We start from the raw sequence: 72089 nt of genomic DNA on the forward strand, positions 1-72089 counted from the left end.
CTTTACAGAAGTCAGACTTACTTAGTACTCAAATAGCTTCCCACTGCTTATTTTTGTTCTGTTTTTGTTTTTGCATTAAGACAGATTTGTATGGTATATCCCAGAGTAGCCATGAAATTATCATCCTCTTGTCTCCTTCCTTTGGGAATGGGAGGGAGGGAAGAATGAGAGGATACAAGGAATGGGATAACCATTGAGAGGTAACAAGAATAAATTAATAAAAAATTAAAAAAAAAGATGTAGGCATGCAATACAACCTTTGGCTTAAGAACTTCTCAGTGTTGATGATGGCCTGCTGGCATAGCTGCCATTGCTAGTATCTATGTAAGCTTCCGATTATAGCTATTGGTGTTGCTGTCTTTGAGATTTAGTTGGGAGAATTTGAGCAAAATCACACAAAATCAATTCAGGGCCATTTAAGATTAATATACATTTATGAAAATATATATTTAAATTTAAAATTGTAAGATCAATTCAAACTATAATATAGAATGGAAATTTATTCTGTCATGTATAGGACATATGTATTGGCATATGGGCATATTTTAAAATACTTGAAGAAGCATAGTATTTTTTAGTACTTGGAATTGATATAGTATCTTGCCAATGGTGGAAAAATACTTAATACAATGAATATACCTCCATTTTGAAAGGATTTTATTCATGAAATAGCATCATTCTTATTTACTAATTTACTCTTATGCTCATTGCAAAGCAATAATGCCTGAGAAATTTAGATAATCACAAGTTATAGAAGCTAGGTCATTATTTCTGAGACTCATACACAGAATGTCATACATATTAAAAGCTATATTTATGAACACAATATAAATTTTTAAGTCATTTTTTAAAAATAGGAGGATGTAGGTGCAGGAGACTTGTAACAAGAAAATACAAATTCTCAGCAGTAGGTGATTTCATGCCAGTGGAGATTGACAGCCTTTTTTTTTTAGTGAAATGAAGTACAGCATCAGGTCATATTTATCTTAATATTTGTGTCTCAGTGAAGTTCCATACTGCGTTCACATGCTTTACAAAATAGTGGTTATCCTGTAGGGACCTTTGTTGCTATTTTATTCCCCAGGACAGTAGCTTGACTGTAATAGTACTATTCTTTTAATGATATGATTAGTTTAAAATTTATTTAAGAACATTTGAAAGTTAATATGGGCCCTAAACAAGTCTGACTAGGACTAGTGTCCTTATAAGAAAACAAAAGGGGGACACATGTACATCAATAATGGACATATACCTAGGAAAGACCAGGTGACTATACAGTAAAAGCATAGACACCTGTAAACCAGAGAAGCCTCAGAAGAAACAGAGGACACACTTGGAGATGAACTTCTGCACCCCACAGCTGCAAGAATCTGAGCTACTATTATTTAAGCTAGTCTGTCACACAGGGTTCAAAAAATGTTATGGCATACCTAAGCAACTGAGACAGTGGTAATAATGCAATTTTCAATTTTTGTACACTAGGTATTAAATATAGAATTTTACTTATGCTAGGTAACTGCTCTTCCATCAAAGTATATATAGCCATATCTCATTTTACTTTTTTAATTTGAAATGAGGTCTCACTGCATTATGTTTGCTGAGCTTGAACCCTTTATGGAGTCCAGGTAGCTCTTGAAATCAGTCTCCATAGTTGCTGGGATTATAGACATTTTAAAGCATGTCTAGATTCTTCTTGTTTGTATTAGTTGAATAAGGAGAAAAATCAATAGAACAAATGAAGAAAAACTGCCAGTTGCGGTTATATATACTGTCATTCCAGCACATGGGAAGAGTCTGATACAGGACCAGTTTATGGTTGCTCTGGGCTACATAGTCCTCTCAGAATAGCATGTACCATATAAGGAGCCTGTGTCTTTAAAAACCAACCAACCAACAAACTGAAAATGTAACCAAACCAACAACCAATCAAAAACCCAAACAAAGCCCAAAACAGAAAAGACAGACTAAAAAGTGAAACCAAAACTCTCAAACTTTGCAAAGAATTCATCTTATGTAAAGAAATATAGTTTATATTAGGCGAACAATAATTACATATACTTACATGCAAAATCTTATAAAGTGAAATGCATTATTCACACAAAAAACAATTTTAATTAATGTGACTGTAAGAACAAGCAATATAGCCATTTGAGGAAAGGCTCCCAGAAAAACAATAGATTATTTTCAAACTGGAAGAAGAGAAGGAGAAGGAGGAAGAAGAGGGTTTTTGGTTATAGCAAACACACTGCTCATTAACATAGCACTGCTCAGCTAAGAAAACTATAGGATGCTGATGTATTATATGTACTTCCTATATACTAGGTATGAATAGGGATGAGCAAGTGAAGGCCAGATGACCTTGTTGACTGAAATCTCATACTCCATGCTTTTTAGATAAGTTTTGTCATCTCATTCTTGTGTCATTCTAAGATTTTTCCTCAATGTATTCAGGCTAATGGTCAAAAATGACTACTTAGTATTTCATTACATCTGTTATTCCTTTGAGTAGAGGGCATTTCAACACATCTCTTTTAATAAGATTTTTGTGAGAAAAGGCATCACGCCTTGGAGGAATGGGTCTATTATAAACCTTCCAAAGTCCTGAAAATAAAATAAAAGCCCAAGGCGTTTCCTCAGTTTTTAAATTTATCAACACATTATTTTGGAGATATGAGGTACAAATTAGTTACTTTTACAATTTAAGAGGAATGATTAACTATTAATAAAATGGATTCTTTTTATTGTTAATTTTCCAAAAGTTATATTTTTTCAGGTAGATAGAAAATACTTACTTGCAATTTAGATTTAAGAAATACAGACACATACATGATAGAAACATCTTATTTAGTATGCTGAATGTGATATGTATCACTCTAGTGGTCAAAAGACACATATTAAATTTACTTTTACTGGTGACGAATCTCTTTTTCTGACAACTCATTATTGTTTACTAGATCTAAGTCCATATACCTAGGCTATTAAGAAAGAAGCCCAGGGAATCAAGGGTGAGTTATTGGAATGAGAAATACTTGTTCATAAGCCAGCAGAACAAGATGATTGCTGGTGTTCAGAAATGAGCTTTTTAACTGAGCACTAATTTAAGTTCCTTTTGGCTTTGTCAGGCTTTAACAGTGGCTTATTTTAAAAAGTGCTGTTGCCTAGAGCCTTGTAGGCTGTGCTCTTAAGTTGTACAACCTGGAAGTTGTACCCTTGCACCTGTGGGTCATGATGCTTCTGTTAATCTTGAAGCTGTGTTAGTTACACAGTGCATGTTTAGCCTTGAGAGGGAACTGGAGAGATGAGGAAATTTTGGTGTATATCAGTCTCCTACTGCCATCCTCTGAATGTCTCCCATGTCTGTGTGCAAGGTTAACAGAAACAATCTGACCCAAAGGGAAGGTAACAGAAGGTACACATACAGTGTCAAGGCTGGGATGTCAGGCTTACGTTCTGATTTGTCACCTTCTAACAATCCGCGGGCCCAATTGCAGACTTCACGGTCTTGGCAAAAATCTCTGAAAAGTTACGTAGGCAGCCACTACCACTGCAATCTACAGCTCAGCATGATACGTACAGCAAAGCAAAGTGAAGGAATACATATTACATTGTTCACCTGCATGACATCCAAGATTGGTGATTTCCAAGTTAACTGAAAGCAAGGGAAGCTAAATGGTTTACGTAGATTTCAAAAGGATGTTAAAGTTGATTCATTGAAACCTCAGGAAGTCCTGAAAATGCTCACAATTGTCCAGTTGAATCATTCTGAACTATTTTTTTTCTTTTTTTTACAATCTAGGTCCTAGGTCAAGCCTTCAAAGTTAAATGACGATTGATATCACTTCAAAGCGATTGTTTATTCTGGATTGACTATGGCCCAGAGACATGGATTCGGGTTGCTGCAAATGCCATGCTGAAATGCTGTAGCAATTTTACGAAGACATTTTAAATAACAGAACAAAAGAAAGAAAATGAAATAAAATAAAAGAAATGCACTTTAAAAAATACTAGTAGTGTTATCAGGTAGGAGATTGGGGCAGAGTGGGAATGTCTTTGTTGCAGTCCTCAGATGCTGTCTGCTGAGACTTTAGCCTCTGAGTTGGTGTAAACTAGTGGTTCCTTGGTACATTCTGGAAGGATTTCGCTTGATAGTTAAGAGGATATGAGGGTAGGGTTAATAAGGGAAGGATGAGTGAGGGATAATTAACACTAAGGGTAAATGGGACGTCTACATCATACTCCTTTCCCCCAAGGGGCAGGCATCTTCTTGGAAGATGGAGCAGAAAGATTGTAAGAGCCAGAGGGTGTTAGACACTGACAGGGAAACAGTATCCTTTGGATATGACAATAAATACAGCAGGCACTCTACCAATGGCTTATATCCTAGTGCACAAATCTGATTTTAATCTGTCAAATGCAAAGAAATATTTATTTGCAAGAATAACAAATTCTAAACACATTTTAAAGAAATACTTTTTTAATGACATGGTGTTTTTGTTTAAAATCCAAAGTACTGCTTTTCTTCATAGTTCTTAAATATTCACACTTGGTAATTTAAACAGTGAAACAAAATGTAAACAGCATAGTAAATAAATAATATATGGTAATATGTTATTTCTAGAAATAATAGGGAATCTAGAATTCCAAATAGTCAATACTAATGACCTTATTTATATTTGTTTCTCTATAAATGACTGCATAGGGTCCCTATCACCTATATTCTGGGACTGCATAGTTCCCAGTGTGACAGTCATATTAAGTATAAGTAACTGGTATGTAAACACAGGTACTGTTATTTCTTTCTTTCCTAATTTATCACCATAGGGAAGTCTTATGGTAGACCCACCATAGATATCTATTGAAGTCCAAATGAACCTCTTAAATCTCAAGCAAATGGCATCTGCTCCGTAGCATTGTTATTTTCCTATCAGCTCTGCACCTTTCTTGCACATCATCTTGGCAGCTGATTAACTAGTGGTATGATCTCTACCTCATAATAATTCTGGAACTCTCAGAATTTGTTATGTGTATTATGCAGCTTTTTTTCTGGTAAAGGAAAATGATTCTATAACTGGTACTGATCAGTTCTATGTCATAGCTAAAGGCTCCTGCAAAAAAGTGGAAGTAAGACACATAGGAGGTCAGCGCTGAGTTCTCTGAGGGAGGGTTAATTCATCAAGTCTTTATTCATCTCATTTGTTACAGACATGGGGATAAGTCATAGAAGCTTTGTCTGACAAATTCCCAGAGACCTCCGGCCATCCAGCATGACCGCTAGACATCCAGAACAGCTGTTGAGGATTTGCTTGACAAAGGTCCAAATATCTCCAGGTGATCACCACTGACCTTAAATATTATATATGGTCCAGGTGCACTTTTGTCTGCCTTTTTTTTTATCTTAAAACTGCCTTTTTCTCTATTTCTCAGCCCTAAGGAAATTCAGGCAGGGATAACTTTTTCCCACAGAGAATGATGAAAGAGGGCATCTGGCCAAAGGCTTGACACAATGATGGTGGTTTTTGCTCTGACTTGTGAGCACCCAAGCAGAAACTGCACGAAAGTTAAAACCTTCACATAAAGTACCTGGCTAGATGCTGTTACCTGTAGAAACGTTTCTTTAGAATCTGCTTTGAAAGCAATAGAAGGTGGGCTTGGAACATCACGGTCTACAGATATTTTACAATAGAGGACCTCTTGGTAGTTAGCCTAGGCTTGGATAGCACACCGGTTAGTTTGGGACTGGAAGTAAGTCAAGTTTTTTTTTCTTTAGAGAACATTTAGCTCAAGCTATGTTGCTATGACAACCTTGTAAACACAATGGCTTTAGCCCTGGGAAATTTATGATTAAACTTCCCTGAGTATTGTTTAAGAAATAATAATCAGGTTATGTTGACTATTGCTTGGAAATTGATTGATTTTTTGCTGCATGCTTTATTGTAGGTTATACAGAACTTTTTGTATTTTCTTGTTCGACTGCTCTCTTGCTTTGTTGATTTTTGAATGCCTGGATGGTGGTGAAAATAACAGAAGAAATGCAAAACTATGCAAGAGAAGCATTGGCCAGCATAAGAAAATCTGAATTCTGTTTGACCTTTGAGCACATTAATTAGGTACAAATATAATGATCTGTGTGGTAGATATAGGAGGAATCTAGGCTTTTCAGTGTGGAGAACAGATGAATTCCTGAGTGGATGTCTGTTGTCGACATGAGCACAGCCATACCAAGTGCCCAGTGCCTTAGAATCATGGGAATGGGAAATCCTTCCTGAGTCAGGCTCAGGAAAATGGCAAATCCTTCCCCTGGCCTGTGTGTGGATGTGGATAGAAAGTGTTGCCCGCAGCCTCCTCCTCCCAGATGTTTACAGCCTGAAAGTGCTCCTCTACAGAAATCACCTACTGAGATTAGCTAAATCTGTTTCCTCGTTCAGCTGTATGGAATAAAACTGCCCTCTACCTTAACTATATACAATAAACTCATTGTAGTAATTTGACCAAAAATGGCTGTCATGGATGCATATGTTTGAATGCTCGGTTCTCAGTTGGTGAAATTGTTTTGGAAAGGTTAGGAGGTGTGGCCTTGTTGATTGAGATATGTCACTGGAGGTAGGCTTTGAAGTTTCAAAAACCCATGCTGGCCTCAGTCTCTCTCTCTCTGCCTCCTAGCTGAGGATAAGGATATAAGTTTTCAATTACGGTTTCAGCACTATGCCTGCCTGTATGCTACCATGCTCCCCAGCATGACAGTCTTGGACTCTCACCCTCTGGAACTGTAAGTCCAATAAACTCTTCTATAAGTTAGCTTGGGTCATGGTATCTCTTCATAGCAATGCAGTGTAAATAAGACTCCTACCTCCTTGATTCAAATACATAGAATAAAGGTGCTGAGTTTCTAGGCTGTTTGTTGCTGGTGCTTCTCCACTAGCGGCCCTAGTTTATACAAACTCAGCCTTTCTGTGTGAGTGTCTGTGTGTCTTTCCTTTCTTTAGAACCTCTTCACTCCAGTCATATTCCCAGGACACATTCCTGTGGCCTGGAGCACTACAGTTAGACCAATGACTTACTTGGATGTTTGTACCATTGTAAAGATGGACAGAGGTTATTGATTATCTCCTGCCACTGTCATCACGAGGGTCATGAACTATCCTCTTTTCTCCACTGTTTTCCACTTCATTTATTAGTTAATTTAATTGTTTTTCCTTTTTTTTTTTTTTTTTGAGGATAGGGCTTTACTATATAGCCTTGGGTTCGTGATTCTCAAGATCAGCTTCTTAAAAGCCAAGACGCAAGTAATGTACCTGTTGACCAATACTAACATCCTTAAAACAGAGGACAGATTAATAAAAGAGAAATATAACAGAGCTTTGCATTAAATTAGAACTATTGGGAAGGACAACTCAGAGATGAAGGAAAATGTTTGATTTGTGGTAGAAACTGGGAAAACTCACTTATATACAGAAGCTTAAAGTGAAAGCTTTATTTTCTGAGCTCAGGGAGGTGGCCAGTTCAGGATCTGAACTGTGTCCTTGAAGGGAGATCGGACAATGCTTTTAAATGATGGGAACACAAAGTGAAAGGAAGGTGCCTGTAGCATTGTCCAATCATATTTTCACTCATGGAGTTGGGAAATGGAATTCCCATTAATCAGGAATAGGAGTAGGCCCCTGGACTGGGAACATGAACATGTTTGATAAATTGTACTTAAGTACCTGGCCTGTTTGAGAAGTTGCCCTTGAGTACCTGGCCTGCTCAGGATGTGGGCAGAAGCAATAGAAAGGAGGGAATGCACAGGAGGGGAAGTCCTTCAGCACTTGAAATAGCAAACTGGAGTAGAGGAGTACTTGAGAAGGGAAATGGGCCGGTTCAAGGCTATATTAACAATGCAGCAATTCTTAACTTTATAGACCAATGCAGATTTTTTCCTGTAACTAGGGAGAATCTAGGGTAGGGGGTGCTTTCAGAAGGATGGGGGAAGCATTGAGATGCTCTAGACCCTTTATCTCTATGGTTAAATAGAATCTTAAAATAAAATGAAAGTACTTAGAATAAACTTGTTCTTTTCAAACAGAAAACAGTCCAATGTTATGTGTAGGACTGAGAAAGACTCAAAAGCTATCTAGAAATGTGCTCGAACGGAAAGATAGAATCTAATTACCAGCTTGAATAAGAAAGGCCGTCAGCCATTCTACTCTGATTCTCCTTGCCCCCCTGCGCTGTGTTGTACTCATTATTCCTGAGTACATGCCAAGACCCCTTCGGGAATGGAGATCTATTTGTTCACCATTAGATAGTAACTTGATAGTAGATAGATAGTTGGCAGGAAACTTTAAAGCCAAAGGGCCTCTTTGGTTTTTGGCACATCATTTTTTAAGCCTGAATGCTGCCTGTGGTGATGTGAATGGAAAAGGCCCCCACAGGTCCATAGGAAGTGACACTAATAATAGGTGTGGCGTTGGGGTAGATGTGGCTTTGTTGGAGAAGGCCCATGACCAAGGGGTAGGCTTTGATGTCTCAGAAGCTCAAACCAATTCTCTTCCTGCTGTCTGCCAACCCTGATATAGAACTCTTAGTTCCTTTTTCTTTTTTTTTTTGTAAGCTTAGATTTAGATTTATTTTTAATGAAATATAAACATAACAAATTCATGTTAATAAATCTAATCATCTAAAAGTGAAGAGCAGTTAAAATTTAAGTCTTAAATTTTACCTCAGAATGATAATTATTATTTTTTAAATTTTTTATTAACTTATTCATATTACATCTCAATTGTTAGCCCATCCCTTGTATCCTCTCCTTCCTCCCTCCCTCCCGCTTCCCCCCCATACTCCCTTCCTCTATGTCTGTGACTGAGGGGGACCTCCTCCCCCTGTATATGCTCATAGGTTATTGAGTATAATATCTAAAATATATAAAGAACTCAAGAAATTAAACACCACCAAACCAAATAACCCAATAGATAAATGAGGCTCAGAACTAAACAGAGAATTCTCAACAGAGGAATATCAAATGGCTGAGAAACACTTAAAGAAATGCTCGACCTCCTTAGTCATCAGGGAAATGCAAATCAAAACAACTCTGAGATTCCATCTTACACCCATCAGAATGGCTAAGATTAGTAATTCAACTGACACCACATGCTGGTGAGGATGTGGAGAGAGAGGAACACTACTTCATTGCTGGCGGGAATGCAAACTAGTACAACCACTTTGGAAATCTATCTGATGCTTTCTCAGAAAAATGGGAATAGGGCTTCCTCAAGACCCAGCTATTCCACTCCTTGGAATATACCCAGAAGATGCACTACCACACAACAGGGATATATGCTCAACCATATTCATAGCTGCCTTATTCATAATAGCCAGAACATGGAACCAGCCTACATGTCCCTCAGTAGAAGAATGGATAAAGAAACTGTGGTACATTTACACTATGGAATACTACTCAGCTATTAAAAACAAGGAATTTCCAAAATTTGTGGACAAATGGATTGAACTAGAAATTATCATAATGAGTGAGTTCACACAGAAGCAAAAAGAGTCAAAAGGTATATACTCACTTATATCGAGACACTAGTCCAAGGGGTATGTCCCCAGGAAAAACTTTACCTACCAGGAAAGTGGGTCAGAGGGGAGGACATCCTATTGAGACTTTAGGTGTGAGAAACCTGAGAGAAAGAGGAAATAGAAGGATCCAGAGGGTCCTGGAAAACTACAGGCAGGTCTGGGCCCTGGGGTCCTTCTCAAACGATGGTACCAGCCAAGGAAAATAAAGGCAGTAAACTTCAAACCCCTACCCAGTGTAGCCGATGGACAGGACATTCTCCACCATTAAGTGGAGAAGGAGATCTGACTTTCACACAAACTCTGGTGCCCTATATTAGACCATGTCCCTTGGATGGGGAGGCCTGGTGGCACTCAGAGGAAGGATAATAGTTCCTTTTTCATAACCATGTCTGCCTACATACTGTCATGTTTCCTGCTATAATAATAATGGACTAAACTTCTCTGAATTTTAAGCCATCCATGATTAAACATTTTCCTTTGTAAGAGTTGCTGTGGTCATGGTGTCTCTTCACAGCAATGGAAATCCTAACTAAGACAGTGACCATAGAAAATGTTACGATGTTTAGAGAAAATTTATTGGCCACTACTGTTGTGTAGGTGGTGATGTGGATCATAGTAGTGGCATGCAAGCAGGGCCAAGGGATGTTGTTCATTCTATGTTAGAAAGATATGTCATATCTGTCTATGTATGTATGTATGTATGTATGTATGTATGTATGTATGTATGTATGTATCTGATGAGGTGATGAGGATCAGAAACCCTCGTTTATCTGTATAAACACATGAAACAAGGAAAAGGAAATCCATCTTTCTGTATGTTTAGCATAGTCTTATATGTGGAACACCTAATTTAATTAGAACAACAATATGATTCAGTAGCTCTTTTACCTTATTGCATATTACTATTATTATCATTGTTCTAGTGCTGAGAATAAACCTAGAGGCTCCTGTATGAATAGTAAGGTTTCTATCACTGAGACATATCCCATATCCTATTTTATAAGCCTTATTTTTAGAAATCCATAGAAATATGAATATGTAAATATAACCTTGGTACGTAGTTTCATTGTTAAGAAATTGAAAAGTCTGTATTTAAACTCAGATGTCTTGAGTACCTATTTCTTTTCTAATACTTCTTTTGTAGAGTGTTTGTTTATGAACTAATTGTTACCGCACAATTGCATGGGTTTGTAGAAAATGACTAGAAATGGCAAGTGATTATGTCCTTGGGTTTTTCTCTTGCAGAACTGTACAGGGCATAATAAGTAGGATTCTGAAGGGAACACCTCAATACTCTGCTCAGGGAATTAGGTATTCCTGGAGGGAAATTTAAAAAATTAACTACTACTTTGAGTCTGAAAAGACAGAGTGTTTATATCCATGATACACGATGCAAACACTGTTCTTTATTTTCACTCTTAAGGGATTTACTTAGCTTAGGAAGGGTCATCAAGGGAAGCATAATTTTCTATACTTCTAATATGTTTGCCCAGAATACTAGGTTATAGAGGCTCATTTATGTTAAATGATGTATTGGATGCACAAATGAGATTATTTTTGTGTATGCAAATAAATAGAACTTTTTAGAGAAATCTCAATTTGAAATCATGTCATATCCCCAACATAGATATTTTAGGAGGTCTGAGCCAGATTTGTATTTAGAACTAACACCTCCTCATCATCAGAAACTTAAACCCCTTAGGACGTTGGAGTGAAAGGACCTGTAGGGTTCAATAACAGTGACGTGTTTGGGGAACAGAGATGAGCATGTCATCGGTTATCTCTGACTTCATAACATTCCTTCAAACTAAAAGCTACGTAAATCATTGCTTCAAGAGACAGAGCTTGCTTATTTCTCTTTCCATCCCTAATCTTTAATGAAGACTAAAGAGAAGGGAGGAAATGTTTAAAGACTCTAGGAGTTGTATCAGGGCCTTCTCAGAGCAGAATAAATATAAATTTCTCGGAAATGGGAATTTCTCAGTATTCTTTGAGTACTTTGTGGAGTGGCTTCAGACAAATATGAGCTTGTAACAACCGCCTCTAGCTGTCCTTCTGGCATTAGTGACAGAGTTCTTTGCCCATGTGACCTTTACTGCTGTTTCTACAGATCCGTGATGACACAAATGGCTATAGAGGAGGAGTATTCTGTGACTGAGTTCATTCTCATCGGATTGGTAGACCAACCTTACCTTTAGTTGTCCTTGTTTGTCCTGTTTCTGGTGAACTATGGGACCAATGCGGTGGGAAACTTGAGTTTAATGAGTCTCATTTTCTTGAGTTCAAACCTTCAGACTCATATGTACTTTTTTCTCCTAAGTTTGACTTTCAGCGATTGGTGCTATTCATTTTTCTTGACTACTAAAACAATAATAAGTTTTGTCTTAGAGAAGAACATGATTTCTTTTACAGGATGCACAACTCAGCTGTTTTTCATACGCTCTTCTTGCCAATTCTAAGTTTTTTTCTGTTGAAAGGTAGCTTAGTTTTACAAAGAAGCTTGGTTGTTTAGGGGTTAGGATATTTCTAGGTCTAGATAGATGCTTTAAGTTGTTAATGACAAGATGTGATGGAGATTGATTTATGTTGAGAATTTTAGATGCACAAAGATAGGAAAGACGTTTTCTTCAAGGCTGTCAAATATAAATATCCAAACCACTAAGAATGTAACATTTATATAATTTCTGATTATATCATGGTTCTTCTTGCTATAGGTAGTTTATTGTATGAATGTGTAATAATATAAATGTACATGTAAAAAATAAAAAATGTTTAATTAATTTAAAAAAGAAGCCACACTGCTGTGTTGGAAAATAATTTTACATATTTACTACATAGACAGTTCAGGAGGAATGCTATAATGCTTCCTTTTTTTTCTAATTTGAAAGCCTATTGAAAAATTTAATAAACCAATAACAACTATCAAAAACAACCCTTGTAACCAAATGACTAAAAACTAATAAAGTAAAAAATTAATATGTGCAATCCTGTTGCTTTGTATATAAGAACAGCAAATATTTGAAATTAATATTAATGAAAAATAGACATACAGTAACAACCTAGCAGTTGTGGATAGAAGTCTATTGAAGTATAGGTAAAAAATATTATCATGTGAATGTAAAATGGCCTCTAAAAGCTCATGTGCTTGACTGCCTGGCCCTAAGCTGTTTTTATTATATTTAGTGACTGTGGTCTCACTAGAAGAGACAAGAAAATGTAGGTTACCATGGGAACCTTGACAGTTGTATCTACTTGGAATTCTGGCCCAAGCTCTTTGTATATTTATTTGGTCAACACAATGTGGGATGTGATTTCAGCATTTTCCTGCTGCTATAGTCAAATGTTTCTTCTAGTGTTGTGCTTTCCCTGCAAAGACAGACAGAAATATCATAACATTCTAAGATGAAATGAATCTTCCTGCTCCCGAGTTTCTTCAGCTATATGTTTTGCCATACATGTTTCTCAGTTATATGGTGAGATATAGTAACATACAGTATCTATAAGTATAAAATACATGAACAGTTGCCACAGTCTTTTGTACTCTAAACACAAACTCGACCACTGCAGTGAGAATTTTGGTTTCTTAAAAAAATAAAAAAACAGAAATATTATGGGACTATGTTTTTGTTTTTATCTCAGGTGTGGGGTATGGGGCTGTTTCAGATTGTCCACAGCAACTGAATGTATTTTCTCTTCTGCTTAAGCAGGGGCATAGTCTTGCCAGTTGCAGACAGTTTCTGAAAGTATGTGCTGTTGGGAATTCTGTGGACTTTTCAGAGGTATATAAATGCTAAGGCCCATGGAGGCAGGTTGTTAGTTGTTGATGGGATGCTCTTGACTGCTGCTGGTTGCTGTGGTTATGTGCAAAGAGACAGGAAGAAGAAATTAGCTCTCCTGATGGTGAAGAACAAACTTGCTTCAAGGAACTCAAGGCCCCTGATCAGCAGGAAGTAGTCTGATGACAGCATCACCCCTTTGCTGCCCCTGACTTTATCCCTTTAACCAGGTATTGTTTTTTCTCTCTCCTCTGTCCTTTCTTTCCTGTCTAGTGTTAGGAGATTGAAAGAGTGGATGGAAGAAGAAGGGTAAAAAAAACACACACATAAAGCAATCTAAATGTTGATCTAAAACTCACATCATTTTTCCCCAAATCCCATTTAATGTGTCTATGTATTTATTAAGAGTACACAAGATATACTTTTAAGTGTATGCAAATATAACTATATATAACTATATAACTATATAACTATATAACTATATAACTATATATATATATATATGTGTAAAGGGCCATTAAAGTATACACCTATTCTGTCAAAAAGTGAAAAGACATATATAAATTGATACTTCTTGAGTGCCTATTTCCACTCTTTCAATTATCTGTACCTTATCATCTATTATCTACCTATCTATCTATCTATCTATCTATCTATCTATCTATCTATCTATCTATCTAGTAGAGTTTTAAGTCTCTGGTCTGATGTTTATTACTGCCATCAACAATGATCATAGGAAAACTACAAATGGCAAGAGAGTGGTTCTTTGAATATTCCTTTGTAGAATTGTGAGGAGGATAATGAGAACGACAAAGGGGACCACTAACAAGCTGCTCTCGGAACTAGATACTCCCTGGTGGGAAATTACAAACTGAGTACGACTTTGAATCTCCAAAGATCCAACCTTAGCTTTATAGCATTTGATGTAAACATAAACTCAGTAATTTTTACCATCAAGGGGCATGCCCCACAGGAAGAATATAAAGGAGAGAACACTTTTCTGTACTTATAACATTTTTCTCCAAAAACCTTGACCTTCATAGTCTCATTTGAGTGAGGTAGTGTTTTGGAGCCTCATGTAAAATTGCTCTTTTATTTTGAGTATGTGGAAAGAACCTTCTACAGAAATCGCATTTCCTGCAATTAACCTCTCCTAGCAAGTTGCTCATTATCTGTACTGGTGGCAACTACCCACTTCATTACCAGTAGAGTAGCTTTTGCTCTCTTAGACCAGTGAGAAGAAAGGTACTAAGAGTTCCCAAAGCTAGAAAGTTTCTGCATGACCAAAGGTGAGTACTGAATTTTTGTCTTGACAATTTCACTTGAGATCAGAGTCTTATAAATCATTGTTTTAGAAAAAACTCCTTATGAATTATTCTTTTCTACCCGAATTATTAGTGAAGACCAGGGGGAAGGGAGTAAATTATATTCTGAGTCACTGAAGGTTGTTTTACATCTTCCTTTTGCAACACATATCATGGGTGGAGGAGAAGGAAATAGGGATTATATCAGCATCAACTTGAGCAGTTTGTACTCTTTAGTGGTCCAGCTGTATGTTCTCTTCATGAAAGCTTGGAAACAAATAAATCAAGCTTTCTGCTTGGAGTGAAAGATGGACCGCTGTCTAGAGTCGATTTCTGTACTTCTTACAGATGCCACACACGAAGCAAGTGACTACGGAAAATAACTCTTTAGTGTCTGAGTTCATTCTTATGGGACTGACTGACCAACCAGAGCTCCAGCTGCCCCTGTTTGTCCTGTTTTTGGTGAACTACACAGCCACTGTGATGGGAAACTTGAGCTTAATGAGTCTCATTTTCCTGAATTCAAACCTTCACACTCCCATGTACTTTTTTATTTTCAACCTGTCCTTCATTGATTTCTGTTATTCATTTGTCTTTACCCCCAAAATGCTGATGAGTTTCATTTTAGAGAAGAACACCATCTCCTTCAGAGGATGCATGACTCAGCTATTTTTCTTCTGCTTTTTTGTGAACTCTGAGAGTTATGTGCTGACAGCCATGGCCTATGATCGCTATGTGGCCATCTGTAAGCCACTAATGTACAGGCTTGTTATGTCACCTGGGATATGTTTTATGCTCATGTTTGTTTCTTACTTGATGGGTTTTGTTAGTGCCATGGCTCACACCGGATGTATGACCAGGCTCAGCTTTTGTGATTCTAACGTCATCAACCACTACATGTGTGACATCTTCCCTCTCCTCCAGCTCTCCTGCAGTAGCACCTACGTCAATGAACTTGTTAGCTTTGTTGTGGTGGGTACGGTTATCACTTTATGTAGTCTAATTATCTTAGTCTCATATGCTATGATCCTTTCCAATATCATTCATATGTCATCAGGTAAGGGTTGGTCCAAAGCTTTGGGAACCTGTGGTTCTCACATCATAACTGTTAGTCTCTTCTTTGGATCTGGGCTGCTTGCTTATGTTAAGCCATCATCTGCTGAGACTGTGGGCCAAGGAAAAATTTTTTCAGTGTTTTATACTTTTTTGGTGCCCATGCTGAATCCTCTTATATACAGCCTCAGAAACAAGGATGTCAAGCTTGCTGTGAAGAGAACCCTGAAGAGAATCACTAACTGATCTACCCACTCGTGTTTTTCCTAGCTTGATTTGTTTTTATTTGCCTACTGTTTCCCTATCATTTTTTTTTTTTGGTCTTTCCGATTACCTATCTTTTATTTATTTTTTTCTTCTTCTCATGTTTCTACAGTAACATCAAGTTTTCCACCGTATCGTTTGCCTTCCGGTATGCAATGTTACATGCACGTGACCACTCCTTGTATCCAATATCGTGCCCACTGCCTATATCAGCTTGTGATCCTGCTCTGTTAGCTTATTTTCCTTATGGATAACATTACCTATTATTTTTTATTGTATGTCTTTTCTGTCTAAGAATATCTACCAACTTGTATTTTTTAATCTCAAACTGATTTCATTGTTAATTTTTATTGTAATTTGTATATGCATTTACTCACTTGATAGTTATATTTTCTATGTATTCAATAACATAGATAAGGGGTGATATAGTTGTCAAGGTTTCAATAATTTTTCATGTTACTTCACTATGAATTTCTTTTTAAATATCTGTGTTACCTTTATTGATTTTTTAAATCTTATATTATTGGTATATATGTAAGAATCATATAGAGAAAATTACTTGCACTAAAAATTGGAACCTTAGTGAATAAATAAAATACATTTAATATACATTGTTATTGCTAACAGTAATGCCAGTATCTATTGAGTTATTGTGGCTAGATACTATATTAAATACTTTTAAAACTAACTCTTTTAAATACATGATGCTACTATCACCACTTTTATTTTGAAAGAAGAAAACTGAGTCAGAGAGAGGTTCATGTATTTGTTCAGGTTATATACAATTGCTTAGTGGTAGATCTGTTATTTGATTAGAATATAAGGAAGACATTTTGCTGCAAAGTCCATCCACCTTACTACTGTACATATTACTTGAAGGAGGTGGGACTTACATTAGAAAATCTTTAAGAAGTTTCCAGAATTTTGTGTTCAAGGCTTCTACTTTTGATATTTTTATGGAATTATGCAATTTATTTAAATTAGTGTTTTTATGGTTAACTGCACATATATTACATATACTTCTCTCCCTAAGTTTCTTAGACACCACAATTAAGACAACAGATTGACATTTTGATATTTCTCGGGAATAGAATTGAAATTGCTATTTTTGTTTTTGATATATAGATTATATCTGTAATTAAAAATATTTTGTTCATTCTTGGTCACATAAAACTGCCATTATAATGTCTAATACATTTCCACTGTTACGTGGATATTCTTATTTAAAAAATGCTTTCTGAATAATCAAACCACAACTAGGCTTAAGGCTTATAATGTAGTCCATGCATGCTGTTGTTTATGAGCTTGATTCACAAGATCAAGAATACTCTTCCTTTTTAAATCTATCTATCTATCTATCTATCATCTATCATCTATCTCCCTTTTCTTTTCCTACATATATATTACCATTTCTTTCTCTCTCATTTCTATCTGTCTTCCAGAGCAAATAGTTATATAATTCTAACATTTTAATAATAAAGTTCATTATTTAAAAAAATCTATGTGAGCTTTGAAGTCCACACCGATAATAATGCAGAAGTTAATGCTGTATTCATTATATATATATATATATATATATATATATATATATATATATATATATATATGATGAAGATATGGAGGAAAAAGTGAGTTGCAAAGTAACAGTGAGATTTCTAGATAATTATTTCAAAATGATCCAAATATTGAGAAGTCTATGGAAATATGAATCCAGCCGATATGCTATAGCAAAGAACTTATCTATCAGTCTTAGATGCCCAAATTAAAAAAGTACACATATTGTGACTGAAGCCTCATATTAAAGTTGTGCACACAAGGTAAGCTACATAATAACACCTTTTCTTGTTCATTGTAATAGTGGTTGTTTTTCTGGGATGATGTGGTCTAGGAGTTTGGTTATGTTATCATGATGTGTCTTGTTACTATTACCATAATGAAATACACATTTTAAGAAACCTGCTAGATGCTATAATCTTTATTTGGAAAGAAAAATAATTTGAATACTATAAACAAATAACAATTTACATTGTGTAACACTGTTGTTGGTAATGCACATTTTTATTTATCAATATAATCTATGGCCTACAAAGGAGAGAAAATATATGATGTGTATCTTACTGATACTTACTTATTTACTTAGGAAAATCACCAGGAGATGTACTCCAGTTTAGTACAAATGACATGACTTTAATCATTTTTATGGCTGAAAACCTTCACTGTGTATATAAACTTCTTCTTTACCCATTCTTTGGTTGTTTGACATCCAGGTCTCTTCCATTATATGGCTAATTTAAATAGTGTCTCTGTAAAGTATAGACTTGAAGTTTAGGATGAATACTGACAAGTGATAGAGCTGCGCACTATGGTAGATCTATGTCTAGCATCTTGAGAAATCTGTATGCTGATTTTTACGGTATCTGGATGAGTTTACTTTCTCAACAGCAGTATAAAAAAGTTCCTTTTAATCTAAGCTCCTCAGCATTGCTGTTATTTGTTTTGTTGGTGGCTGCCATTCTGAAGGGGTTGAAATGGAGTCTCACTGTACTTTGTACTCTTCTTTGATGATGAATAATTTTGAACATTTCTAAAGGTTTGTCTGTTACTTTTGCTTTGTTATTTGACAGATGCGTGTACATTTTATTAGCCTTGTCATTGATTGTTTTGTTTGGTTTCAGGTGCTGTGCTTTTTATTTTTATTTTTGTATATTCTAGATATTGATCCTAAAATATAGATACTAAAATTTTTATTCTATTATTTGGGCTAACTTTTCACTCTAATAATAACTACTTTCATGTGCTGAAACTTTTTAAATTCCATGAAAATCTATTTCTTATTGTTTCTTGAGCTGCTGGAATCTGTTTAAGAAGTCTTTGTTCATGCTTGGGCCTTTTCCAAATTTTTAAAATTTTAATTCATTCACTTACATCCTGATTGTAGCCCTCTCCCTTATCTTGTCCCAGTCCCACTCTCCCTCCCTCAGGCCCTCCCCATCCCCTAGTCCTCAGAAAGGGAGATTCTTCCTCCCCTATCATCTGACTCAGCTCCTCAAGCCTCATCTAGAATGCCAGCATCCTCTTCCTCTGTGGCCTGGCAAGGCCACCCTGTCAGAGAGAAGTGATCAATAAATGGGTACCAGAGTCCATGTCAGAGGTCACCTCTACTGCCCACATTATGGGACTCACAAGGAGACTGTGCTGCCTATTGACTACCTCTGATCAGGGGATTGAGGTCCATATGACCATGTCTTCATATGTTGAAAAAGCATTTGACAAAATTCAATACCCTTTCATGTTAAAAGTCTTGGACAGGCTGAGAATACGAGGCACAGGTAAACATAGTAAAGGCAATGTACAGCAAGCCTATAGCCAACATCAAACTAAAGGGAGAGAAATTTAAATCAGTTCCACTGAAATCAGGGACAAGACAAAAGTGATAGAGCTGTGCACTATACAGACCCCTCTCTCTGTATCTCTTCAGTGCAATACTTGAAACCTAGCTAGAGCAAGGAGATCAATGGGATGCAAATTGGAAAAGAAGAAGTCAAGTATCACTATTCACAGAGGATATGATAGTATACATCAACTACCCCCAAAATTCTACCAAGGACCTCCTACAGCTGATAAACACCTTCAGAAAAGTTTATGGATACAAAATCAACTAAAAAAAATTAGTACTCCTCCTTTATACAAAAGACAAATGGGTTGAAATAGAAATTATGGAAACTACACCCTTCACAATAGTCACAAAATCCGTAAAATTTCTTGGTCTAACTCTAACCAAGCAAGTGAAAGACTTTTATGAAATAACTTCAAGTCTTTGAAGAAAGAACTTGAAGAGGATATCAGAAGATGGAAAGATATCCCATGCTCATGGATTGACAGGGTTAACATAGTAAAAATTGCCATCTTACTGAAAGTAATCTACAGATTCGATGCAATTCCCATCAAAACGCCAGCACAAATCTTTATGGACCCTGAAGGAACAATTCTGAACTTGAAGTCTCAGCTAGGACAATAAAACAGCTGATAGAGATTAATAGTATAAATATTGGAAATGAAAAAAAGTATCATCATTTGCAGATCATAAGATAATATACATAAATGACGGTAAAATACCAAAAATAGAACTTCTACAGATGATAAACACTTTCAGCAAAGTAGCTGAACACAGATTAAAAAAAAAAGAGCAGTAGTCCTCCAATATGGAGATCAGGGAAACAACATCCTTAACAATAGCCTCAAATTATATAAATTATATTGGAGTAATTCTACTCAAGCATGTGAAAGACTTGTATGATAAAAACTTGAAGAACAAAATTGATGAAAATATCAGAAGATAAAAAGATCTCTCATGCCCATGGATCAGCTGGGTTAACATAATAAAATATGGCTAACTCACCAAAAGCAATGTGCAGATTCAATGCAACTCCCACTAAAATTACATTTATAGACTTCAAAAAGAGAATTCTCAACTTTATACGAAAAAATCCAAAGACAAATGATATTTAAAATAATCCTCAACAAAATAACCGCTATGTCTCACCATTCTCAATTTTAAGCTGTACTACAGAGCTATAGTAAAAAAACAAGCAGACAAACAAGTAAAAAAAAATCACTCATGGTCTTGGCATAAAACAGAAATGTGTGTGAATAGAATTGAACTGAAGCCTCAGACATTAACCCATACATATATGGTCACTTTAATTTTGATAAAGAAGCCAGAAGTACACACTGGAAGAAAGAGAGCATCTTCAAAAAAACTGTGCTGTTCAAACTGCATGTCTGATTGTAGAAAAATGTAAATAGGTTTATTTCGGTGTCCTCTATTATCTCTCATTCACCTATGCCAATACAATGGAAGCTTTTTATTACTACAGGTTTGTGGCACAACATGGTAATATGTCTGGTGTTACTATTTTTGAGCAGGATTGTTTAATGATCCAAGTGTCTATATTGCTTCCATATATGGTTTAAGATTGGTTTCCTCTGGGGCTGGAGAGATGACTCAGAGGTTAAGAGCACTGAGTACTCTTCCAAAGGTCATGAGTTCAATTCCCAGCAGCCACATGGTAGCTCACAACCATCTCTTTTGGCCTGTAGGCAGAATGCTCGATACATAATAAATAAATAAATCTTAAACAGTTGTTTCCTCTTTCTGTGAATAATGATGTTTGTACTCCTCAATCTGTAATCCACTCTCATGCTTTCATTTATCAAAAGTCCAATTTAATGCTGTTTTGATTTTGCAAAACAAAAGCTTTTTTTTTACTCTATGAAGTAAAAATACAATTCATTCTGCATCAAATATGAATGACTCTAGCCCATGAGAGTGAAGTCACATTGTCTAGATTTATATATTTCAAGTGACTACATAAACATTTATGGTCAAAGAACAAAAGAGAACCAAATATGAAGACTTTTCAAAATATGCTATGGGGAGCATCAGGTTATACTAAATCATAGCAAAATTCTATAAATTTAGATATCATATGACAACATTCATTTTTGAGCTTGTAGAAATCAGTTGTATGTTAAAGTAAAATATTCTAAATGTTTTACCTCAAGTAAAAGAGGTTTATATATATATATATATATATATATATATATATATATATATATATACATACATACATACATATAGATAGATATTAGAATATATATATTAGAATATATATATATTAGAATAATTTATTTCTAGGCTGCCAGTATTCCAATGTTCTATAACCATAAAATGCCAATCAGTGAATAAGCTTTCTGTAATCTCTAATGTTGGTGGTATTTTTTTTTCTGATAACTTAGGTTCACACTTCTAATCTCATTCTTGTTCTTTTTCTATGAAAGAATTCTTGGGATAATAACCCTAACCTTACGGGTTTCCTTACCCAATCATTGACTGATATTTTTTCTCGTTCTTTTGTTTCAGTTAGTCATACTTTTTTCTCTCTAGTGTGCACACTGTCACTTGGTCTAAAAATTATTTTCTAAATAAAACTTTTACTTATATAATCTACGGGTTGTATAAAGAGCTACGAGGCACCGTAAATGTCATTCATAAAGTCTTATAGATGTAAGGGAGCTGTCTATCGCTTACAGGAAGACTCAAAGTTGATGTGAAAATTCTACAAATTTGTAATCCTATAATATGCACTATATCAAAACTTTAGGTTGGGTTAAGTGCTACCTTAGGGCTTTCCTCTTCAAGGTGACACCCTTCAGTTTATTTCACATTTTTAACTGTCTTATATATGCAATTTTGAAGATCCATAAGTCCCAGTATTTTTTTTTATCTTACACTCTTTTTTTTGTAACAGTATTATGCCTTTAGATTTTATATTTAGGTAAATGGCATAATATAAATTGATTTCATGTGTGGTGTGCATGATTATTCTTATTATCATTCTTAAGCACCATTCTTCACATCTTCAATGTTCTTTTTTTCCAAATCATGTCCGTGAGAAAATGCACTTCAGCACCTCATTTTCTGAGCCCAGTTGTTATGCAATGCATATTTGATAATTTCTAGAGGAATATCATATGCTTCAGTTTATGAGATTATGGTAATGAAGAGGAGAGCATGGCACAGAATGGTAGGGGCCAAAGATTCTGTTTTGTCTCCACTACACAAGACATCAGTACAGCAAGAATTTAGTTGCTCCAAATGAGTTAAGGCAAGAATAAACCTTTTTATTTGAGTAAGAATGTGAGTGGTATAAGTGGACTAACTTATCCTAGTATATTTTCATGCACACAGAAAACATCTAATACATTGTGTAAATTGTATTTGGAGTTATTGTTTTTATGAATTGTACACATAGATTTGTTTTCTTACCTAGAACTTTATCATGCTTCAGATTTATCAGTTTTAAATGAATATTTATAGTTGTTCAAAGGAATCTGAAAGTGTAAGTAAAGAAGGATCAGCGTGATCTACAGCTTCATAGATGAGAAGTGAAAAGTTCTAATGTAAATTTGTATTATCTTGAGAGGCTGTTTATATTATTTTATTCCCTCTATAAGACTATTTTTGTATAATTTTAATGCATGTTTGATGGTTTCTTATTGAAATAATAGGAAAGCTACATAGGGTAGGTGACCATATCCCTGACCATCTCTTCTTGTAGAGTTGTGCAGAATGTCATGAAGAAAATGACCCCCAGAGTTCTGCCCTGGGTACTAGATATTCCTGCTGGGAAGTTATAAATTGAGTAGAATGTTGACCCTCTAAAGGACTGATGTTAAGTTCTATGGAACAAAGTCAACAATTTCTATCCTCAAGGGACTCATCCAAAAGGGAGACTCTCATAAGAAAGAGAACAATTTTCTGCATTTCTAATGAATTTTCTTCGAAATCTTGACTTTGGAATATTGGAGATTCAAATAAGAAAGCTATATTCATTTTTTGTATGAGAAGAATCTTTATAAAATTCTCAAATAGAAAGTAGATCATTATCTCCAGCAAAACCTGCTATAGCAAGAGAGGGACCCTGTCTGCGCTGTTAGAAATTACCCGCTCCATTATTAGCAACTTCGGCACTCTCAGCAGAGTGTGGAGGACGACGCCACGGACTCCAATGTTGGAGAAGGCGCCAAGTGAATCAAGGTGATCATCAAATAGTCTTTATCTTGATATTTTGCCTTTAAAACCACACACACACACACACACACACACACACACACACACACACACACAGTGTAAAAAATGTGTTCATTCTTCTTTTGAATCTTATTTCTTAGGAAACACCAAGTAACTAAAAGGATTAAACATTCAAAGCATATTTCTGGGGAGATAAATATAGCATGGGTAGGAGAACGAGGAATTAGTGTTTCCTCCGGACTCCTTGCTCCCTCACTCAAGCTTTGAAACTAATAAATACAATTCTGCTCTTGCAATGAAAGATGATTTATGGGGTTAATATGTGTTTCTATTCTTGCAGGTGCCACACAGTGATGCAACTGACTATGGAAAACAACTCTTTAATATCGGAGTTTGTTCTTATGGGACGACTGACAGAACAGCCTGAGCTCCAGCTGCCCTTATTTGTTCTGTTCTTGGTGAACTACACAGCCACTGTGATGGGCAACTTGAGCTTAATGAATCTCATTTGCCTAAACTCGAACCTTCACACTTCCACGTACTTTTTTATTATCAATCATTGATTTCTGTTATTCAATGGTTTTTACCCCACAAATGCTGATGAGTTTTGTTTTAGAAAAAGAACATCATCTCTTTCAGAGGATGCATGGCTCAGCTGTTTTTCTTCTGTGTTTTTGTGAACTCTGAGAGTTATGTGCTGACAGCCATGGCCTATGATCGCTATGTGGCCATCTGTCAGCCACTAATGTACAAGGTTGTTATGTCCCCTAAGATCTGTTGTCTGCTGATATTTTGTTCTTACTTGATGGGTTTTGTTAGTGCCATGGCTCACACTGGGTGTATGGTCAGGCTCAGTTTTTGTGATTCTAACATCATCAGCCACTACATGTGTGACATCTTCCCTGTTCTCTAGCTCTCCTGCAGTAGCACCTACGTCAATGAGCTTATGAGCTCTGTTGTGGTAGGCACAGCTATCATTTTTTGTTGCCTAATTATCTTAGTCTCATATGCTATGATCCTTTCAAACATTGTTCATGTGTCATCAGGTAAGGGTTGTTCCAAAGCCTTGGGCACTTGTGGGTCTCACATCATAACTGTTAGTGTCTTCTATGTAACTGGGCTGCTTGCTTATGTCAAGCCATCATCTGCTGAAACTGTGGGCCAGGGGAAATTTTTTTCAGTTTTTTACACTTTATTGGTGCCTATGTTGAATCCTCTTATTTACAGCCTCAGAAACAAGGATGTCAAGCTTGCTGTGAAGAAAACCTGGAAAAGAATCAGAAGCTGATTCCTGCCACAGTGTGTCCTTTAGCCTCTTCACTTTCAGTTTGATGTGGTTTTTTGTTTGTTTATTCTTATTTACTACTCTTCTTCAATAGGACCAATAGAATTTATACTATAACACCACCTTTTTCTTTATATCATGTAATATAACTCTGTGAGTACTGTCAGGATTTGAGACAGATTCAATATGTTTCTAAGTTGATCCTATTGTACATTGCCTATATCTGATTAAGGCCTTGGTCAATGTTTTACTTCACCTGAAGGTAAAATTTCTTAGTAGCTTTTCTTTCATATCTTTCTTTCAAATACATTTGTGCATTTATTTGAATATGTGTGTGTGTGTGTGTGTGTGTGTGTGTGTGTGTGTGTATGTTCAACCTTCCTCAGTGTATATTTACTATGTGTATACAGGAGCCTCTCATTGATAGAAGAGGGTTTCAGGTTCTTTAAAAATAGAGCTATAGGCAGTTGGGACCCGCCACATAAATGCTTGGAAATGAAACCACATGTTTTGTAAGAGCGTTAAATGTTCTTAACAGCTGAGCCCTCTCCATGGACCCTACTCTATTATTTTCAAGCCAACAAAATTCCTGGAGTTCTATATGTTATATATAATTCATTGCTTGTTTTTCTAATATATACAGGTGGTAAACCTTAAACCCCTACCCAGATCTAGCCAATGGACAGAACACTCTCCACAGTAGAGAGGAGAGTGGGATATTACTTTCTCACATACTCTGGTGCCTCACCTTTGACCATGTCCCCTGGAGGGACGGACCTGGTGGTACTCAGAGGAAGGACAGCAGGTTACCAAGAAGAGACTTGATACCCTATGAACATATACAGGGGGAGGTAATCCCCCTCAGGAACAGTCATAGGGGAGGGGAATAAGGGGAAAATGGGAGGGAGGGAAGAATGGGAGGATACAAGGGATGGGATAACCATTGAGATGTAACAAGAATAAATTAATAAAGGAGAAAAAAAAGAAAAAAAAGAAAAAAATAATATGAAGTTTGATGTAAAAAATAACTTCCTTATCTGAAGGGTTTTTTATTTGCATATTCATTCAAAGAAATGTGAAGAAAATTGTGGGAATAGTATAATTGTCCTTTTTGTAATATTTTACTTGAAATAGATTATCAAAATCTATAGCTAACTGGAACAAGGTTTTACCTTTACGGTTATCAGAGAATATGTTAGGCTAATTTCTCGGCACATGTTTCTCCACCCCTCCATGAGTTTGAGACTATTTCAGCAAACAATCATTTTATTATTATTATGACTAAAAATGAAATTGTCACTTTCTCATCTATGATACATACAATAAAGTTACACACGTTTTTGGCACAGAAAACAGTGTTTTAATAATATCTACACTACCCACCCTTCATTCCACAGAATGGATAATGTTTACTTCTGCAAAACAAACAGCTCATTGGACAGAGACCCATTGATACAATTCATGCATTTGTGACTGGTTTCCCACCACCAAGAGGAGCCTTTACCTCTATTCCTTTACCAATTTCTACCTCTGTATCTATCGGTCATCTAGATGAGAAATGTTCATAAAAGTACTGCAAGACCATACAACTAATGATTCACCATTTATTTTTACACATGTTTCATTTCTTATATAGTAATACATAGAGAAGACAATGAAAAGTGAAGAAATAGATAATATCTGGCAAGTTATTCCCCATGACTCCCCAAGAGAGGAATCTATGGGGATATGGACCCAGTCAAGATGTGTATAACAGAAACTTTGTTTACAGAGCTTTGAAGCCTAAGTTAACACACACACACACACACACACACACACACACACACACACACACACACACACTTCCCTACAGAAGCCTCAGAATAATGTGATGTAAATCTGCTGAACCACAAAGCAACATTTTGTCTGCTATTTTTGATTAATGATTCCATTTCTGCAGTGACAGGAATGAGGAGTATTGTTGAGCCTTTCTGACGTGTCATGTCACTATCCTTATAGTTTAAGGATACACACTAAGAAGTGTATCAAATTTCTTATTTTTAGACAGAAATCTAAGTCATTCATGAAATACAGTCAATAATTTGCTGTACATTACATTTTCTTATTGTTTACATGGACAATGTAGAACATAGGCTCTGTAGTGTTCACTGAAAGACCTTCAGATGTGTGGATAGTGAGTATCTACAGCTCCCTCAATGAAACATCTGCCCATTTTTAGTCAGCTTCATAGTAGAAGCTGTTTTCCTCCAGCCACTGATAGTGTGTTCTTAGGCAGTTCCTCATGAAGGTGATGTGCTTTGTGGGTTTCCTGGGTATTATAAGCACCTGTCTTCCCTCTAGGCGGAAATATTTCGGTTTTAAGAAAATAACCATATAATAGATGATATATCACGGTTAGGGTTCAGTGTATCATGAAAGTATATTTTTTATAATATTTGAAAATATCTAAGACCTTCGGCTAAGAGATGAAGAATTAGAAAAAAAATAATGACCTTGAAAGTTAAATCAATCTGGCAAAAATTAGTGGTAATCAGAGAGCTAAGCATTTCTATTTATTATAAAAGTGGTATGATTATTGAATGTTCTTAATTTTGTAGGAGTGGTTTGAATGCCTTGAAAGTTTTACATTTTTAAAGTCATTAGTGTGTGATTAAACAGATTTGTGAAAGTGGTTTTGTACTTATTCAGAAGCATTCATATTAAAAGATGAACAATATGTATAAAAGACATAAAACAAGGTATGTAATATTGACATGTATAAAGTGTTACCAAGCTAGAAAGTGAGTGTGAGCTATGGGCACAACATATAGAGTGTGTTCTGAGTTCTGTATTTTAGTCAGCAGCATAGTCTTGTGTAGAACAAATCAGCAAATGGCCTGGATGAGTTCTAGGAAGTGTTTATACTTACTAGACATGTGGATGCATAAATGTGATCTAAACAATGTGGAAAGCCAGATGCGCTGGCGTATGCCTGTAATCCCAGCACTGACAGGGGGCAGAGGCAGGTGGATATTTGTGACTTCAAGGCCAGCCTGGTCTGTCTAGTGAGCTCAAGAACAGCCAAACTACACAGTAAGACCCTGAATCATAAAAACTAAGCAAATCAGCAATGTGGAGGTGGAAAGATAGTATTGGTATAGAATGGCAGGGGACATACAGCTATATTCTGCAACATAGAATAGCACCACTGAAAACAGTAGGATAAGAATGTGTTATCTTTGGATGAAATTTCATGGGGCCATATCACTAGACAAAACCAACCAATAAACAACAAAGAATCCCAGGGAATTATTGACTGGTAAGTGAGCAAGAATTGTTCTTCCCCTGACATGATCTGTCTAATTCATTATACAATGTCAAGGAGTCATCAATAAAACCATACAGATGCAAGTAACATTAAAAGGACTACATACGTACGTACGTACGTACGTACATACATACATACATACATATATATATGTGTGTGTGTATGTGTGTATATACACACACATATATGAATTTAAGAGTGAGTGAGGAAGGTGCATGAAACATTGTGGGCAGGAAGTGGGAATGATGTAATTATACAACACACACACACACACACACACACACACACACACACACACACACACACATTCAATAAAAAGAAAATTCTTTCTCAGCCCAATCAGTATCTTCCTGTCTGTTCAGTGTACCCAACCTGACAAAGCATCCCATTTTAATCTTTTGTTTTTTACATCACAGTAGTACTCATAGAATATTCAGTAATGTTTTGAGTATTTCTGTTAGTTACAACTTCTGTGTGTGTGTGGTGATGGGAAGGATAATATTGGTATAGAATGGGAAAAGGCTAAGTATGCTGTTTATTATGTCTTACAGACGAGCATTACAACAAATATTACTTGTCCAATCTAAATACCAATAATTCTGAGGATAAAAAATATTATACAAATAAATATATTAAATAAGAAAAGATGAGAAAATACTCAACAATTTATTTTCAAATATTTATCATAGTTCTGACACATTGTGTGAACCATCTCATTTAATTAATATATAACATTGTGACGTCCATTTATAGTTTATTCTAGTATTATTGTTTTTATTTATTGTGGTGCAAGGATTGTTGCTATGCTTTTATAAATATAAGGCAAGAATTCTACCACTGAGACCTAACCTAATCCTTCTCTTATGAATCTCAGTTTATAGATATACATACAAATACAGATATAAATATAAATAAAGCCTAGAGATATCACATAAGTTACAGTAGGATGTGAAAAATTTGAAAAGCATGGCCTTAAATAATATATATTATATATCATATGTGATATATATGTGTAATACCTGTATATCTAACTATTTATAATTTTTGACTTACTTTTTATAAAAAATTTTAGAATGTTAACCTATAATCTACTATGCATTAATATAATTCATGGTGCTTCTTGGAAATTGTTCATAAAAGCATGTAGTATTTCCCTCAACGTTCCTCTTGAAGAGTTTGCAGACCTGTATGAAGATTCTAAAGCATTCCACCCAGGACTCTGTCAATCAGTATCCCTGATGGGGAATTATAAAGTGAGCATAACTTTGAGTCTCAAATGATCCAACACCATATTTATGGTGAATGATGTAAACACAGGCTCAGTAATTTATTCACTCAGGGGACTCATGAAACCTGGGAGGAAATCTTAAAGAGAGGATACTTTTCCAGGATTCTAAGCAATTTCACAGAACTCTGGATACTGAAATAGTTTCTCACTTGAGCCAGAAAGCATCTTACGGTCTCATATAAGGATGATGTTTTCCTTCTTCAGGTGAGGATGAGGATTTTTCTAAAGAAAATTTCATTACAAAATTTTTGTCACATTCCACGGTGTATCCTTTTTATGACATTAGAGACAGATCGTCACTGACGGCTGTTACCATCCTTATCATAAAAGGTTTTGGATGCTGAGGACACTGAAGAAGGGTCTATTCACACAGCTGCAATAAAGAACCTCTGGAACAAGGCTGTTCTCTTAATCATCTTGTCTTGATAGTTTTCCTTCAGCCACAAATCTATAAATTCTGGGTTTTGACAATGTTTTAATTACTTTTTCAGCTCTTATCCTTACTAAAGAGTAGGGGGAAAGGATGATCAAGAGACACAAAGAGTTTATTAGCATTACTCTGGGAAGAGGCACACCTCATAGTTGGAGAAAGAAGAAAATGAGGACTCCTGAAAAATCTACCTGTGTTGTCATGCTTGTATGCCTTGTAGCATTTTCACCAAACCCTAAGCTTGCAAATCCATGTCTGTTAAAACACACTTCCCTGTTAATGTCACATGTGTCTCTCTTCCTACAGATGACACCAAGAAGCAAATGGCTATGGAGAATGACTCTTTGGTGACTGAGTTTGTTTTTATGGGATTAACAGACCAACCTGAGCTCCAGCTGCCTTTGTTTTTTGTGTTCTTGCTGAACTATACAGCCACTATGGTGGGAAATTTGAGCTTAATGATTATCATTTGTCTGAATTCACACCTTCACACCCCAATGTACTTTTTCCTGTTCAATTTGTCCTTCGTAGATTTCTGTTATTCATTTGTCTGCAGTCCCAAAATGCTGACAGGCTTTGTTTCAGAAAAGAACATCATCTCTTATACAGGATGCATGACGCAGCTATTTTTCTTCTGCTTTTTTGTTAATTCTGAGTGTTACGTGCTGACAGCAATGGCCTATGATCGCTATGTGGCCATATGTAAGCCCTTGATTTATGCCATCCTTATGTCTCCCAGGATGTGTTCCCTGCTAATGTTTGGGTCTTACTTGATGGGGTTTGCAAGTGCCATGGCTCACACTGGCTGCATGATCAGGCTCCGCTTTTGTGATTCCAACACCATCAACCACTATATGTGTGAAATCTTTCCCCTTCTCCAGCTCTCCTGCAGCAGCACCTATGCCAACGAACTTGTGAGTTCTTTCATTGCCTGCATAGTTGTCATTGTATCTGGCATTGTTATCTTAACTTCATATGCTTCCATCCTTTTAAATATTGCTCGCATGTCATCAGCTACAGGTTGGTCCAAAGCCATGGGCACTTGTGGTTCTCATATTGTAACTGTTAGTCTGTTCTATGGGTCTGGGCTGCTTACTTATGTCAAACCAGCATCTGCCAAGTCGGTAGACCAGGGGAAATTTTTCTCAGTGCTTTACACTCTTATAGTGCCCATGCTGAACCCTCTCATTTACAGTCTTAGGAACAAGGATGTCAAGCTTGCTGTGAAGAGAACCATGAAGAGAATCACAAGCTGAGTGAACAGGTGTGTTTGCAATAGTCTCTCACTGCATCGAAGGGTCTTCTCATTTCCTTTCCCTCTGCATTAATTTCCCTCTCTTTTCCCCTTTCGTCCTCTTTCCTTTTCATTACTTATATCATTCTGTTCAGATTTGCTACTACATTACACACACACACACACACACACACACACACACACACACACACACACACACACACACACATATATATATATATATATATATATATATATATATATATATATATATATACAACACTGCCTCCTCAACTGCTACCACCGGCACCAGTACCAGCACCATTACCACCTCCGCAATCAGCTCTCAAGGAAGTTCTCTGGCCCTATCATTGGATTTCAGACTCATCCACGCTCTCCTGATTTTCATCACCTGTGTCCCAGATGGAGACTTTGGTCTGACATACTCCTTTAAATAAAGATAATACTATTTTGTATTTTCCTTTTATATCTTCTTAATGAAAATAGACCCATGGGATGGTGCTGAGTCCTAAGAATAAAACCTAGAAAGCTGAGCCTTCACCATTATACCACCAATCCTTAAGGTCAGCTGTGTATGGTTCCTAAGAAGAAGTAACAGATAATTTTTTTTTGAAAAATATTATTTATTTATGCAACGAGTACTGAAAGAAGTAGAGTGGTAAAGAGACAGAGAAGTTTTTTAAAAAAAGTATTTATCCATTTAACATACCTACTGTCCTCCAAGGCCCACTCACCCTCCCCCTTTCCCCTCCTCTATTCCTTGGAAAAGGGAAGCACCATCCTGACCACCCACCCCAGCTCATCAAGTCGCATCAGGATTCAGTTCATCCTCCTCCCCTGTGGCCTGGCAGGGCAGCCCAATCAGGGGGAAGTGACTGAAAACCAGGCAACAGATCCATATCAGAGATAGCCCCCACTCCTCTTACTAGTGGAGGCAAAGGAAGCCTGAGCTGCCCGTTAGCTACATCTCTGTAGAGGACCTAGGTCCAGGCCATGCATGGTACTTGATTAGTGCTTCAGACACCACAAGCCCCTCTTGGCCTTAGTTAGTTGGCTCTCTTAGTCTTCTTTTGGAACTCTTGTCACCTCTAGATCCTTTTACCCTCTCCCTGACTTTTCCACTAGACTCTTTATGCTTTGCCCAGGATTTGGGGAACTTTTGAAGAGTTGTTTCAGTATGGGTCCAAATGAGCGAGTGTTAGAACGATGGTAAAGCCAAGTTTCCCATAGTAGAGAAAGAGAAGCAAATGTTCATGCAAAAGAATGACTTTTAAGTGGTGTGAGTAGAGAAAGCTACAAAGTGACATTTTATATTGTTTCTTTATATCAGTGATCATTCTTTCAAGGATGGTAAAGCTGATGGTTTGGATCAAGCCTTTTTGTGAAGCATGCCAACATTTCTCTAATAATAACATGTATACTTTAAGAAGCTTATTAGATATTATGTCTTTACAGAGAAGCAAAATTATTTGCTCACAATTTAAAAATAACAGAAGTTATGCTCTAAAAATTCTTACGTTTATCTAGTCTAGAAGGCACGTTGTTATTGTTTTTTTTGAATCTCAACTTTGCATGAATTAAGGGCACATACCCCTCAGTGGAGATACAGTAGTCAGAGAATCATTATTCAAACTGTAATTCTTATATATACCTGAAGCTCATGGTGTTTTAAAAGTTCTGAAATGAGTCGGCCTTATGACACATGCTTTTAGTCTCAGCACTCAGGGAAGCAAAGGCAGGCAGATCAGTGTGAGCTCAAGGCCAGCCTGGTCTACAAAGCCAGTCCTGTACAGCCAAGGCTACACAGAGAAACCCTGTCTCAACAACAACAACAACAACAACAACAACAACAACAACAACCCATAAACAAAAAACAAAGCAACAAAACAAACAAACAAATAATTCTGAAATGGTAGATTATTAATATAGGTATATAAAAAAAACAGGCTGAAAACATTAATTCCATGTCAGAGTCAGCACTCGTTCCCCTTTGGTACCCATTGGTTACATTTGTTGCCTACTTTTCTATCACCTTTCCCTAGTGGGCCTATAGGGGAAGAGGATGTACTCGGTCCTGATGAGAGGTGAAATGCTATGGTGGGTGAGTGGGTGCGTGGGAACCTCTTCTCTGAGGAGTAGGGGAGGAGGGTAGGAGAAACAAGGAGTGAGGATGGGACCAGGAGGAAAGGAGGGAGATGGTTATGATCAGGATGTAAAGTGAATAATGAATAAAAAAGAACATTAATTCAACCTGGCTAAAATTATTGGCATTAGATAGTGAAACAAATACTCATTATAATGTTTTTAGATTTAAACACATTATAATTTTCAAACAAAATTATCAATGCCTGAAATGTAATTCATTATGCAAGTTATTAAAATTATTTGGATTAAATTTTAATAAGACATTTTAATAAACAGAATAAATACCAAATATATGTAGAAGGCCTGTAAATATTAATATTCAACTGAATTTACCTTTAAAAATTATCTTGCATCTAACTTACTTGTACTGTTATTTTCAAATTGCAATAATTTCAATAATTTATAACTATAGTTAAATTATAATGATTTATCCATAACTGTTATCAAATGTAGACTTGCTAAAATGTTAAATAAATACATTCTCTCAAGTTAATAAGTATTTGTTAAAAATACTGACATAGTCTGAACATACTTTTTACCTAATTTGTGCATCATTATATCTTCATTTACATAATAGGAAACCTGTTTCATATCCTCATAATAACAAATGTCAAGTGCATACAAAACACATTTTAAAAAGAAAACTGAATTTCATTGATTTGTATATTTTAGATGCCATTAACATAAAAGGCAAGGAAAGTATGACAACTCATAGTTCTCTCCTCTCTGAATAAACACCCTTTTCGTGCAGCTCTTCATCTACAAGTGGAGCCTTGTGAAATTTTCCCCATCCACACTGGCACATAAAAGAGCTCATGATGTAGGTCTTATTTAGGAAGGCATATTGTTGGGATTTCACTGGTGCAGCTTTCCTGTCATGCCTAGAAGGTACCATTTACCAGTGGAATTTCTTACATTCTGGCTCTCACCATCATTCCGATTTCTCTGTCATCATTATCCCTGAGGCTTAGGTGTAGGGGTTACATTGTAGATGCATCAGTAGGGGTTGGTATAAACTTCTCTGTATTTTGACCAGGTATGGATCTCTGTAATAATCATCATCTGCTGTCAAAGAAACTTCTTTGAACTTTATCAAAGGCATTTTCTGCATCAAACGAGAAAACCATCCTTTTGTAAAGAGTGAGGGATAAAGAATAAATACTTGCAAAAGTTAGAAATTATATTGGCTTAGGAAAATGGCAGTAGTAGTTTCTCTCTCAGGGTCAATGATTTCTTCAGCTATGGATAGTTGACTAGGTTTACAGTACTAAAGGTGAATGGCCTCCCATTGAATGAGCTTTCCATATAATTAGCTGTTACTTGCTACCAATTTAAATTTGCTTCTATTTCACCAATGAGAGTATCTTTCCAAGTCATTTATTGTTTTGGTGGACAGGCTTTATGACTTGTAGAGCTGCTGCTATTTCTCCTATGGATTGCCTAGCACCTTCTGACACAATGAGAGCTAGTCCCTCTGAGACACACTAAAAACAACCTAAAAGAAAAATTTATAGCTTTATGTGCCCTTATTAAAAGAACAGAAGAACCACAAATAAATGTTGCAGCTCAAGAATTTGAAGAAACTAGAACAAATCAAACACAAGTCCAGTAGAAGGGAAGAAATAACCAAATCCAGACCAGAAGTTTGTGTTGAAGGACAAATAAAGCAATACAAAGAATCAAAAAGTGTTGACAGCTGATTCTTTGCAAAGCTAGACAAGATTGACAAAAGAAAAAAGAATAGAAGACTCAAATTAACATAATAAAAAATGAGTTGGCCTGTATTGTCCTTGGCTGGTGCCTTAGTTTGAGCGGGACCCCTGGGCCCAAATCTGCCTATCATAATATTCTACTTGTAGGTTTCTAGGACCCTCTGGATCCTTCTACTTTGCCATTCTCCCATGCTTGTCTCATCTAGAGTCCCAATAGGATGTCCTCCCCACTGTCCCAGTTTCCTGGTACTTGAAGGCTTTCATGGGACATGCCCCTTGGGCTAATATGCAGATATAAGTGAGTATATACCATTTGAGCCCTGGTGGCACTCAGAGGAAGGACAGCAGGTTACCAAGAAGAGACTTGATACCCTATGAACATATACAGGGGGAGGAAATCTCCCTCAGGAACAGTCATAGGGGAGGGGAATAAGGGGAAAATGGGAGGGAGGGAACAATGTGAGGAGACAAGGGATGGGATAACCATTGAGATGTAACAAGAACAAATTAATAAAATAATATATATCTTGGAAAAAATAAAATAAATAAAAAGGAAAAAAATGAGTTGGAAAACATTGCAGCAAACATCAAAGAAATTCAGAACATAAGGGAGTAATGTTAAAACCTATATTCTATTAATATAGAGAAGCCTTACATAAAGTGGATTGATTTCTACCTTCATCCAGATTACCAAAATTAAACTAGGAAGAGATCAACATCTTAAGTTGAACATGCTCATCACAAAGAGATCTAATCAGTAATAAAAAGACTTCATTTGAAAAATGTACAAGTTCAGATGGGTTCACAGTAGAATTCTTACAGACTCTCAAATTATATACACAACCAATATTTCTTTTTTTCTTTTTAAATTAAATAATTTTTATTTTTTACATATACATTTATATTATTACACTTATATACAATAAACTACCTATAGCAAGAAGAACCATGACAAAATCAGGAATTTTATAATTGTTACATGCTTAGTGTTTTGGCTATTTGTATTTGACAGCCATGAAGAAAACATCTTTCCTATCTTGGTACATCTAAAATTCTGAATGTAAATCAATTTCCATAACATCTTGTCATTATCAACTTAAAACATCTATCTAGACCTAAAAATATCTTAATCCTAAACAGCCAAGCTTCATTGTAAAACTAGGCTACCTGGTCTTCAACTCCATCAGAGACTTGAGAAGGAATAAACTTGATTGCCTGAGTATGACGGGAGTGCAGGGTAGTAGCTTTCCAAATGAAAATATGACAGTTTCCTACCTGAATAATTACCCAAAACTCTCTATAATTTTGGAGCATATTCATCAGCCTTTTGGCCAAAATACATTTCTTATTTATTTGAAAATTCATACAAAATATTCTCAATACCATTTCCCCATGCCCCATTTCCTTCAAATCCTCTCTACCTCCTCCCATATAACTCTACTCCTTTCTCTCTCTTTTCAGAAAACAAAATGAGCAAATAAAAAAATCCATAATAATTTCACAAACAAACAAAAATCACAAGAAATACACACAAATGCACACACAGAAAACAAACAAACAAATACCAAACCAAAACTCACAAAAACACCAAATTGGAAGTCAGTATACACAAGTAAGAAAAAACATGAAACCAAAAAAAAAAAAAAATATGAGAACAAGAAATCTACAAAAACTCATGTAAGTTTGTTCTGTGTCGGCCATCTACTTCTGGGAGCTTATACTTAAGTGTGGTTTATATAACCAGTGAGACTCCATTGGAAAAAAAACCCTGAAATTATTGAAACAAAAACTGCAAGAACACTTCCAATCTCCTTTTATAAATCCAGTATAATTTTAATACTAATATCAGATAAAGATACCACAAATAAAAACTACAGACCAATACTCCTTACAAACATAGAAGCAAAACAAAAATCTCAACAATATAATTGCAAGCCCGATACTGGCCATATTTTTCAGTGTGCATTTGTTAGTCACATTTGTTTAGTTTTTCCTAAAGTCCTGTTTGTGTATCTGGGTCTCATTCAGATCATTTCCTTGGATGTCATGATGACACCAGAATGTGTTTTTACTAATTGTTCCCATTTTTACTTCAGATACGTTGGAGGATTTTGACAACTGCAAGTAGCAAAACTACATGAGATTTATAGAATGTTTTTCAATTTAGATTTGCTTTGCCTATTTCATGATTAGAATAGATGTATGTGATTTTAAAGACATAGAATATTATTTCAGACATTATAATCATTATATCTGTAAGACCAATAAAATATATTCTATATCTTAATCATGTATCATTAATTTAAATTTCCCCTTTATTCTTAAGCATTGGAATGTATTAATGATAGGTCTCTTTGTTCTTGTCTCTTACTTTTAAATATAGATATTATTCACCTTATTGTTTTTCCCTAGCTGTTATTTAAACTTTCCTACTTATATGCATACTAGTTTAATAAAATTATGAATTATGTTTTAGGTAATTTGAAATAGGCTTTGATCTTCTTTTAAGCTGAACCTATTAATATTACACTGAGTATTTTAAGTAACAGAAGTTTTATGTTAGCCTCATGATTGATGGTAGAAACATAAATTCCATGCAATATTTACAGAATTCAGAGGCAAAAAGATAGATGGGAAAATATAAATGTCCCTGTTTGCACCTAATTATTCTTTATCTGTTTGCATCAATGTCAGACAATTTCTTCCAAGTCTTAGCAGAATATCCACAGTAAGCCAAAGTATTGTTTTTCAGGATATATGTTCTATCCCGGCTTTATGCCTCTGAATCGGCATTAACATGGATGAATGGGTACTTTAAATTGAATATCAGAGATCAAATTTATGCTATTAAAGAACATTCCAGTTGTACATTAAAAAAGTTCTTATGGGTTAATTGAATAACATATTGTTTAAAATATCGAACTATATTAATTCTGGTAAAACTTATATCTGCATACTAGCCCAAGGGGCATGTCCCACGAAAGCCTTCACTTACCAGGAAACTGAGACACAGGGGAGAACATTCTAGTGGGACTCTAGATGAGAGAATCATGGGAGAATGGCAAAGTAGAAGGATCCAGAGGGTCCTAGAAGCCTACAAGTAGAACATTATGATAGGCAGATTTGGGCCATGGGGTCCTGCTCAAACTAAGGCACCAGCCAAGGACAATACAAGCGGTAAACCTTAAACCCCTACCCAGATCTAGACAATGGACAGAACACTCTCCACAGTAGAGTGGAGAGTGGGATATGACTTTCTCACATACTCTGGTGCCTCACCTTTGACCATGTCCCCTGGAGGGGGGGAGCTGGTGGCACTCAGAGGAAGGACAGCAGGTTACCAAGAAGAGACTTGATACACTATGAGCATATACAGGGGGTGGTAATCCCCCTCAGGAACAGTCATAGGGGAGGGGAATAAGGGGAAAATGGGAGGGAGGGAAGAATGGGAGGATACAAGGGATGGGATAACCATTGAGATGTAACAAGAATAAATTAATAAAGGAGAAAAAACTGTTATTAATAAATATACTCATAGCCCATTTTAAATTTTACTTCATGACAATTTACATGTAGAAATATCTTAAATTATTTTGACTTTTTATAAGTATATGCATGTATGATCATCTCCAGCAAGATGCTATAAAATTTCCCATATTCCAGAAAGTTCTCGCATGTTCTTTCCAACCAGTCACCACCTTTTTTGTTGTTGTTTTGTTTTTTCAAGACAGGGTTTCTCTGTGTAGCCTTGACTGTCCTGGACTCCCTTTGTAGACCAGGTTGGCCTCGAACTGACAGTGATCCTCCTGCCTCTGCCTCCCAAGTGCTGGGATTAAAGGCGTGCACCACCATTGCCCTGCTTCAGTCACCACTTTTATCAGTGAAAAGAGGTAAATATTGGTTCAGTTTTTATTATCATACCAGAATCTTGTATTTTCTTTAAAAATATTATTGGTAAAATTGTGTTGCTTAAACAGTTTGGAGTTTTTGAGTTTCAATTTTAATGGTTTGCTATGGATAATGCCCTTTAATGGATTTCCCCCTTTATTAGACATAGACTCTTTTTTTTCTGTTTTATCTTATTTTTTATGTTTTATTGTTATCTCCTGTAGGCCTGTTCTTTTCTAATGAGAGCCAACAAAGACTGTGGTTCCAGATGTGAGCTGCGTCTGGAGGAAATGCAAGGAGCAGATGGCAACGATCAGTAAGAACAGGTTCTGGTGTCCCCAGGACATCCAAGGAATTATCTGAAGGAGACCCAGGAACACAACCAGGACTTTAGGAAAAACTAGAGAGATGAGAAAAATACACACTGAGAAATATGGCCATGATCGGGTTTGCAATTATTAAGAAACAGAAAACATCACATCCAAGTTGGACAATCTTAGTCAACAGAAAAATAAAATAGTACCAAGAGAAAGCACAAGGATCAGAGACCCACAAAGGTACAAAAATGAAAGCTAATATATTTTTTCATTCTGTTATAGACCTGTGCAGGCTCTGTGGTTATTGCTTCAGTTACTGTGAGTTCAAATGAGCTTTGCTGTGTTGATTTTAGAATCCACTGTCCCCTCTGCCTATCCGTGTCCTCCTCTGTAGTGTCCCCTGAGCTCTGTGGGAAAGGATTTGATGAGGATACCTTGGTTAGAGCTGTGTGCTCTGAAGCCCCTCTCTCTGCATGAGGCCTGCATGTGAGTCTCTGTATCTGTTCCCACCTGTTGCAGGAGGAAGCCTCTTTGATGATGGCCGAATAAGACACCAATCTCTGAGCATGACACATAGTTACAGGATCGTCATTGTAAAGCTTTTTTTTTCTTCCTTTAAAGTTTAATTTAAATAAAATTTAATTTAAACAAAATTACGTAGATTTCCTCTTCTTTATTTCTCTCTCCCCACCTTCCCATTTCTACCCTTATCAGTTCAGCCCTACTGTTATGCCATGCATGTATATGATTTCAGACAACCACAACAGTAAGAAGGTAGAAAACAAACGATTGTGGGCTGTGTAGCCAATATATCTGCATCTGCAATGCTAACTTGACACCCAGCGCTCAAGAAAAGTTAGGGAAGAGGAAGGGTGTGCGTAAATGTCCAGAAGCCAGAAGACCTGGAAAACTGCTATGAGATGGAGTCTCACAAAAGTTACAGAAAATGTAACCGATGATACAGAAAGTATATGGCTTACTAAACAAGACCTGAGAGAATACAGCCCAAGTAGACATGCTGACATGGGGGCAAATCTCACAGAGCTTCATACAGACAGAAAAGTATAGACAACTAAAGAATGCTGTTGAGGAGCCTAAGTAGTCCTCCTCAGGGAGGAGCTACCTAATTTCCTTTTTTTTTTTTTCTGGAGGTGGGCATCAATAGAAATGCAGATTCCGACGAAAGGTACAATAAGTATGATTCTCTGGTGAAGAAGGACAATTCTGCTATGATGACAAAGGGTCAGTCATAACCACGAGGCTGAACATTGATCATTACTGAACTTCTGGCTATGATCAAGTGTGGAACACAGGGAAGCTGCAGCAGTTAAAGTGGCAGAATCCAAATTAGCTTAGGAGATTTTTTTTTTAGCTCAGAGTTTTTCTCTGTTAAGTTTTCATGTACTTTTTATGTGTATGTGATTTTTATTTTTACCAAAACTGGATTGGAAGAAGATCTCTATTTTTTTTCTTAGAATGTTTTTTTTCTTTAATAACAAGGAAACTGTGAGATTCCAGATTTCCCAGACATCCTCATTTTGTCATTGTTATTGAAGCTCATTTTGTGTCATATTAGATAATATATTTTAAAGTAGAAGAACTATGAGGCACATTAAATGTCACTCATAAATCCAGGTGCTGCCTGTCTCTGACAGAAAGACTCATGATTTGGTGAGTCTATTAGCCAATTTTGTAATTCCATAAAATGTGCTACATCAAAGGTTTGGGTTTGGTAAAGTGCTACCTTTGGGCTTTCCTCTTCAAGGTGGCACCCCTCAGTTTATTTTGGTCTTTTAACTCTTTTAGATATGCAATTTTGGCAAATTGGTTTTTAAGACTTTAAAGTGTATACACTTCGTGTGCACATCCAAGAGCTGAAAGCTCTATAACATATTCTTCTTGTTGGGGTTTCCATGAGACCAGTACATGTCATGGTGCAATGTCTTGATAATTCAGTAAAGTAAGCAGTTGTCCAGACTCTTAGAGCACTCCATGATGGGAAGGATCAATATCTCTTTTACATTCTGACTGAGATTCTTTCTTGTATATTTTTATGCAGAGGGTCAAGGACCTGTTCACTTTGGGATTAGGCTTGGATTTAAAAGATATTGGCCAAGAAACTGACCTTGAAATTAATAAACAATTTATCCTATTGGAGACTTCAGAGGAAACGCTTGTGCAGCTATGATGAGCAATGTAAAAGATGTCATTAGCAATGTTTCACGACAGTTTCTGAAAGACCAGTCAAGTGTCTCTCCATGAAATGAAAGAGGGATAGGATACACATTGTTCATAAACAGGCACACACACACACACACACACACACACACACACACACACACACTAAAGTTTTTTCTTTAAATTCTTGTGTCCTCAAAGGCAACTTTTAACATAAATCAAGACTGCAAAAAAATTCGTAGAACTGGCCTGCTCTGTATTTTTTGACTTCTTTTTTCTCATTAACTCATGTTCTGCATATTTCTCATTTCTCTGTCATGAATTCTTTCTCTAAAGTGACCAAAGTCCTCTGAAACCTGCAGGCCACTGAAAATACTAACGTGATTTGATCAGAAAGATACAGGAAAGTTGAACCTGTTTCCAGATCCGTAAGTCCCATTATTTTTCTTATCTTACATTTCTTTTTGTAAGAGTGTTATGACTTTAGATTTTATATTTAGGTACATATTGTGAACTAATTTTTGTTTGTAGTATGCATGTTTCTTTTATTACCAGTCTTAAGCAACTTTCTTCAATGTCTTCAATGTTCTTTTCTTCAAAGGAGTTTTATATGAGATTATCCTTAAGCACTCATTCTCTGAGCCCAGTTACCATGTAACTTACATTTGGTAATACATACAGAAACATTGTAGGTTACACTTCATGTGTGTATGGTAGTGATGAGGAAAACATGGCATGGGAAGGTAGGTACTGAAGTTTCTGTTTGTTCTCCACTCTGCAGGACAATACCACAGCAATCCCCAAATGTGCCAGTGCAAAAAGAACTTTATCTGAGTAAACATGTAAGCAGTGTAAGGGGACTGACACATACTGGTAGATTTTCATTCATCTAGTAAACTTCTAATACCTTGTTTAAGTTGTCTTAAAACATAATAGATAGTTTGTTTTGTGTATTTGAAATTACTAGTTTGTCCACACTGCACCCACGAATTTCTGTATGATAACTGAGAACTACCGCTTATTCAGAATTTGTCAATTTTTATGAATATTTTATAGTAGTTCATAAGAATATACAAACATAATTAAACAAAGACTAGAACACAATGTAGTTTCATAGCTGAGAAGTGAAAGGCTCTGATGTAAATTTGTGCTAACTTGAGAATCTTTTCAAACTCTTTTATCCTTTTTCTGCAACTGTTTTTTTTTTTTACAGTATTGATCCTTAGTTAATGGTTTATTACTGAAATCATAGGAACATTGCAAATGGCAAGTGAGCATGTCCCTGGACATTTCCTCTTGTAGAGCTGTGCAGAGCTTAAGGAAGAGACTGGCAAGGGCTACCACTCACTGTTCTGCCCTGGGGACCAGCTACTCCTACTGGAAAATTATAAATTGAGTAGAATGTTGAATCTCTAGAGGACTGTTGTTAGTTCTGTAGTAAAAACACAATGATTTCTATCCACAAGGGACTCATTTGACATGGAAAAAAGTTTCTGTGATTTTTAAGGAATTTTATCAGAAATCTTGACTGAGACATTTGGGGGACTCATAGAAGAAATTTTATCTTTCTTTCTTTCTTTCTTTCTTTCTTTCTTTCTTTCTTTCTTGTATGAGAAAAGAAACTTTATGAAATCCTCAAAGAGAACCATATCACTTTTCCCAAAGGAATCTCCTCTAGCAAGTGAGACACACTGTCTGCACTGATTACAAGTACCTGCTTCATTATTAATGTTAACTCTCTGAATACAGTGTGGAGGAAGAGACCACGAACTCTAATGTCAGAAAAGTCTCTAGATGAATCAAGGTGAGCACTGAGTCATTTTTATCTTGATATTTTACCTTCAAACCCACAGCCATATAAGGCCTATGTTCTGAGAAAAATGTATGCATTATTATTTTCAGCCTTATTCCTTAGTAAACACGAGGTGAACAAAAGGATGTAATGTTCAAAGGGTCTCTCTGGAGATAAACATAATATGTATAGGAAAGGAAATACGGATTCCGCAGGGCTCTTTGTTTCTTTTACTCAGGCTTAGACACCAATCAATCCAACTTTTCTTTTAGAGTGAGTGATGCTTTATGGGTTAACATTGCTTTCTACACTTACTCTTGCAGATGCCACACATGATGCAAATGCCTATGGAAAATGACTCTTCAGTGTCTGAGTTCATTCTTGTGGGACTGACAGACCAACCTGAGCTCCAGATGCCCTTATTTATCCTGTTCTTGATGAACTACACAGCTACCATGATAGGAAACTTGAGCCTAATGAATCTCATTTGTCTGAACTCCAACCTTCACACTCCCATGTACTTTTTCCTCTTCAACCTGTCCTTCATTGATTTCTGTTATTCAATGGTCTTTACCCCCAAAATGCTGATGAGTTTTGTTTTAGAGAAGAACACCATCTCCTTGAGAGGATGCATGACTCAGCTGTTTTTCTTCCTGTTTTTTGTGAACTCTGAGAGTTATGTGCTGACAGCCATGGCCTATGATCGCTATGTGGCCATCTGTAAGCCACTAATGTACAAGGTTGTTATGTCCCCTAAGATCTGTTGCCTGTTGATATTTGGTTCTTACTTGATGGGTTTTGTTAGTGCCATGGCTCACACCGGGTGTATGATCAGGCTCAGCTTTTGTGATTCTAACATCATCAACCACTACATGTGTGACATCTTCCCTCTCCTCCCGCTCTCCTGCAGTAGCACCTACGTCAATGAGCTTATGAGCTCTGTTGTGGTGGGTACAGCTATCATTTTATGTTGCCTCATTATCCTAATCTCATATGCTATGATCCTTTACAATATCATTCATATGTCATCAGGTAAGGCTTGGTCTAAAGCCTTGGGCACTTGTGGGTCTCACATCATAACTGTTAGTCTCTTCTATGGGTCTGGACTGCTTGCTTATATCAAGCCATCATCTGCTGAAACTGTGGGCCAGGGGAAATTTTTTTCAGTGTTTTACACTTTATTGGTGCCCATGTTGAATCCTCTCATTTACAGCCTCAGAAACAAGGATGTCAAGCTTGCTGTGAGGAAAACCTGGAAAAGAATAACAGGCTGATTTGTTCTATGGTTCATCCTTTAGCCTCATCATTTCAACTTTGGCATTTCTTTTTCTGTTGTTTATATTACTTATAATGTATCATTTTTTAATCATTGTCACTCAATACATTGGATAGAATATATTTATAATACCCCCTTTCTTTAAACCATGCAACGTAACTCTATGAGTACTTTGAGACTATGAGACATTCTCAGACTCAATGTTTTCCGAATATTATCTCATGTTCATTGACTGTGTCCTATAAAGACCTTGGTTGGCATTTTTATTTTATCTGAGGACAAAAGTTCTTATTTCTTTTCTTTCATACCCTTCTTTAAAAAGTATTTGTGCAGTTGTTTTAAAATTTATATGTATGTGTTGAACCTCCTTGTATGTGTTTACTGTGTGCATTTAGAAGCCTGGAGTCTGCGGGGGATAGAAGAGGATGTTAGATTTCCTAGTAGTGGAACTGCAGGTAGCTGAGGACACAAAGAGGGGCTAGAAAAGGAACTCCTGTTTTAAATAAGAGTGTTAAGAGCTCCTCACAGCTAAACCTTCTCCTAGGCCCACAATGCCTAATTTTTTCTAGCCAATAATGTTCTTGGAGTTGTATGCTTTATTTCCAACTCATTTATTTCTTGGTTTTCTGATATAATTTTAAAATGTTTCCTCATTTTACATGTTTATTACCTGCATACTCACTCAAAGAGATGTGAAGACAATTGTGGGGAATGTTGTAATTGTCAAAATTCCAGCAGTTATTTGATATGGTCCCTTTTTCTAGCATTTTAGCATGAAATTGACAATGGAAACCTGTAATTTGCTGAGGTATGGTCTTACTTTTATGATTATCAGAGCATGTGTTAGGTCTATTCTACGGAATATATTTCCCCACTCCTCCATGAGTTTGAAAGTATTTCAGCAAACAGATATTTTTGCTATGATTTAGGATTGAAATGGTCACATCCTTGTCTAGGATATGTGGATTGTGTCTATGCCTCCACTTAGAAAAATAAAGTTACAAACTTTGGTCACAGAACACAATCTACAATATTCTTTACACCCTATTCCACAGATGGATATCCTTCATTTAAAAATGTCAGTTTACTTTTGTAAAATACATTGCACATTAGGATAAAGACAAATTGATATAATTCATGCATTTGTGACTGGGTCCTCATAACCAGAAATCATCTCTGTCTCTCTATTCCTCTGTCAATATTTACCTCTACATGTATCTGCCATCTAGATGAAGAAATGGTCACACAAGTACTGCAAGGCCATACAACTAATGGCTCACTGTTCATTTTTTACACATGTTGCATTTCTTAATACATGGAAAGGAAAATAGAAAGTGAAGAAACATATAACATTTGGAGAGTTATTCTCCAACAGCGAAATCTGTGAAAATATGGAGGCAAACAGGATACCTATATTAGAGAGCTTGTCCACGTGGTTTCCAAGCTGTAGTTTAAGAAAAAACACATCTACTTATGAAAGTTACTGAATAATGTGCTGTAAACTACAAAGCAATAATTTATCTGTTAGTTTTGATTAGTGATTCTCTTTCAGGAATGATAGGGTTGTCATTAAGCTTTTCTGAAGTGTCATGTCACTGTCCTTAAAGTATAATTATACTTTAAGAAGCTTATCAAGTGTTTCATCTTTATTCAGACAAAAATATGATTCTTTCATCAAATATAAAATTAATAATTTGGTTTGCATTACACTTTATTATTATCTGGTTGAGTATGAAATATCCTTCATAATGTTTACTGAAAAATCTAAAGATACATGGATGAGAGTCTAAAGCTCCCTCAGTGAAGCCTCCTTCCCTACTTGGAATCAGAGTCTATTTTCCTCTAGGAACTGTGTACTGATAATGTGCTTTAAGGCAATGCCTTGCAAAAGCAGTGAGTTTTGTGAGTTTCCTGAATATTATAAGCACTTTTCTTCCCTCTAGGAGTGAATATTCTAATTTTACGAAGAACACTATATAATAGAGGATATATCATGCTTATGATTGAAAGGATCATAAAAGTATAATGTTTAAATTAATATTGTCTGAAGTATTCTAAACATTTGACATAGACCCACAAAATTAGGAAACATAATGCCTTTGCAAAATTAAATCAGTCTGTTAAAAATTAATGGTATTAGAGAGTTAATCATATCTATTTATTTTAATAGCAGTCTGATTATTGACTATTCTTAATTTCTCATGAGTAGTCTGAATACTTTGAGTCTATTTCAATTTTTCTTCTATATTTATCACAATGTGTGATTAAACAGAGTTGTGAAAGGTGGTTTTGCATGTGATTGAGATTCCTCTACTAAGAATTTGTTGTCTGGATCCATTCCCCAATTTTAAATAAGATTATTTGGTTTGTTGATGTCTAGTCTCTTGAGAGTTTTTTATTACTATTATTATTTTGGATCTTAGTCTCTTATTTGATATGGGCTTGGTAAAATTCTTTCTCATTCTGTAGGCCACTGCTTTGCTGCATGGGAGAGTCCTTGGCCTTACAGAAGCCTATCAGTTTCACAAGGTCCTATTTATTAACTATTGATCTTACTGTCTACAATAATGGTGTTTTGTTCAGGAAGTCTTCTCCTATGCCAATGCTTTCAGAAGTATGTCCCACTTTCTCTTCTATCAAATTCAGTGCATCTGGTTCTATGTTGATGTCTTTGATATATTTGGACTTGAGTTTTGTGGATGGTGAAAAGTATGTGTCTATTTGCATTTTGAAAGTACATGTTTTGTACAGTCTATTCTGATAACAGTTTCTATAAGGCCCTCAAGATGCATGAATGTCAAGGCCCCTCCCCTGGGGACTCCTACCCACCAGATTTCACCCACAGAACATTTTGACTTCCCTACAGGGTGGACAGAGTCCCCACTTTCAGAGTAAAAAGGCCAAACACTGGACTTGAAATCCTCCAATCCTATCCTGGAAATAGCTACTCTAGAAAGTTCCAGGCATCGAAAAACACTATACAAACCCCATCTATTTCTCAGTTTTCTGCTGATTCTTTCTAGAAGGGAGGCCACCATGCTTCTAGTTTTTTTCCCTACCAATAAATCTGCATGTGAGGATTATTGTGTGGTGTGACTTTGTGGTATTCTTGGCTCCCAATTGCTAGAATACCTCCTCCCACAGCTGTAACACTTACAGTTTACCTTCTCTAAACTCCTCTGAGATCCTCTACTCCTCCACTCTCTCTGGATGCATAGACACACCCTTTTTGCCTCTTTGTAAAAAACAAGCACACATCTAAAGAATAATAATTTTAAAAATAGGAGAAAAATAAACAAACAAGTTATAACAGAAGAAAACAAATACAGGAATAAAAAGCAGCCAAAGAAAAAGCACAAGAAACAGATGTGGAAGCAGAGACATGTACTTGTGCATACATAGGAATCCAATAAAAGCAAAATTTGTAGTCATAATATATATATGAAATAGACCTATCAGTTTTTTTCTAAAAGTGCCTTGACACAACATTATGAGACGAGGAATGTCCAAATTTGCTGTAGAACATGTACTGCTGGATATTCTGCACATCCCTAAGAGTTGTTAGTTTCCACATTAAGACTTCCTCTGAGAAAAGCCAATTTTCATTTGATGTGGTTATCATTTGGAGATAGCTTTTGTGATATAGGTATAGGAGAATTTGTTCCCTTCTACTATCAGCTATCAGACCCCATATCTACCTAGGAGAGACCTCTGCAGGTCTTGTAAATGTTACAACAGTGTCTGTGAGTTCATATATGCTTTAGTTGTGTTGTGTTTAGGAGGCCTTGTTTTCATTCTGTCTTTATCCTTTCTGGTTCTTACACTCCTTATGTCTACTCTTCTACACAGGCCTTGAGCCCAGAAGTGAGAGATTTGAAGAAGACATTCCTTTTATGGCTGAAAGTTCCAAGGTCTCTTGCCCTCTGAACGGTGTCTGGTTGTGTGTCTTTGTATTTGCAGTCATCTACTGTTAGAGGAAACTTCTCTGGTGGTGGTTGAGCAAGGAATGAAACTATGAAGAGTGCAGAATACCATTAGTAGTTATTTTATTGTTACATTCTTATAGAAGAGCAGTGATATTTGGTTTTACCCTAAATCTATTTCTATTTAGTCTCAGAGTTTTGGCTACACAGCCAATTTGAGGCAGTTTCATTTCCTTGAGTTAGACTTAAATCAGTCAGAGGTTGGTTGGTTACTTCTACAAGTCTGTGCCATTACTATCCCTGCTTATTTTGCAGGAAGATCACCATTGTAAATGGTTCATATCAGGAGTGATGTTTACCTTTCTACTTTGGTAGAATTTAAATTTATCCTTACAGTACCACAATCATTTATTTGTCCTTAGTGGTGAAGGCTCTAGGTAGGCATTAGCTCCATTTCTTTTTCTTCAGTGATTTGTGTAGGTCTTTTCTTCAGCAATAGTGCCTTACTGTTACTTTGTGGAAAACAATCCATAGCCTTGTCAATAGCCTGTGTTGTTTGTGGGTTCCTATGGGACAACTTTGTCCAATAACTTAGTTAGATGCAACCCATTCCTGGTGTTGGACACATTACTTAATAATGAGAGTTGTTTAGTTGGGGCTTTGTATTCCCTGTAACTTGGTAAATTCATTTAGATTGGCTTCATATTTCAGGAAGCTTATACTACATTAGATTTTCGAATGCCCCCCAAATGGCTGTTTTATCTGTCTCTCCTCATGTAGCCTCCCTTTCCCTCTCTTATCTTTTAAGCCCTGTTTGAACCTCCTCTTCCAGTCCCCATGCCATCCATCCACAACTATTTTATTTCCTGTATCTAGGTAGATCCATCCCTCCCCCTGTCCATTACTCTATCCCTAACCTCTGTGGTTATATAGACTGTAGTTTCCTCATCAATGGCTTTGCAGCTAACATTCCCATATAAGTGAATACTTACCATATTTGTTTTTTACTTCTGCCTCCTTTTGTAAAACATACATTGATCCTTGTTTGGTGAGAGGTAAGCATAATACATACATAGCTGAGCACTCAGTGTCACGTATATTCTAACCACCAATTTTGAAAGAGAACAAAGTTGCAGTACTCATACTTCCAAATTTCGAACTTCGAAAGATGCTCACTTCGAAGATGTAGCGATCACAATAATGAGCAATGGCATAGCTATAAACAAATTAATGAAATATAACTGACAGTTCAAAAGTAAACCCACAACTCTGGGTCAACTAATTTCAACAAATATGTCAAGATTACACAAAAAAGGAAATAATTACTCTACTACACAAAACAGATAACTCAGGATAACTGAGTTATGCATTTTCCATAAATACTCAAAACATACTGAGCTTGTCACAGAGCTGTCTCCACTCACATTTTCCTTTTCTCTGCTAGTCTTCTGTCCTCCGGCACCTGCTTTCCCTATGCCTAATCTCTATTCTCATATCTGTGTTTCCTATCCTACCTGTTCCCACTCTTCAACCACTACCTCTGTCCAATTTATTTCCCCTTCTGAGTGAGATTTAAGCATCCTCCCTGGGATCCTTCTGGTTACTTATATCCATTGAGTACCAAAACTGAAGTATGTTTACCCTGTATTATATGACTAAAATCCACTTATAAGTGTGTACATACCATGTGTGTATTGCTGGGTCTGGGTTACCTCACTCAGGATGATGTTTTCTAGTTCCATTAATTTGCCTGAACATTTCATGATTTCTTTGTTTTTAATAGCTGAGTATTACCCATTGTATAAATGTACCACAAATTCTTTATCCATTGTTCAGTTGAGGGATATCTGAGTTGGTTACATATTCTGGATATTACAAATAAAGCTCATATGAACATAGTTGAGTAAAATAGTTGTATGGTGGAGTGACTTTTTGTTATATACCCAGGAGTGATTATAGCTGGATCTTGAGGTAGAGCTATTCCTAATTTTCTGAGAAAATGACAGATTGATTTCCAAAGTGCTTGTACATGTTTACACTCCCACAAGTAATGAAGGACTGTTTTCCTTTCTCGATATCCTCAACAAAATGTGCTGTCACTTGAGAATTTGAAGTTACCCATTATGATGTGTGTAATATGCAATCTCAGAGTCATTTTAATTTGTATTTTCATGATAACTAAGAACATTGAACATTTCTTTTTATTAAACATCTTGTATTGTTTATATATATATATATATATATATATATATATATATATATATATACACACAATAACCTACCCATAGCAAGAAGAACCATGACACAATCAGAAATTATATAAATGTTACATTCTTAATGTTTTGACTATCTGTATTTGACAATCTTGAATAAAATGTCTTTCCTATCTTGGTGCATCTAAAATTCTGAATGTAAATCAATATCTATCGTATCTTGTCATTATCAACTTAAAACACCAATCTAGACCTAAAAACATCTTAACCCCTAAACAACTAAGTTTAATTGTAAAAGTAAACTTTTGGTCTTCAACCTCATCAGAGACTTGAGGAGGAATAAAATTGATTACCTGAGCACACTGGGTATGCAGGTTAGCAGAAACAGTTTGCTGCCTGAACAGTCACCCAACACACTCTAAACTGTTGGAGCATCATCTTCAGCCTTCTGTCCCAATATACCTGACACACATATTTGTGAAGCAGCAACTATTGAGCACTTGCTTACCATGTCTTGGCAGAATTTGGCTTTTGACTTTGCCTGCATCCAAGATGCTGGGCAAAATATCTTCGTTTCTACCAAAGACAGAATTCTGCCTAAAAAAGGGCAAGCTTGGATGCAGACAATGAAAATTTCTTTAAGGGCTTCTCAGACATCTGAGATTGCTCTAGTGAGAATTCTGTTTAGCTCTATGTCCCATTTTTAAATGGGTTATGTTGTCTTTTGGCGTTTAATGTTTTGAGTTCTTTATATATTTTGGATATTAGCCCTTCATTAGATGTAAGATTTGTGAAGATCTTTTACCAACCTGTGATGGTCGTTTTGTTCTATTAACCATGTCTTTGGCCTTACAGAAGATTTTCAGTTTCAAAAATTCCCACTTATTGATTGTTGATCTTAGAGCCTGAACTGTTGGTGTTCTCTTCAGGAAGATGTCTCCTGTGCCAATGTTCTTCTTCACTTTGTTGTCTCATAGATTTAGTTATCTGGTGTTATGTTGGGGTCTTTGGTCCATTTGTACTTGAGTTTTGTGCACCATAATGAGTGCTGACCTATTTGCATTTTTCTACGTCTAGACATTCAGTCAGAACAGCACATTTGCTGAAGATTCTTTTTTTTTTTTCATTGTATGGTTTTTAGCTCCTTTGTCAAAAATCTGGTGCCCATAGGTGTGAGAGTTTATTTCTTGGTGTTTGATGATTCCATTGATGAACAGCCTATTTCTATGCTAATGTCATGCAGTTCTTATTATTGTTGCTATGTTGTATAGCATGAAGTCAGTTATGGAGATATCTATAGAAGATTGCTGTAGATTGCTTTTGGTAAGATGGCCATTTTTGCTATGTTAATCCTACCAATCCAGGAGCATGGGAGATCTTTCCATATTCTGATTTCTTTCTTCTTTCTTCAATTTCTTTAGAGACTGAAAGTTCTTGTTATACAGGTATTTGACATGCTTGGTTAGAGTTACATCATGATACATTATATCATTTGTGGCTATTATGAACTCTATAGTTTTATTAATTTCTTTCTCTGCCTGAGATCTTGCCAATGTCTTTATGAAGTCACTTAGTACTATGACATTTCCTCTTAACATTGCTTTCATTGTGTTCCATAAATTTTGGTATGTTGTCTCTTCATTTTCATTGAATTTTAGAGAGTAACTTCTTCCTACATTTCCTTCATGACCCACTGGTCTTTACAACCATGTGAGCAGTATAATATAACTAATGCATACTATATATTTTCATGTATTTAGTAACATTCTAACACACTGTATAAATTTTCTCAAACCACACCATATATTTTATATTATGTATTTGAATTTGTTATTGTTTGTACAATTGTACCCATAGATTTTTGTACAACAACTGAGAACTTTATCAGTGTTCCAGAATTTAATCTTATTTTTATGAATCTATTTTATTTATCTTATTACTCATAATAACATGCACATGTAAACAAACTAGGACCGATTTGAGTAGTCTATAGCTTCATAGCTAAAGAGTGAAAAGTTCTAATAGAAGTTAATATGAACTTGAGAGCCTCTTCAAACTCTTTTATTCCATTTCTACAACTGTTTTTGTAGAGTATTACTCCTTGGTCAACCATTTATTACTGAAATCATAGAAAAGCTACGAATGGTAAGCAATCATGTCCCTAAGCTTTTCTACTTGTAGCCTATACAGAACTTAATGAAGAGAATGACAAAAGGGACCACTCACAGTTCAGCCCTGGGGACTAGATACTCCTGCTGGGAAACTATAAATTGAATAGAAATAGAACCTCTAAAGGACTGATGCTACTCCTGCGGCACAAGGTAAACAATTTCACCCTTAAGGGACTCAAATATCCAACACGGAGAATCTCATAAAGAAGAGAATAACTTTCTGTGTGTCTAAGGAATTTTCTCAAAAATCTTGACCTTGAGACAAGGAAACTCAAATAAGAGAGCTATTTTCTTTTTTGTATGAGCTAAGAGTCTTTGTAAAATCTTCAAAGAAACCATGTCATTGTGCCCAAGGGAATCTCTTCTGGCATGTAAGATTCTTTGTCTTCAGTGATTGCCATCATCTGCTCCTTTATTAACAACGTTGGCCGTCTCAGCACAGTGTGGAGTAAGGCACCATGAACTCCAAAGCCAGAAGAAGCTCCAAATGAATCAAGGTGAGCGCTGGATAATCTTTATCTTGACGTTTACCTTCAAACCCATAGCAATATAGATCAAAATGCATGACTGCTCTTTTCAGCCTTAATCCTTAGTAAATACTAGGTAAAAAGAAAGGTGTTTCTTTTAAATAAATTAAAGTTCCCCCAGTATATATATTTTTTCTGAAGTGATGTATACAACTTGGGTAGGGAAAGGGGGAAATAGGATTTTTAAGGATGCCATGCTCCCTCACTCAAGTTTGGAAAAACAATAAATACAGCTCTGCACTTCGATTAAAAATGGTGTACATGTTAATAATTCTTTCTACACTTGTTCTTCCAGGTGCCACACATAATGCAAATGACTAAGAAAAACAACTCTTCAGTGTCTGAGTTCATTCTTATGGGACTGACTGACCAACCTGAGCTCCAGCTTCCATTATTTCTTCTGTTCTTGGTGAACTACACCGTCACTGTGATGGGCAACTTGAGCCTAATGAATCTCATTTGCCTAAACTCAAACCTTCACACCCCTATGTACTTTTTCCTCTTCAATCTGTCCTTCATTGATTTCTGTTATTCAATGGTCTTTACCCCCAAAATGCTGATGAGTTTTGTTTTAGAGAAGAACACCATCTCCTTCAGAGGATGCATGACTCAGCTATTTTTCTTCCTGTTTTTTGTGAACTCTGAGAGTTATGTGCTGACAGCCATGGCCTATGATCGCTATGTGGCCATCTGTCAGCCACTACTCTACAAGGTTGTTATGTCACCTGGGATATGCTGTCTGTTGATATTTGGTCCTTACTTGATGGGGTTTGTTAGTGCGTTGTTCCACACAGGTTTTATGATCAGGCTCAGCTTTTGTGATTCTAACATCATCAACCACTACATGTGTGACATCTTCCCTCTCCTTCGGCTGTCCTGCAGTAGCACCTATGTCAATGAACTCGTGAGCTCTGTTGTGGTGGGTACAGCTATCATTTTATGTTGCCTCATTATCCTAATCTCATATGCTATGATCCTTTACAATATCATTCATATGTCATCAGGTAAAGCTTGGTCTAAAGCCTTGGGCACTTGTGGGTCTCACATCATAACTGTTAGTCTCTTCTATGTAACTGGGCTGCTTGCTTATGTCAAGCCATCATCTTCTGAAACTGTGGGCCAGGGGAAATTTTTTTCAGTGTTTTACACATTTTTGGTGCCGATGCTGAATCCTCTCATTTACAGCCTCAGGAACAAGGATGTCAAACTTGCTGTGAAAAAAACTTGGAAGAGACTCACAAGCTAATATACCCATTGATATGTCCCTTAGGCTCATGCATTCCAGTTGGATGTGTCTTTCTCTTCTTTTCTTGTTGTTTACATTACATATATTCTATAGTTTTCTTTCTTTTTGTCCTTCAGTAGCATTGACAGAATTTATACTACAATAACATTTCTTTTCTTTCCTCCATGCAAAATACTCCTATATGTACAGTGAGGATATGAGACATCCTTTGATTTAATATATTTAAGATATTATGTCCATTGCCTCTATCAGAATAAAAGCCTTGTCAGATTCTTTTTACATTTTACATTACCTAAGTAATAAAAATTCTTAGTACGTTTCCATGTAAAAATAACATGTGCTTATTTTTAACATTTATATGTACGTGTGTGAGCATTCTTGAGTTTATGTGTACCATGTGTGTGCATAAGCCTCAGGGAGATACAAAGAGGTGTTAGATTCCCTAATAGCAGAATTACAGGCAGCTGAGCTACCATGTAGGTGCTGGGAATGGATCTGAGATCCTTTGTAAGAGCTGTAAGAGCTCTTAACTGCTGAGCCCTCTTCATGCCCTCAGTTGCAGTGTTTTCCCTTTGTTAATGCAATGCCTGGCATTTTGTGCTTTATTCCTAATTCATCTTTTTCTGCTTTTATGCATAATTTGATTTTTTCCCTATTTTCAGGGTTTCTTACCTGCATATTCATTCAAAGAGATGAAAAGCATTTGTGGTCATGGAATAATTATCTACATTCCAGCAATGATTTGCTGTAGTTCTTATTCTGATGAAACTTTAACTTCCAGTTTATAGTGGAAATCTTCAGATTACTGGGATAAGGCTACAGTTTTACATATTTAATTATTTGCTTTGTATTACATTTTGTTATTATCTGTGTCTGGTACGAGATATGCCCTGTAGTGTTCACTGAAAAACCAAGTATTGATGATGAATGTCTTAAATTCCCTTGGTGAAGCTCCCTGCTAATCTTGCCGTCAGCTTCACTTTGGAGTCTGTTTTCCTCCAGAAACTGAACACTGACAAAATGCTCTTTGGCACTGACTTGTGAAGAGTATGTGTTTTGTTAGCTTCCTGAGTATTATAAGCATCTGTCTTCCCTCCAGGAGGGAATCTCTTTATTTTAAGAAAATAACTACAAAATACTGTTTATGTCCCGCTTACGGTTTAATGGATCATTAAACTATTATTTTTATATTGATAATATTTGAAAAATTCTAAGATAGATGGCTTATATTTATAGAAATGGCAAAATTGACACATTTGAAATGTGAAATCAATCTCATAAAAATAAGTGGTAACTAGATAATTAAACATTTTTATTTATTCTAATAGTGATCATATTATTGAATGTTTTTAATTTCTCAAAACTAGTCTTAAACACTAAATCTTTACAGTATTTTTTGTTAATTAAAGTGTGTGATTAAACAGAGAAAGTGAATTTGAGCCACAAGCACAACATAAAGAGTGGTCTACGTGCTTTATTCCAGGGGACAACATAGTCAGATGCAGAACAAATCAGCAAATAGTGTGGCTCAGTTCTAGAAAGTAAATAGATGCATTTGCCCATGGAACAGTGCATGTTTACCCACCTGGTTCATTTCATCATGTAAAGGCATTGAGAGTTCCTACTTCATTTGAAGGTCCTGAAAGGCACCAGGCACATCTCATCACAGTCCTTACCCTCATAAATAAATGTGATAGCAGCGCCTTCTAACAAAAGCCTCTGTCTCACTTTAAGCATCGAGGCATGCCTACCATGGGTCACATGGATTCACTGTAATTTCAGAATGGTTGTGTTAACATTGTTATCTAGAAAGCAGTCTGGTGGGGCCAAAAGCAAGGAGGTCTGATGTGCTAACATACTATATCCTTTTCAGGAGCAAGGACGTGATGAATGTAATTGCCTAATCTATTATGACTGCCCTAGAAAAGAGACATACATTGACAATAGCTGTGGCAGTTAGAGGCTTGAGGGGATTCTCACTGTGATCCAGAGGTAGCTAGGGCTTCTGGCAGATTTTTCACTTCCTAAGGAGCACTTTGTCTAGTCTCCGGTACCACCTCTGTGGTAGTGAAAGGTGAGGCCGTCATTCTTGTGGTGTCACCCCTCAAGGTAGAAGCCTTGACCTATTTCTTTCCAGGATAGATAGAGATACTCATATTTATTTTTATCTGACATTCTCAGTGGTATCATCAATAGCGGCAGTATGATTACTCCAACATTTTACAAACTTTTTGGTAATTCGATTTTTTCCTTTGATATTTATATGTACTTGAAATTGAAAAATGAAATTGGTTTTAGGCATTCAAAGTTCAGTCTGTTAATGAAATAAAACACATCTCTTATTGCTTGCATGCAACTGAATTTAAACATTTAAAAAGGTGGTAACCAATATTTAAAACTAAGTCACTTTGCTGCGCATCATAATATTCTTATTCACTTTCTTAGCTCCTGAACTGTCTCTGCCTCTTCTCCTGTGATGTTCCCTAGGCCTTGGGAAGACGGGTGACACAGTGGTCTCATTTAGAGCTGAGAGCATGTAACTTATATTTCCTAGCTCCTGACAAGATGTGAATCTCCTCATTAATTATAAGCTTCTAGAAAAAAGTCTTTGCCTTGGACTGAGAGCTGCACTCGTCTATAGGTATAAGGATTAAAAAAAGTAAACGGCAGCTTGGCCACATATTCATGTAGGGAAACTGGTATTTTGTCATGCTTTCAGCTTGTGTTATCCCTCACAGAAAACATTTACAAAGGTTTATAGTACCAGATGTGTAGTGTTTCCCAAGGAGCAGGCATCAAATCAAATCCCAAGTGGTTGGTAATATCCTCAATATCCTTGCCATCATTGCATCAGTGGGCATGGCCAGCCTGGCACATCATTACTGTAGCATACGTTGCCTATACTTGAATTATACTTTTTTTTTGATGAGTTTTCTTCCCTGAAGTCACAAAGTACATCTTGAAACTACAAAAGCTATCCAGGCATCGTGATTTCTTTGTGTCATGTATTCAGTATCTTCAGAAATAGGCTCTTACCAGATAGTTCTCATAGGGAGCCAAGAGTAACAACGACAACAGGCTGTTTTCTTTATGGACATTCTTGGATTTCTCTAGCCAGCAACTCAGAAGGCATTTTATACCTGGCCTTGGAGTTGTTATTTAAATGGCCAGGATGTCTGGAAGCAACATAATAGCTCCTTTTGCCTTGGTATATTAACTTGAAATACGGTTATATTTGAACTTAATAAATTTCTCTTCTCATGTGTTAAAATTTATTGCTTATTTACACACAGCTTAATCAGTTTTTGAATTATGTTTCACATAATTTGAAATAAAGTTTTCCTTGCTTATAAATTGAAATTACCTATTAATATAAATGGGGATACGACACAGAGACAAATTAATCTTTGGGAGCCTTGCTGCAATAGGTAGATTTACAACACAGCTGTTGCCCTAAGGCTCAAGGAATATTACAGAAGGTAGGTAAAGATTTCAGATCTGGTTTTCTGCACCTCCATATTGCAGAGACATTATCATTTTCTTGTGCAGTGCCAACCGAGACCCTGTGACTCCGTAGTGAAGCCTTGAGTGAACGGATTTGGTAGTATTGTTCAACTTGTTACCAGTGTTACCTTCAGCTCTGGCCATCAGTGACACATTCATTGACCTCAACTACATAGTCTACATGTTCCAGTATGAATATACCCATGGGAGGTTCCATATCCCAGTCAAGGCAAGAAATTTGTCATCACCCAGAAGCCATTACCATCTTTCAGGAGTGAGATCCCACCAACAGCAAATTGGGTGATGTTGGTGCAGAGTATGTTGTAGAATCTATGGGTATCTTCACCACCATGGAGATAGCTGGGGTACACTTGAAGGGTGAGGCCTAGAGGGTCATCATCTCTGCCTGTTTTGCAGATGCCCCCATGTTTGTGATGGGTGTGAACCATGAGAAGAATGACAACTCACTCAAGATCATCAGTAATGCTTTTTACACTACTAACAGCTAGTCTCCCTGTGCAAGGTCATCCATGATAACTTTGGCATTGTGGAATGGCTCATACCGCAGCCAATGCCATCCATGCTACTCAAAAGTCTATGGATGGCCCCTCTGGGAGCATGTGGCATGATGATGTGGAGCTGCCCAGAACATCATTAACTACATCCACCAGTGTTGCCAAACCCCTGGGCAAGATCATCCTAGAGCTTAATGGGAAGCTCACTGGCATGGTCTTCTAGTGTTCCTATCTCCAACAAATCTCTCATGGATCTGACATGCTACCTGAAAAAAGCTGCCAAGTATCAAGAAGTTGGTGGGACTCCCTATGTTTCACCCAATGATTGGCTGTGGCATCTGTTTTGAACTGCTGCTCGGCAGAGCCTCTCAGAAGACAACTCTGCTAGGCTCCTTTCTGCTAGCATAACAGAGTACTGTCAATAGTGTCAGGGGTTGGCTCCCTCCCATGGGGCGTGTCTTGCATTGGGCCAGGCATTGGTTGGACAGTCCTTCAATCACTGCTCTGTTGAGTTTTTGAGGGTGGGTTGCTATTCCCATCCTTCTATTAGGTGTCTTGTAGTAAGTCTTATGGAAAAGTGAGAGGAAGTAGAAAAGGACCCGGTGGTGACTGGAGCTCTGCAAGAAGACCAAATGAACCTATTAGCCAGGGTCCAGAAGGCCTTGTGGAGACTGAAGCACCAACCAAGGACCATGCGTGGACTGGTCCTAGGCCTCTTACACAGGTACATCCAATGGGCATCTCAGGCTTCATGTGAGGCCTCTAGTAAGAAGAGTAGAGGCTGTCTCTGATATGGACTCTGATGCGGCCTTTTTGACACCTCTGCTCTCCTCCTACCCTGATGGAACTGCCCTGCCAATCCACAGGAGAAGAGAACACAAACAGTCCTGATGTGACTTGATGAGCTGGGGTGGATGAGAAGGGGGGCCTCTCTTTTTCTGAGGATTAGGGGAGGAGAGAGGATGGAGAAGGAGGGATGGTAGGACTGAGGAGAGAAAAGGGATGGGGGTATGAGCAGGATATAAGGTGAATTAAAAAGTAAAGTAGTAGTTAAAAAAAGAAGTTGGTGGAACAGGCTTCTGAGAGCCCACTAGAGGGCATCCTGAGCTACACTGCGAAATAGTTTGTCTTCTGAAACTTTAATAGAAAATCTATTCTTTTTTGTTTCCTTTTTTAAGGCAAAAGTTTGAAGTGACTAATTTGTAATGTGTCTTTATTATGTAAACCATTCTATCATAAGTACTGTTAGTATCTGCATTTTACAAATGTATGTAACTAATCAAAAAAGACAATACCAGCTTGAGAAGGCGACGCGAAGGAAGATAGGAGGGGGAAAGGGAATGCAATTTTATTTCTTTTATTTTCTATTTTACATAACAGGTAAACTGGCTTATTTATTTATTTTTACCCTTTTATTGAAAATATATTCTTTCCTCATACAGCATATCTTAATTACTGTTTCATTTCCTTCTACACCTTCCAGTAGGCTTCTAAGAGATAACAACAAAACATAATAACATAACCTATTTTTTTTTAAAAAGCTGATGACATCAAAGTTGGAAAAGGCATAACCAACAGAAGGAAAAGAGTCTAAAGAGAAGGCACAGATTCAGAGACCCAGCATTCACACACTCAGGAATCTTATAAAACCACTAAAAGCATATTATATGTGCAAAGAGCCTGGTGCATACCTGTACACGCCATACACTTACTGACTCAGTCTCCGTGGGTTCATATTAGCTTTGCTCAGTTGACTCAGAGGGCCTTGTAATCCTAGTGTCTTCCAACTCTCTAGCTCGTACATCCTTTTTGCTTCCTCTTCTGCTGGCACCACTGAGCTCTGAGGGGAGGGATTTGATGAACATATCCCATTTAGAGTGTGTGTTCCAATCTTTCCCTCCCCTCCCCTCTCTGACTAATTTCTGGCTGTGGGTCTCTGTATTTCTTCTCATATACTGCAAGACAAAGCTTCTCGGATAATGGCTGAATAAGGCACTAATTGATATATGAGGGTAGCAGAATAACTTTAAGAGGAGTCATGGTATCGCTTTTTAAAAATTTTATTTTATTAATTTATTCATATTACATCTCAATGGTTATCCCCCCCTTGAATCCTCCCATTCTTCCCTCCCTCCCATTTTCCCGTTACTCCCCTCCCCTATGACTGTGACTGAGGGAGACTTTCTCCCCCTCTATACGCTCATAGGATATCAAGTCTCTTCTTGGTAGCCTGCTATCCTTCCTCTGAGTGCCACCAGGTCTCCCCATTCAGGGGACGTGGTCAAATATGAGGCATCAGAGTTCGTGTGAAAGTCAGACCCCAGTCTCCACTCAACTGTGGAGAATGTCCTGTACATTGGCTAGATCTGGGTAGGGGTTTGAAGTTTACAGCCTTTATTGTCCTTGACTTGTACCTTAGTTTGAGCAGGACCCCGTGGCCCAAATCTGCCTATCATAATGTTCTACTTGTAGGCTTCTAGGACCCTCTGGATCCTTCAACTTTGCCATTCTCCCTGCTTCTCTCATCTAGAGTCCCAATAGAATGTCCTCCCCTCTGTCCCAGTTTCCTGGTAAGTGAAGGCTTTCGTGGGACATGCCCCTTGGGCTAATATGCAGATATAAGTGAGCATATACCATTTAACTCTTTCTGCTTCTGGGTTAACTCACTCATTATGATCATTTCTAGTTCAATCCATTTTTCGACAAATTTCAGGAATTTTCTTGTTTTTAATAGCTGAGTAGTATTCCATAGTGTAAATGTACCACAGTTTCTTTATCCATTCTTCTACTGAGGGACACTTAGGCTGTTTCCATGTTGTGTCTATTATGAAAAAGGCTGCTATGAACAAGGTTGAGCAAATTTTCTTGTTGTGTGCTGGAGCATCTTCTGGGTATATTCCAAGGAGTGGAATAATGTTATCACTTAAAAAAAAAAAAAGACTAATAGTATTTGGTTTTACAAAGGTCTCTGGTTCTTTGTCACTCAAGCAGTGTTGGGTATGTTTCAACTCATGGAGTAGGCGTTTAGTCAAATCAGACATTGGTTGGTTATTCCCACAAGATTTGTGCTAGTATTTCCCTAGAATGTCTTTTAGGCAGGAGAGCATTTTAGATCAAAGGTCTTGTGGCTGATTTGGTGTATAATTTTCTCTTTTGGAAGTCTGCAGAGTACTTTCTTGTATTAAAGACATTAGAACATGGGGGATGTTCTATCAGAAGAGATCATAAGATCATATTATAAATGGTTGTGAGTCACAATGTGGTTGTCAGGAGTTGAACTCAGGACCTCGGAAAGAGCAGTCAGTGCTCTTAACCTCTGAGCCATTTCTCCAGGCTACTAAAAATCTATTTTATATCTCTCTCCCAGGGTGTTCTATGAATCCTCTTACTGCCTTCCTCTATAGCTAACCTCTCTGAGTCTACAGATTGTATTTTGTCACTTATTTAATAACTAATATCTACATATAAACAAATACTTTTTTGGTTCTGGGTCACCTCACTCCGGATTATTTTTTCTAGTTCTACCTGTCTGATAGGTCTAGAATTTCTCTGTTTAGTTTTTGTCTGGTTGACCTGTCATTGGTGAAAGTGAGGTATTGAAATCTGCCACTATCAGTATGATAGGGTCATTATGAAATTTAAGCTATAGTAGGGTTTATTTTACAAACATGGTTTCCTTTGTTTTGAAGTATAGATTTTAATAATTGAAATGTCAGATTGGTTGTTTTTTCTTTGATGAGCATGTAGTGCCTTCCCTATTTCTTCTGATTATTTTTGGTTTGAATTTTATTATTTTTAAAATTAAAATGGCATCACCAACTTGTTTTTTAGGTGTATTTCCTTGGATTTTTTTCCCAACCCTCTACTCTGAGGTAAATCATTGATGTAGAAGTATGTTTCTTAGACGCAGCAAAACAATGGATAGATCCTGTGTTTACATCCATCCTGATTGTGTGTTGTTATTGGGGGAATTGAGACCATTGATGTTGTGGGATATCAGTGTTTGCTGATTATTGTTATTTTGTTGTTGTGGTGGTGATGATGATAGGATGTTTGTGTTCATGCATGCGTGTGTGTGTGTGTGTGTGTGTGTGTGTGTGTGTGTGTGTTTCTCTTATTTTGCTTGTCTTGGATTATTTCCTCTGTTTTCATCATTGTAGTTAATATCTTTATATTAGAGTTAACCTCGTTGCACCTTCAATAGGACTGAATTTGTATATAGATGTTGCTTAAATTTGGTTTTATCATGGAATGTTTTATTTTATCTATTTATGGTGACTGAAAAATTTGTTGGGTATAGTGCTCTGGGCTGGCATCTGCAGCACATCTGTCCAGTCCATTCTGGTTTTTAGAGTCTTTATTGAAAAGGCAAATGTAATTCTAATAGGTATCCCTTTATATATTACTTGGTCCTTTTCCCTTGCAGCTTTTAATATCCTTTCTTTATTCTGTAGCTTTATTGTTTTTATTATTATTTGTCAAGGGGAGTTTATTTTTATGGCATAGTCTATGTGGTGTTCTATATAGTTCTTGTACTTGGACAGGTATCGCATTCCTTAGGTTAGAAAATTTTTCTTTTATGATTTTTGATAATATTTTCTGTGCCTTTGACCTAGGTTTTTTTCTCCTACCTTTATTCCTTTTATTCTTAGGTCTTTTTATATTTTCTCAGATTTCCTGGAAGTTTTGAATTCAATGTTTTTTAGATTTAACATTTTTGACCAATATATCCACTTTTTCTAACATATCTTCAATGCTTGAGATTCTATCTTCCATTTCCTGTACTGTTTTGATAAAACTTGCCTCTGTAGTAGTTACTGCTTGAATTCTGAAAACTTTTTTTTTTTCGAGACAAGGTTTCTCTGTGTAGCCTTGACTGTCCTGGACTCACTTTGTAGTCCAGACTGGCCTCGAACTCATAGCGATCCGCCTGCCTCTGCCTCCTGAGTGCTGGGATTAAAGGCGTGTGCCATTGTGTTTTCCTTGATTTCTGTAAGCAATTAATTATTTTTCTCTCTTAAGGACATCTATAATATTTATGTAGGATGATTGATTTATTGTTCCTCTTTTTTGTGCTTAAGCTATGTTGATATGTAGGGCTGGCTGTGGTAAGGATTTTGGGATCCACCAAAAAATGGAGACATATTGTCTTTGTTGTTATTGATTGTGTTTTTACACTGGCATCTAGGTATCTGTGATTCAGAAGATTATAGGTATAGGTGATGATATCTGGTTTTGTCTTTGTTAGGTATGTGTTTTTATCTTGGTTTCTGTTTTCTCTTTGATGTTTAGGAAAATGTGGTGGCTGTATCTTGCCTGGTAAGTAATTTTCTATGGAGAGGCCCCTGGGGGTTACAAGTACAATATGTTTCTGTGTTTTAATTTAGGAATGGAGATAGGCCAGGAGTCTGAGGGGGTTCACAGGAGCAAGGGAAACAGAGACTTCCACCAGGATTTGCTTATTTAGTCTCCTTGAAATCGAGGCAAAGAGTGAGGTGAGATTACCACAAAAGTTCTGCTATAAGTCCAGCAATGATGCTGGACTTTGGATCTGGAGCCATGGAAGAAATAAAAATCTGCAGTTTCCCTGGTAAGTGTGACTAGAGGATTATCATGGAGTATCTGCTGGTCCTAGAATAAAACAAGAACTGGTAGCAAGGAAGTTAGGAGGGGGAAAGCCTGTGGGATCCACAGGAAGTGCACGTGGGTATGTTGGGGAAGAAAGGCGTCAGAAAGTATTCTATTACAGAGCTATTGGTGAAACTAGATTATTAGATTTGGAGAACAGAATGGAATGAGGTAAGTCTTCAATTAGCTTACCTGTTTCCCTGGCCTGTTCAACCCATGTGTTCCCAGAGAGTGCGTGCTGGAGTTGGAGGCTAGAATAATGGGATAAGTTGGGAGAGGAAAGGTGGGAAGAGAAGATCTTGCTACCCACTGAGGATGGGATCAGAGGAGAAAAGGAGACTGGACCAGAGCTACAATGAGACTCAGTGTCCTCTTATCTATCTTTGATACTGATACTGAAGTTGTTCTCAATCACAAATTTGTAAAGCTCATTTGCTGATGTAACAGTGCATACAGCTTGGTGTACTTCATGCACTACATGACCTTCAAGGAGTGACAGGACTTAGACCAGCCACCCCAGAAAGAACATGAGAGGAAGAAAGAGGCCCTTGACTGCTGAGGAGGCCCTGTTTTAACTCAACTCCCAACATTGAGCTTTTCCCTCAGTTTTCATCTCTGACCATCAAAATAAGTGGAAGTGTGTTTGGGCTTCAATAATCTCAACAACATCCTTACAAACCAAGTACTGGAACATATTTCTCAGTGTGCATTTGTTATTCACATTTCTCTACTTTTTTCCTCAAGCCCTTTATGTGTTCCTGGGTCTCATTCAGGTAACTTCTAAGATGTCATGAGGACATTCACTTCTGTTTTTATTCGTTGTTATAGTCTTCAGTTTGGATATGTTGGAGGACTCTGACAACTGCAAGTAGCAGTACTAGCCATGAGATTATTAGAATCTTGCTAAATGAAGATTTTCTGTATTTCTTTTATTTTTCTTTTCTCATTACTAGAGTGGATTATTATGGTTTTGAACTACAGTTAATTTCAGGCATTATATTCTTTACGTCTTTAAAATTTTTTATTTAAATAATTTATTCAGATTATATCTCAATTGTTATCCCCTCACTTGTATGTTCCCATTCTCCCCTCCCTCCTTCTTTTACCCAATTCCATTTTCCTAGGTTCATGACAAAAGGGGACCTCCTCCCCCACCATATGTTCATAGCCTATTAGGTCTCACCCAGGTAGTTGTTTACCCTTCCTCTGAGTGTCACCAGGCCTCCCCGCTATGGGGAAGTGGTCAAACAGGGGGCACCTTAGTTCATGTCAGAGTCAGTCCCCGCTCTCCACACAACTGTGGAGAATGTGCTGTCCGTTAGCTAGATCCATTCTTTACATTTTTCTGATCAATATGAAAAATTCCATGTATTAATAATCTGTCCTTATTGTGACATTTTCCTCTTTAAGCATAAAATGCAGTGATGATAGTTCTCTTTGTTCCTGCCTCTTACCCATTTTATTTATTTACTTTTGTACATTAGTCAATAGGCTTATGTAGAGTGGTCTCCAGCAGCTCAGGCTCCTTCCTGTTAGTCCACACAAAGTGTGCTTCTCTGGGTGGAGCAAGCTTGCGCTTCAGCTGAACCCAGATGCCCTTCTCTTTGGCTGCCTTTTTCTTCTGATTGCTGGATGCACTCAATATTTACCGTGGACTGTGCTGGATAAAGTTCAAGTCTGACTTATCCAGATAGCCATGTTGTGTTCAGTCTAGAAGGCAGACTCCCTTTCTCAGTGGGGTTCTCATCCAGATTTTGTAAGGAGTGTCACATAATCCTAGAAGTCATCCCCTCACATATAGGATAATTAAGTACTGTTTTCTCCTCCTTGTGATAGGGCCCCACGTTATTGACTGTAAGTGAGGAACTGTATGTAGATTAAGTATTCTGACACCTTTACCCCTAGCAAATCAGACACATTTACCCTCCAGACCGCCCCCCCCCCCACTCCTGAGGGCTGATCAACCACTGATTCACAAGTAAAGTTTGGCTTGTTTTTTCACTGTACCACAACTGTCTTGGATTTGTTGTTCCAGGAAAAAAAAAGTACTCATTAGGGACATGCTGAGCTTCCAGGACTTCCTGCTATTGTCCTGCAAGCATTGTGGCGAGACTGGTGCTGACCACTGGGGGAAGTACCAGACCGGCCTTTGTCTCACAACACCTGCCTTTGCGCATCGGTCCACATCCCTTGCTATGCTTGGCACGGTCAACAAACCAGAAAGCTTTAACACTGCGACTATGGAACACCCTAGTTTCCATTGCCTTCTGATACCAACAATTTCATTGCCTTTTGGATGGTTTCAGGCATTTGTCCCCTTTCTATGCCACGAACTCATTGTGAATGGCTGTAACACTTTTAGGTCTTGTCGGGTTTCAGAGTCTCTACTGCTTAACGAGACCTGCAGTCTCATTCTAAAAGGAACTAACTGTAACACCCAGTGTGGGAACTCACTTTCCATCTTCTCAGGAGAGGCTGGAAACCTGGCTTAATGCTCAAGGCACGAGCCCCACCCCTGAGCACTTTAATCTGCCCCTGAACAAGAAACAGGATCTTGGAACCTTCATATTGAGATCCATCCATTCTTCTCCAGAGACAAACTGCACTGAACTGACCCGCCAGACGTGAGGCCCAGACCCACTGCCCAAGGCAGACACAGAACAACACTTCACATTAATTCTCCTGGCAAGACTCTTACTTTTAACTTGTTTGTTCACACTTATGCTCACACCATGCTGGATGATAGTGTAAACGCTTTCGCTTTTGCCATGGTAATACGTATGGAGCATTCTGAACAGTGTCCATTCCCTCAGTGTCTACAACATCACCCTTACTGTGGATTTACATGTATGTGGCCAAAGAAACAATTCCATGTTTCCTAAAAGGCTTAGAGAATGTAGCAAGTGCTCCTCCCTTTTCCCTTATCTTCCAGGAACCCACCAAAAGCGATTTGATTTTCTGTATGTTTCTTTTACTTTTATAGGCATTTAAATATGGGTATGAATCCTGCTTTTTTCCTAGTAATTATTTAAACTTTTTTACTTAGTTGCAAATTATTTTAAGCACATTGTGAATTAGGTTTCTGTTAAATTGAAATACGCTTTGGTATGTTTATAATTGAAACTACTTATGTCACATTGAGTATTTTAAGAAGCAAGAGTTGAAGGCCTCATGATCAAGGATAGAAATGTAAGTATCATGCAGTGTTGTCAGAACTCAAGAGGCATAAAGATGAGACTGGATGATATTACCATCCCTGTTTTTACATAACTGTTTATTACCTGTGTTTTACTAAAGTAAAATAATGTCTTCCAAGTTGGAGAACGGGATCTACTGTAAGCCAGAATATCTTTTCTAGACATTCATGTTCTATCCCAGCTCAGAATGGGCAAAAATGTGAGTGAATGTATGCTTTAAACTTAATAGTAGGGATCAAATTTATGCTACTAAAGTCATTGTAGAAGTACATAAAACGTTCTTATAAGTTCATGGAGTAACATATTGCTTAAAAATTTGAACTCTGTACATTGTTGTATACAATGTTATTAATAAATGTATATAAATTATTGAAAATTTTACTTTATGCCAATCACTCACAGTAATATGTTAAAAATAATTCAGCCTTTTGATTTTTACATGTATGTGTGAGTATGGTCATCCCCAGTCAAAAGGTATAAAATTTCCCATTCTCAAGAAAGTTTTTCATGTTTTTTCCAGTAAACCACCACCCCTATCAGTGACTAAGTCAGAAGTAAATGTTTGTTTTGGTTTCATTAGCCTAATTGTGGATATTCTTTAAACTCTTCTTAGTGGAATTATGTTGCTTATAGCCTTTTGAGTTTTGTTTCTTTTCTTTTTTTTCTTTTTCTTTTCTTTCTTTCTTTCTTGTTTATTATTTTTGTTTTTTAGTTTCAGTTGTGCTAGTGAATACATCAACATTATTTGCTGAGGAAAATGCCTTTGAATGTATTTTCATTAATTTATTTATTTTCTTGTTGTTAGATATTGGACTATAACATAATATTACTGTGGGCAATAGCATTCTGTATGTTCTGTACAATTATGAAGTAATTTCTACTGAACACATTTCATATATTTTTACATACATACACTTATATACATGATATTTATTCATTGCATACTACTTGTACGTGTGAATTGATTAGAAATGTTATATAAAAATTATATAACCATTAATTAAAATATTTATATAAAGTATTTTAATAATTTTACCGCCATAATATTGTACATGTGTGTGTGTGCATGGATGCTGGTGTCTGTGCATGTACTCATGTGTATCTGTGAGAGAGAGATTTCCAATGGTTTCACAACTGCGTATATTCTTGATCTTTCCAGTCTTCCTAATTTTAACCATTCTAATATCTATGAAGTAGTATGATACTGACCTCTTTTTACATTGTCTTTTAGAACAAACATTCTTTAAAAGATCATTTATTTTTTAGCCATTCTGCTTTATGGAGAGATACGCTTGGTATTTACCATTTACACAGATTAGGAAGAAAGACATGTTGCTTTCTTTGTTGACAGATGTGATTGTAGTGTAGAAACTCTTAATTATTCAACAAGAATGTGAATAATTCTTCAGTCAATGGTAAGTAAAATCATAGGTTAGTATATAAAATTCAGTTGCTAAGGTTAACAGATAATTTGAATTTCAAATAAAAAACATGGTATCGTTTTTTTTTTTTGAGCACAGAGGAAGACAATTATTTTTCCCAGACTTGCTTACTCAGGACAGCACAAAAACCGTCACAATTAGGTATTCTCACCATTCTTTGTCTTTATTAGGATACATCACACGTATGTATGTGTGTGCATGTATATATGTGTGCACATATGCTCACATGTGTGTGTGTATGTGTGTGCACATGCATACTTAACTGCGAATTCCTAAAATAGCCTATCTTCAGAGTGTCCTTTCTATTGGCTGAGATTAAAGTCTTTTACATTGCTAGGAGACTCTCATGAAGACCAAGCTACCCATCTGCTGCATGTATGTAGGGGGCCTTGGTCCAGTCAATGTGTGCTCTTTGGTTTGTGATTCAGTCTTTGTGAGCTTCCATGGTTCATAGTTAGTTGATTCTGTTGGTCTTTTTGTGGAGTTGTTGTCTCCTCCAGGTCCCTCTATCCTTTCCCCAATTCTTCTGGATTCTGTCTCTGACATAGACTCTATTTCCTGCTTTTGGATCGCTTTACCCTAACTACACTGCCTTTTTGGGCCTCAGTGAAAGTCTTAGGACCTATGCAACTTAATGTGTCATGGCCAATTGGACGGAGTGTCTTACTTCTTTAAGAAGAATGGGAGGAGGTGAATGGGAAAGTGGGTGGGAAGGCAGGACTGGCAGGAGAGGAGGGAGAGGGCTGCAAAGGGATACACGTGAATAAAGACAATCTTTTACATTAACAGAAGATTCTGAGAAAGTCTTTTTGTGCTATGTTTATGGCATGCAAGTCAGAAAGCACACTATAACACACCAGCTTCTAGCCCACACTATGACATATGCTCTATCTTTTATAATGCAAAATAAATGAGGCCGATATTCACATCTACTGTGCTTGACTTAAGTAATGTAGACCCAGGAATATTTCTATCCTCCATTTTTGATCAAATGAAATATTGTGAACTGAAGTTCTAAGAAAAGTTGCATCCTTGGTAGAGATTCATAAGACTAGAACACTAATTAGAACTTATTGTGTTGTAGAATATTGTTAAGTTTCCAGTCCATACTATCTAGTTAACCTTTGCCCCTCTCAAGGTCCATTTTTTTTCTTGTCCATGTCTGTGTTTGACCTGCCATTCTTGGAACCAGTATTACAGCAGGAGAGATAGTTATGGTACTCTTATGGAGAGCTGACATTTTCCAGTGTCTGCGGCAAGAAGAAATGGGGTATTGCTGTTCAATGTGCAAATAATTTTAATTTTTTAATATAAAAACTTTAGGAGATACAGATTGTATTGGCTCTTTTGCTGTTGCTGTGATAGGACACCATGATTCAGATAACTTATAGAAGGAAGAATTTAGCTTAGCTTATGGTTCTATAGGTTTATAGCAAGGCAGTAGGTCCTAGGCATCATAGCGGGAATAGGAAGCTGAGAACTCACATCTCAAACTGCAAGAATAAAGCAAAAAGAGCAAAACAAATGAGGATGTAAGGCCATTCGCAGGGACAGAGTGATTCCAGCAAGACCGCATCACCACTTATTCCTCACAAAACTGTGTCAACACCTAGGGACCAAATGCTCAAATGCCTGAGACTATAGGAGAAATTTTTTACTTAAAACATCCTCTTCTCCCCTTCACTGCAAGGAAGTTAATGCAGGAACTAAAACTGCTAGTCACAGCACACTCATAATGGAGAATAAACACATCACAGCTTGCTTGATTGCTTACTGTCCTGTAGCTTTCTCCTCCAACCTGTTCAAGACACCTAGTCTATGGGATATGATGCCCAGAATAGGTTGAGTCTTGTTATATCAAATAACAATCAAGACAATCCATCATAGACATGTCCTCCAGCCAATTTGATGTAGGAAGTTTTTCCTTAAGTTCTCCTCAGGTTGTGCCAGTTGAAAGTTAAAACTAACAAAGAGGTGGATATGAACAAAATACACTGTATGTATATATGAAGGTTTAAAAAGCACACAATCAACTATTCAAAAGGAAAAATTTATACTGTATTGAAAGGATTCAATGTAAATGACTCCCATAATTGATATCACGATAGTACTCTGAGTTATATCTTATCTGTATTTCAAACCTAAAATGTGAAAATTAGCATTGCACATATAAGCCATTTATTGAAATGTCACAATTCATCATGAATGTTCTAAAAATTAAACATGATGTCAATCTTTTATTTTTGTCACTATGCACATTTAAAACTACAGAAAAATGTTTAATTTTTTCTTTAAAAATACTTTATTCTGTATCTTGTTTTCAATTTGTCAGTAAGATGAAAAGGTTCATAGTTACACCTCCCTAAAGTTATTTGATTATAAATGAATCAAATATATTTACAAAAACTCTATTACAGATAAAGTTGTTAGCATATAAAGAGATATACTCAGATTTTCATTACTGTAATATCATGTAACCAAAATTAACCAATTTGAATTTTTAATCCATCTGATTCTGTAAATTGTGATGTTACTCCTCTAAGAAGAGTTGAGATTTACTGTCTACAAAGATGTACACTGAAGTTTTAATTTAGTAAACCAGGAAAATTAAAATGCATTGGAAATACACACCCATAAAATAGAAAGAAAAGTGATATTTTCAGTAGTCAAGTTTGAGGTGTAATAATATTACAGTTATATCCATAAAGGAAATGTCATAGAATATGGATCTTTAAAGGAAGAAATGCATGGAACTATTCTTACAAACAAAATGTTTATGTCTCAGTTAGTTTATGGCTTAAACTCCGTAACTTTGTAGACTTATAAATAACAAGCACTTAAAATATGAAAAATCAATTCTGTCAATAAACTATATCACTAATCACATGTGTATAAGGAACTGGCCTTGAAATAAAGCCTTAAAACAACAACAACAACAAAATTATCATAGAAATGTGCTTCCAATAGCAACTTTTATATTCTATATAGACTATTGAATCGGCTTTAGTCCCCTCTGAAGGTGTCTCTACACTACTGGATGTTTACAGCATGGATGGAGTCTGCAACTTGCTAGCAATTTCAAATCAGTGTGATTAAATAAACAGATTGAGGTTTAGCCACAGTTATGTAATGGGTGAATATGTTTTCAGATGCACAGGTGAGAACAGATAGTTCTTGTCTTTCTGCATCTATTTTTTAAATTTTATTTTATTAATTTATTCTTGTTACATCTCAATGGTTATCCCATCCCTTATATCCTCCCATTCCTCCCTCCCTCCCATTTTCCCCTTACTCCCCTTCTCTA

At 36.6% G+C, this 72089-nt stretch overlaps 4 protein-coding genes and 1 pseudogene across 5 annotated transcripts; all 5 read left to right on the top strand.

Moving 5' to 3' along the window:
- Positions 1-15043: 15043 nt before the first annotated feature.
- LOC311598307 (olfactory receptor 8C8-like) lies at positions 15044-15934 on the top strand (the record flags this gene model as incomplete). The annotated part of the gene is made up of 1 exon (XM_084783341.1): positions 15044-15934. The coding sequence occupies one exon, from the start codon at positions 15044-15046 to the stop codon at positions 15932-15934; it is 891 nt and encodes a 296-aa protein (XP_084639467.1).
- Positions 15935-23899: 7965 nt separating this feature from the next.
- On the top strand, positions 23900-24834 carry LOC311598275 (olfactory receptor 8C8-like; annotated as a pseudogene). Its single transcript has one exon. The product of its transcript is annotated as an olfactory receptor 8C8-like (transcript).
- A 5345-nt stretch (positions 24835-30179) lies between these two features.
- Positions 30180-31112, top strand: LOC311598285 (olfactory receptor 8C8-like; the record flags this gene model as incomplete). Its single annotated transcript, XM_084783320.1, has 1 exon — positions 30180-31112. The coding sequence occupies one exon, from the start codon at positions 30180-30182 to the stop codon at positions 31110-31112; it is 933 nt and encodes a 310-aa protein (XP_084639446.1).
- A 12351-nt stretch (positions 31113-43463) lies between these two features.
- Positions 43464-44417, top strand: LOC311597510 (olfactory receptor 8C8; the record flags this gene model as incomplete). The annotated part of the gene is made up of 1 exon (XM_084781721.1): positions 43464-44417. Exon 1 carries the CDS (start codon positions 43467-43469, stop codon positions 44415-44417), a length of 951 nt encoding a protein of 316 aa, XP_084637847.1. The 5' UTR covers positions 43464-43466.
- A 9143-nt stretch (positions 44418-53560) lies between these two features.
- Positions 53561-54499, top strand: LOC311598264 (olfactory receptor 8C8-like; the record flags this gene model as incomplete). The annotated part of the gene is made up of 1 exon (XM_084783288.1): positions 53561-54499. One exon carries the CDS (start codon positions 53561-53563, stop codon positions 54497-54499), a length of 939 nt encoding a protein of 312 aa, XP_084639414.1.
- Between the last annotated feature and the right edge of the window lie 17590 nt (positions 54500-72089).

Source organism: Acomys minous, assembly GCF_964271855.1.
Source record: "Acomys minous genome assembly, chromosome: 5".
Lineage (NCBI taxonomy): Eukaryota > Metazoa > Chordata > Mammalia > Rodentia > Muridae > Acomys > Acomys minous.